Raw genomic sequence first — 72,089 nt, 5'->3', positions numbered from 1 at the left:
GCAGCTTTGTGGGTGGCTTGAATTGAAATCCCCTTTGTGCCCCCTTTGTTTGCCCCTGCTGGGCTCCCATCTACAAATAGAAACACGGCTTCAGGGCATCAGGCAGCTCTGGTGGCTTAATAATTCATGGCTTGTCATTGTGAATCATGGCACACTACCCCACTGCAATCACTGAGATCATTTGCTCAGCAAACCCTGCTAAATGCCTCTGTTATTTGTCACAACAATAATTAAACGTTTCACATTGATCCAGCCACCTGTGGTTGATCCATCTGACCTGAAACAAAATGGAAAACACACAGGTGGCACTGGCTCACATGTTGTATGGAGGAAACAGGACACTCTGTTCAGGTTTAGTATCTTAGGACAACTAAACCTGCGTATATCTTTTATTGGATAAATCAGCTTTTTTTTTTTTTTTTTACTTTGCAAAGTCACAGATCAGATGTTTATAGATTCCTCCTCAGGACAAAGACGATGTTAAGAACACAGTTATCATGGAGGACTTGTTTTGTTTTGAGTCTGCAGTTCATTTTGTATTAATTTGAACATGCGGGAAGTATAGAGAAGAAACAGAAGTTAAACTTTTGTTCTTCTTTTTTCATCCTTGTCCAACAAGCCTCTGAACATTGTGAGATTTAAGACTGTGCCAGATGAAAGATGACAACCATGACAGAGGTGCAGGGAAATATTTGGCAGTCCAAAATGGTGGTCCTCGATCAGAGCGAGACACGTTCACCGACCAACCAGTTTAGAGCCAGAAAAGGAGACAGAAAACAACCGGCCTCATTATTCTGACAGCGTCAGAAAGTGTCACGATGTGACCGCTGCTACAGCCCATGTCTGCAAGCCAACCAATGGGAATGCTACATGAAATTACGCACAAAATTGGCCGACGTCGCCTTTGTAAGCACTGACAGACATTTACTGTGCAGATAGATGCCACATCAGCATGTACTCATCTACATAATGTATCGCTGTGAGTGGCATTTTCTAATGACATTAAATTTAAAAATATATTGCCAGCAATATGGCATTTTCAGCACACGAGAGCATATTTTCTGCTTTCATGATGCAGCACCACGACTCACATGCCACACAATTTAGAATGCGCAGTCAACAAAAAATGACCAAGAGTTAATTTGACCCATCTCACACAGTGTGACGTGGAGTGAACCTGTAAGATTGCTGTTATCACAGTGTGCAGGAGCCTTTCATCAATCATTGTCAGCATCGCTCAGCATCAACTGTTGGTCTGGAACAAAGATAAATTCTCATCTTTTTCTCTTCTACTGACTTACCACATATGAACCCGATTTGATCAGGGATTATTTTCTGATTGAAATTATCATTGCAGGTAGATTCCACGTAACAATCAGGCATTTCCCATCAGTGCTGTGGAGCTGTTAATATGGAGGTTTGTGGTCCTTCAGAGGCTTTAAAGAATTGATGTGGGTCTTATTAAATTACCAGCTGTCCTTCCTGTATAACCCAGACCAGGTGTCTTCACTGGGACTCATATTAACTGGAACACATCTGCATAGCCCAACATCACAGTGATGTCTGAGTGAGCTAAAGATAAATGCTCCAAATACTCCTGCAATGAGAGGTCTTAGTCCTCTGACAACCGGACTCTGCTGAGGTTTGTTAGGAGTCAGAATGTAATGAGGGAACAACGCCAAAACACAAGGATTTATGGGAAAAAGGAGATGCTGACATATGATTGCCAATAGCTCCTAATTTTAACAAACTGAGCTGAGGCAGACTGCACTGATACACACATCCAGATCATTTCTCATATGTTTCCCAACTGATACAGACCTGACAGAGAAGGCCAATTACAGCAAAGAGCACAGACAATAAATAATAATTGTTCTGCTGGTGTCCAAAAACTAGCTAACGTGAGAAATGCCATGTCGCCTGACCAGTTTCCTTGTATGTGATCAGTTGATTGAAATAACTGTTTCATCACCATCAGAACAATGTTGAAATAACAGGAGGAATAAGTTTAACACAGATGGACCTGGAAACAGCATAACTAATGAGAAAAGAAACAAGGACTCCGATAAAAGTCATTAAACACGAATTAAAGCAATCACTGATCCAACTGTATCATTTGCTGCTGCTCAGAGACACTGCAGGGTTATTCATCCTTTGGATTCATGTCACTTGGACTTACTTTCTAAACAAAGTTTCAGTTGGCAGACTTTCATCAGGTGAACTTCACAATATGAGGTGATGATCTGAGGACCAAAATGTCTTTTATAGAGCGCATCAAGTGATCAGCACTGTGCAGGATTCTTCGGCTCCTTCACATTCAACCCTTTTTGATTCTACACACCTAAAGCTTTATAATGTGCAAAAACGTTTTCCTGTGTTTTTACCCAAGCTAGCAGCGTGGCTCCAAGGATGGTAATGTGAGTTCATCCAACACTTTGATTCAGACTGAAATTTCTCAAAAGCTATTGGATGGATTACCACGAGCGTTGAACAGAGTACCAAATATTTTTTTAGGCATTCATGAACTTATCGGATCCCTTTAATTTTCACTTAGCTCCATCATCAGGTCAAAGTTTGATCAAAACCAAAGATGCTTCCATCAGCTTCAACTTCAACGAAACAGCTAACCTTCAAAAAGGTAAAACATTTTCAGAAAAATAAAGACTGTTCTTACCTTTCTGTAGGACCTTTATTCTGACACCAGCCTCTGACCAACCATGACTGCTAAAGACAAAAAACTAATTCTAAAGTATTTGGTTTCCTTTACAATAAGCCTTTCAGCCTCACAGAGCCACCTGGATGGCTGCCCACTCTTAGTCTTGTTACCCAAAGAGCAATTGTTCAAAGGTCCTAACTACCATCAAAATCAACTTAAAGTTAAGTCTTAAAACATAAAATGTTTGAAGCTCTGCCTCCCTTATTTGCATATTGAAATGTGATCAAAGTGGAGGCAGAAACAAGATAATGAGAGCACTTATCAGGTGTAAATGTGAATTTGAATCAGATGTTATGTAACTTATGCATGTTAACACCCAGTGGAAATGCAGGTTTAGCCCAGCTGTATGTACATCTACACATTAAGCCTTTTTAAAGATGCATGAGTGCACAGCAGTTGTTAGTGTGGGAGTGTTCGGCCAGCGGGTGACACACTGATCTCTTCTTCAGTGCAATAACACTTTGCTATTTGCAAAAATCCAACTGTGCCATGACAGCACTCACTGAGGTGTTGCAAACAGATTGAATGTTTCCGCTAACAGAGATTAAAGTGCAAAAACAATCTGCTGGCCTCAGATCAGAAAGACATAACATCTTTTATTAAAACTGTGTACGTTCAAGATATACGAATCTGCCGAAAATGTTAGCTTTTCAGAAATGTGGCGCTTCATCGCACTTTCTGTCTTTTATTTCTCAAGCTCAATAAGAATCTCTCCCCAACCGTGTTTTCCAGCGTTTTTCAAACTTCACTCCCCCGTTATTTTTGAATCCAATTCTTGGCTCTTGACATCGGAGGAAGCCGAGCGCTCAGTCGGTGCATATGAGGAGAAGCTGCCAGGGCTCTATTAATTATGGGGCAGGGTGTGAGTTGGCTGCTAAAAAAGATCAACAAATTCTGTTAAAAGAAAACTGACACGCACACACGCATGCAAACACACACACACACAATAGTGTGTTCACAGCGCATGAAACAGAAACACAGCTTGCTTGCTCTGCTCTTTCGAGACTGTCAGCTGTCGAAGCAACTCGGGTGGTTTCAGAGCTAATTTGCAACCCAAAAAAAACACAGTTTCACCCACTTCCTTCAAGTGTGGATGAAAAAACCTGAGTTTCTATTGCAGACATCCTTTTTCAGCACACCTCTGTTTTCCAGACATTGAAATACAAGGGCTCACACCTCGGAGCTGTGCGGCCACAGAAAGCAGATCAAACTTTAGTGGGCAGTTTGAGGAACCTCCCTGATTGTCGTTAAGGGAAGGGAAAGTGTTACTGATTCATTTTCCTGGTCGGGATTTTCCAGGTTGGCGTAGGAGCCTTTGGGCCACCATCACTGTCCGAGCCGGAGACGTCGTAAAAAGCTTAGCTCCATTTATTCTGGTCATGGAGTTTGTGGCTGAGGTCTCACCCGCAGGCTTTATCACACAGGATTTCACAGCCAAAGCTCCACATATGGCAGGCGATGTCACGAGACTCATTCATAATCAAAGGGAGAGAAGAGAAAAAAGTTTTCAGTTTGAGGCATGTTTTTCATCTTTTGCTGCTCGTTTTGAATCAGCTTGAGTTCGACTTAAGAAGTGTCAAAGTTTGTGCTGTGAGCAACACTGTTGGAGCTTCAGCCACCTGGTGTTTGCAGGTATTATAGTACAGAAAGCTATTTGACAAGTTGAAGCTGTTGATCGGTGAAACATCAGCAGAAAGTGTTGGGGTTAGGGTTATAACTTCGCCTTTTTCCTTCATAAGCATGTTAAAACTGTGTGTTTGCTTTTGCTCTATCTGTAATGTAGAGTTGGTGAACCTATGATGGCCTCCTGCACAGGAAGTGATGCTGAAACAAGGGTCAACAAATGCCTTTAAGAGTTCTTTGGAGTCTGGGTTGCTTGTCTGTGAGAACATACGCACCTGCAGGTAACTACACCGACAGACTGACCTCAGGCTGATCAGTTTTGTACTTATAGGTGATGCAGGTCATAAAGCACTTTCGTGTCATATTGTTCTGACCTTCAACAGCTGGATGGTTTCTGAGAGCTCAACTTGGTGGGAAGAACGACAAAAATTTTAACAAACTGATGACAAAATTGCTGTCGAGCCTCCGGCAACAGGTGTTAAGTGTGAATGACATTCAATATTAAAACTGATCCATTCAATTCAACTAGATTATACATTAATTTTGTAATGAGAGGACTCAACACCATGTTGCAGTCACATGTGACAGAAAATGCCTCAATTTTTCATTAAAACAATGTTAAAATATAAAGAGCATACAGTGATTTTGCATTCTTAGCTGTCCTTATTTTGGTAATGGCTATCTTGCGCAGCATAAAGCAACACTTTCAGTTCATCCTACTACAGTATGAAAATTAAATTAGCCACTGAATCATCATTAGAGTCACTCATTCTCCATATTTAGTCTGTGGTTTTACAGCCTTGGTTGTTATTTCAAAGACACGCTACTAACACCTTTAATTTCATCTGCCCCTGAGGCGTGTAATTATGTTGTTATTGCCGGCGATGTAGATGCACACCATATATGACAGCTGATGTCAATGGTCATTACCATTAGATGTTCCAAATAAATGCTTATGGAGCTGTCAACCTTTGCCACTTTGCAATATAACAGTAAATGGCGTCGGCATGAGGTGGCTGACACGCTGACCAACCGATGATTAACTCGCTCACATAAACAAAGAGCCACAGACTGACACAGCACTCTGCAGTTTCGTATAAAATCTGTCACCACAACCATGAAGCAATTGTAGTGTTGTGTGCCGATTTACACTCTTCTTCTTCTCTCATTCCCTCATGAAGCTTGGTTATTAACTGTCAACAAGGGAACAGCACTTCTTGTGCTTGGCTTTAAGGAGGTTAACAAAAGCCTTTTTTTCTACCCTGTAAAAACCACAGATTACATGGAAGACCCTGCTGATGCATATCTGTGTAGGTGCAACAGTACTTCCTTTGGTTTCACATAAAAAAGCTTCAAAATTAAGGGCAAAGCACACCTGCTGCATCAATACACTGTTATGTGTGTGAGGCCGCACAGCTGCAGCGTCTTGACACTTAATGATGCATCAGGTGCGGAGTTCAGGTGTCAATTGCCGTGATGCTCCGTTATGTGGTTGGTGTGTGTTGGTGCACTTTTCTAAATATGGAACAAATTGCGCTCAGCCATTTTCTTTAATCTCAGTAAAGAATCACAGCCGACGTGTTTCCTCACACCAGATGATATTCGCGGCCCCAAAGTTCCTGTCATTCTATCTGTTCTGTCTCAAAGGGATTAGTCAGTTTCGTACAAGCGCTACAGATAGTGTTAGTGCTGTGGCATTTTTACATTTTATTTGTTTTGCAGTGGTTTGTGTGAAGCCAAAGTACTCGACTTCCTCCGACTCCATCAAACGGTTCAGATTTGCCTTCCCAGAGCACACTGCAAAGAATTCCTCTCATGGCTTTCCACTGATTCTATACTCATTAATTCTGCTTCTGATTTTTACTTTGCTTTCAGCCTGAATGAGGCTTCAGTAAGTCAGGCCTTAACGTAAGCCTTTAGCACCATTCGTTAACCCATCTGTTTTTGATTTATATCCCCTCTTGGTGACTGAAGTGGGTTTTATCAAATGCATCTCTAATTCATGATTTCCAGAAAACAAATTAATGGAACTAAAAAGGAGTAATAGCTTTGGTGCAGGCACCTTGTTAGGCCGACAGATTTTCCGTGCCGTGAGTGAGAATACAATAATATGTAATTAGTTTCCTTATGTTCCACAGAGACAATATATTAGCTGCTGTATGTGGGAGGGCAGACCGATAAGTTTAGATTCAGGCCTCGAGGCAGCTTAAAGGCTGCTTTGTCCCATGATATGCCTCTTTATGGTGAGTATAATCAAACTCCCACTTTATAATAGTACAACATGCTGTGTGTGTGTGTGTGTGTGTTGTTTTCTATTTCCTGTTTTACATTGAAAGAGTTTCTCCTCATGTATTGTGTTTTGTTTTATTCCCTGCCTTTGTCTCTTTCCCGCCCTTATGATTGCGGATTGGTTTCACCTGTCCCGTGTTAGTCTTCCCTCTCTGGTGCATTTAGCCAGTGTGTTTCCCCTCTTCCAGTGGTCGTTTGTTTCCTCATTATACATTAGGCTCACTTTTTGTTCTTCAACCTGCCTGCCTGAGCGTCCTGTAATTGGGTCTTTTAGAATTGGCAACCATTACAGCGTTAACCTCAGTGTCCAGGGTCGTGTCAGGTCTGTACAACCAACCATGGCTGATAACAGCAATGAAGTTGGTAAGTAAAATTAGATATAATTATATAGGACTGATGGGCAAAACTCTGTAAATAAAACCTTGGTTGTAAACTAATGCAAGTTTGCTATGATAAGGAAAACTTGGGTGTATTTTCATATATTCATGTATTTTGGCCAGTGGTTCTGTCAGTTATGATGCGAGTAAACCGATTACTGAGGTCTCGGAACGCAGCATTAATAATACATAAAGATCAGATTTAGCATTCAGATAATCAGACAGGTTGTAAACAAGTCAAGTCACCCATAATGTCACTCATTGCACATGAAAACTTTGTGTATATAACTGTGGTGTGTACGGTGGGTCTTCTTTGAAACCAGGAAGTCGTTGCTTAAACTGTGGTGGATTTTCACAACAAAACAACACAATAATAATTTTACCTGGAGTTTGTTTACAACCTGTGTGATGGTCTGACTGCTTCTTCTTGTCCTGTCTGACCTATTTTTAGTAATGGTGACTCAGAGTAATGAGAACAAACAGAACTGATATGCTATGGAAATAAAATGCATGCTTTAATTAATCTTGGGATGGTTTAAAAAGTCTACAAAATCCGCACTTACCTTTTAACATGCATGCTAAACATGAACAAAGTGGGTCTATGGTTACGCATATTTTGCATTTATGCACCGTGACAACACACAGTACATGAGCACAGCATGGCAGTATGGTCCGAATGCCCTCTAGCACAGCACTGTTTATAGCACACACTTTACATTATGCCACGCTGCCAGTAATTGCTCTGACTCCGACTGATTTTGCATGCAATCCTGCTGCTGTTATTTTATGCTACTTCCTTTCTTAACTGTGCTGTTTGCAAAAGTTCCTGATCTGGCTGAGCGTCACCACAATCCTTTCCTGTGAGTCTGTCTTTTTTTCTGCTTTTTAAAGTCATGTTCAGCGGCATCTTACATCAACAGGGCTCGTTTCGCACATGAATCTGCTGGCTGTGACCCCCAGTGATTTCACCCTCCTCCTCCTGAGCTAATATTATATTCATCCTACAACTGGGGCCTTCTGGCTGAAAAACCTGCCGTTGAAGTCAGAAAGATAACATTGTCCATGTTAATTAATTAAAGATATAACTTTACTCCCTGGCGTTCTTCCTGTTCTCCTCCTGCCAGGAGCAGCTTCCCACTCTCACTGTCAGAAATTATAAATAATCTTGGCAATAAGGCCGGAGTAAGGGGGGGTAAATGAATTAATGGTGAAGAAGTCTTTCCAAAACTTGGAGATGTTATGGAAGGATCACAAAAAGTGCCTTAAAAGTTGACCTTCATCTATCTTCGAAGAAAATCGAGTCCTTTGGAAAAACAAGAGAGCATAGGGACATTTTTTCTTTTCTTTGTCACTAAAAGTTTAAGGCAGCAAGAAATTAAGGAGAGCTAATCAATACTTAATAAACCAGAATTGCTGAAATTATAGCCACCTTCCTTTTAAGCAAAACAGATGGGAGCTACTGCTGTTTCTCAGGGCAAACACAAACTCAACATTTCTCTTTAACGTCTTTGTAAATTGTTGCAAACTGTGCGAAAACATGTTTGGCAGCTTCTTGACAAACTCCAATTACCTCAGAGAATTTCCTCCCCTGATCGCAGGGTATCAGCCCGACAAAACATCCTGCTTTTAATTTACCCCAAAATGCTGAGCCAATCCAAACAGCACTGCCTTTAACTAATGACCGGACTATACGTTAATGAGCCGGTAAGGAAATTGAATTAGAGGCGGCGTCTGGAAGCTCTTTGTTGCTAAATCTCGAAGCTTGTGCGATATCTCCACCGCCATAAAAACAGTAGTTAAAGCCAGTTTTTACAGCAATGCCTTGTTCTCAACTTATTTGTGGGGGCGTTGGCCAGCTGACGTTTACTGCCTCTTGTTTAGGATGTTGTCGGTACTTGGGAGTGAAGTCAGAGGTAAATCTGAGTAAGTAAAACAAACTGACCTTTTTTTTCCCCTAACTGTAAAAAAATATCTACCTTCACACCATCTCAGGTATAAAATCTTGGATACTCTTAACTGTAGCTACCAACATAAAGTTAAAACGACTTGTGGTACTTTTATTGTAATGTAAATTTAGCCTAGTTCCAGACTTTTTTTGTTGCCCATCCTGTTGTGCTTATTGTCGACTGTTTTCCCGGCTGAATAAAGGGCCAAACGGGTCACGGCCTTTGACCCTGGGGGTCGAATGTGTACCTCATCTTCCTTTGCCAGGGCCACAAAAGTGACATGTTAACAATTGCGGATGAGGCTGACGCAGCTGTACAACCTGTAAGTCAGAGAACACAAGCTTACAACATATTACAACGTATAACACATATTACAACTTCCTTCAACTGATGTGAGAACAGTTAACTGGTCCTAGCAGCCACTACCGCAGCTTCTGATGTTGGCAGGATTAACATGTCATACTGATTAAGGCAAGATAGTGAAATTGCTGTATGGCAGATAAAAAGGCGCCTTTTTTTCTGTTGCACAAGTGAACAAAGGCTGTTAGAATTTCTATCACTCTCAAATATATTGACAGGGCTTTTATTACATTGATTCACAGCCGACAACGGCTAAATCAACTACAGATTTGTTCACATCTGTGATGTCAATGAAATGAGTGAAATGGACCTGAATCTTCAGTTATGATGAGGTGAGAAACGAGACGTGCAGATGTTACAGTTAATATACGTTGGAGAAATTTTGACTGTTCGGGATAAATGTTTGGGGGTTTTTCCATCGCCATTTCTGTCCTTTCCTCATTTTCAGACGCATGTTGTAATGTTTTGCAGTAAATGGGCTGAAAAAGGTGAAACCACTGGTGTGGTCCCTGTAATCTCCCCCCAAACAGCCGCGGCAGTGACATCAGCACAGTCGTGAACGCAGAAACAAGAGGGCATGTCCACGAACTCAGATTCTGCGTGGCCAGTAGCAGCTTTTCATGCATTTAGCCCGTCCTGCAGAAGGGATGTTTTGCAACTAAGTATAAGTTGCAGCGATACGATTACTTTTCTTTCCTGCTGTTCTTGCTACGTCTCTGTGTAGCGGCTTCTCAAAGGAGGCATGTTTATTAAGCATAGAAGTGTTCTTCTGCTCCCAGAGAGCGATAAGCAGATGCAAGAGCGTTCAGCAGCACAAGGTGGATTTAGTGTCCTGTGTGGAAGCCCGTCATTCACAGACAGCTGCAATTAGAATGATAGTGCCTGGCCATATGCTATTTTACATCCCATCCATTCCTCTGTGGGGCTCTGCTTGTCCGTAGGGATTGGTAACGCCTTTGGAGTGAGCTGAAGTGCTAACACTACTCCCCGTCTCACTGCCCGACGCCTCTCAAGGATGTTTCCCTCTCTGCTCTCTGAAAATATGGCCAGGAGCCACAAGTGATGTCTGGAAATGAATAATAAAGCGTGTAAGGACTCCACAGAGGTTGAGCGCGGACAAGTTCTTGAGCTGAATTTGGATTTCTTGACAGGCTGCGACTCGGGCATTTGCATAACCCCCTGCAGGTTCTTTTCTCAGCTGGCACAAGCTGCTCAGAGGTCTTCTCGCTTCTATATTTTCTTTCTACTTTCGTTTTCTTCATCAGTCTGCCATCTGCTTCATTAATTTGTGTCTTTCTTTTTTGTTTTTTTGCTTTTTTTGCTCATTGTGTTCTCTGCTACAGGCGTCATATCGTTGGTAAAGTGGGTTCCTTCAATTTGCTCAAGTAAGCAAATGCTTGACTTCACCGGCAGTGACAAACATCTCTTTTAATTCCAACCAATTCACCAGGGCTCTAATGGCACTGGCATTAACTCCATCAGGCACAAGGAGCCCACAAGATTGAAGAAAATGGTGGTAGCAGTTCCGTTTTATAACTTCATTTAAAGGTTGGCAATGCAATTATCTGCAGTACTTTGTTAAATTGAAACCTATCCTCTCACTGAAATTTGCAAATACTTAATGACTTTATGAGCATGGAACAACATTAGTGATGGTTTAAAGCAATTCAGATTCTGAAACGTAGAGATGTGTGGGCTATTGCTGCATATGAAAAGGTTTAACTGTGACCTAATGGCTGCAACTGGATGGTTTTATACCCGCACAGCTTTGTGTTTGTCACGTGTTCTTAAACATGGCTTTTAATTTAAAACAATTCAAAAAAGTATATGGAAGACAAATACACCTTACTTTTTTAATTGTTTTGTCAGCTTTTTTAACTCCTGCAAATATACAATATACACAAATTAAAGCAAATACTTAATAACTGGGATTGCTACAAACAAATATAGGCGTGGAACAATAGGGCAAAAATAAATCACATGTACTAGTCAAATATTGTAAATTGGCACTGCTTAAATTTCCACTGCTGTATTTACATCAGCACAGCAGCACAGTCTTGTCAAACTTTTTTAACATGTTTTCTCTTTGAGATGTTGTTATTGAAATTCAACACTTCCTGTAGATGTTTCACAATAAAAGCCTTGCACGGCTGGGGCATCACTGACTTATAACCCCCAAAGTGAACCATGTGGTGGAGAAGTAGTTTGAACTAACAACAAGCAGCAACAGCAGCAGGAAAAAGTACGAAATATATTTAAACAGAGACGAGTAGAAGTAAAGGCTCAGTTCAAGGACTCTTCAGTATTCGGCTAAACGTGGGCAACACAACAACATGGCTTTTTTTTTTTTTTTTAAAAAAGAGTGTGAGAGCACTTGATTTTCAGCCACGTGAAAGAGTGTGTAAACCTTTCTGCTTTGTGTATGAAAGATCCAGCGTCTTCGCTGACGCACCGCTTCACACAGATGTTTAACGATCACACAGCGTAAATAAGTAAGAAGTAAAACCCACTTCAGGAGCAAGATCACATGTTGATCAGTTGTTGGAGGGCACTTTGGGAACTAAGTATGTTTACTCAAGTGCGATACTCATTACACTTAAAAATGAACTTCACCATAACCAAGTACAACAACAAAGTGCTTCTTTTACATGAATAGATGAGAAATAATAATCTAATGATATAATATATAATACCTCTGCAGGGTTTGTTCCTCTGCATTGAGTTTTGATACTTTATGTACATTTTCGCTCCCATTTCTGTGATGTACAAACTGTTGTTAGAGCAGATGAGCCAAAAACCTCCTCTTGCAAATCCAGTAATTACTAATAAATTGACAGGATTGTTTATTCTTTTTACAAAGTATACAACTACAACTTCACAATTTAATAACATTAAAGAAGTAGGTAAAAGCCAGAGGCTTTGGAGAACAGGTGTGATAGAAAGAAGGCACTTTCAGCTCAGACTTCAGAATGACCAGCAGGGCATTGTCTGAGCAGTAATATTATTTTTTTATGAGACCATGTCCCAGGATGAGAGACTTCATTTCACAGCTGGTTTCAAAACCCTGAAACCCGAGAGCCAACCTGCAGTCTCGAGAGCTTTAAAGAAATGTTTTATTACCCCCGGGTTTAACTCCACCTTTAAGCCTTTAGCTACCATTAATTCAGTCTGTGGGGACAGGAGTAGTGGGCTAAGGCTGTGATCACACAGACGGGCGACAAATTAAAGAACAAACCTGCATAAAGTGTCTGTTCCTTTATACGCGCTGCATGGAGTAGGTTGGTTTGTTGCCTTGTTTTTCAAATTCTTACTCTTAAGTTATTGAACTAAGGCTGTTCAACTAGAGTCCCACAGATGAAACACTGAAGATCATAGCAAGCAAACACATGTTTTCATCTTTGAAGACCACTATTCAAGATAAGAGAGCGAACAATGTAGCCGCAACAGCAGTACTGGAAGAAGCAATTTGACGAAAGAGACAAACATACTGTACGTAGGAACGTGTTTATACTTTATGAGATATGCAGGGCTTTTCTTTAGTTACAAGGGCCTTTTTACCCCGAGTCAGAATTATTTGTGTTTTTCACAGCAGACATTTTGAGAAGTCATAGCAGGAAAACACACAGGTATGATTGATAACAGTAAAAGGGACTGATTCATTTAGGTGAGCTAGGTCCTGGTCTTGTGCATGCTGGCTCTCTATCATCGCTTACTGAGACATCACCTCTCACCTGTGCTTTTCCTGCAATGACAAGTCAAAATGACGTGACAAAAGTCTATTCTAGCAATTATAGCAACTATAGCTGGCAATACTGAATATTAATGGATTTAGATATTCTTGTCATTGTTCTTTGTCTTTTATTTGTGGGGTAATTATACTTTTAGTTCTTGATCTGCAGTTCCCATAATTTGACTTTTTTCTTTTTAGGCTCTCTCATGCATCCTGCTGTTGTCTGTGCCATGTTCACTCACATTTTGCATGCAACAGCTCTCTCAGTGCTGCAGTTTTTGGGTCAAGATTGGGTACAAACCTGCATGCAAACCGACATGCGTGAGAATATGGAAGTTCTATGGATGAGGCAACGTAGCGCAGAAGGAAAGGGCTGTCTGACGGCACCGTAAAGTACTGAAAACATTTCTAATACGGCGTACATAACTGATGGTAAAATGGAATGAAAGATTGACAGGTGGTCTGATGCTGTGTCTGTTGTGTTGTACCGAACTGTTCTGTTGAAGAGGCAGCTCAGTCTATGTCAACCCAGTAGCTGCTGAAATGAGTTGCTCCAAAGTAGAACTGCTAATCTTTTGCATCAAAAGTCAGTTAAGATGGTTTTCTTGGCACCTGCAACTGGGAGGAGACCCCAAGTTAGACCTAGAATTTAATGGAAGGGTTACACACCCCATCTGGCCCGGGAATGTCTTTGGATCCCTGAGGAGGAGCAGGAGAATGTGGCTAAGACAACGACCCGGATGAGTCTCAGAAAATTGATGGATGGATATGAAACCTCATACGAGATACAAAAATCTTCAGTGCAACTGATATGTTTCCCAAAATCGACCTCAAGACATTAGTTCTATAAGTGGAGCGAATCCTGTTCAGCTTCCACAGCAAATCGATATTTACCACAGAAGCTGGATTCTAAAAAATATTTACAGAACGCTGGTCTTTTGACTTGTGGAACAGACGTATCGTTTTTCCACATTTAATGAGCAAACATTTGCCACTTTTACGTTTCATTGTGTTCTCGTCCATCAATGGCTGCCAGGTGTTGTTACGTGTTATATTCTCTGCAATGTGTTTGTTGTTTTCTGTAATAAAAATGTGTTTTTTGCTTTCTCCACTTTCTCCACACTGTCTGCCCTGCTGTTTCCTTTCCTTCTTCACCTTCTCTCTCCTCTGCACAATGATGGATGTGGCTTTGCTAATCATGAGCTCTCCCCTGTCCCTCATCCGCTGGGAGACCCTCTCTCAGCTCCATCTGCTTCGCTCCCTGAAGTCCTCCCGTCGTTTTCTCCTTCCTCTCTCAGTCTGGGTTTTATTTCCTCTTTCTGTCTCTCCTTCACCATCTCCTCTCGCCTCTGTTTGATGATGGATGTCGCTTCATCAGCTTCTGCTACCTGAGGGGCTCTCGGGCTTGTGATGCCAGAGGACCCAGAGGACAGTGGGCCAAGCCAAACCTTCCCAATGAGGTGCTCATTAAACTCATCATGGGAAACTAATGAGGATGAATTCGGAGGCTGGATGTGCTTTTGTACCAAGGGAGTGCTGGGCTCCTCTCAAAGTGTCTGTTCATCTGTTACATTCAGACAACTGAAGCTGTATTTTCCTTTTTTCTCTTTGGGCTCTTTGGTTCTGGTCCTGTCCCTTTCATTTTCTCATTTAAACAGATACGAACAAACATGTATATTATGTCAGACTACAAGAATATGTGCAGGTCAAGGTGCAAATATTGTAATCAAGTTTCAATGCAAATACCACTCATGTGAAATGCTGCTATTGGCCACAATATAATAAATGAATATAATACAGATTATACAAATTGCTAAAGCAAAAACTCAATATTCAGAAGTGGGAGACATCACAGAGGTTACATTCCTCTCACCATGGGAACTGGGACACTATAAAACACATCATTGACGATTTAATTAAAGAAATATATCAGACATTTCATAAGTTACATCAAAATGGAGGTTTTTAGAAGGCTACTTATTCATTTTCAGATGGAAGATTGATGAAATGTTTGAATCAAGCGTTTTGTGTCTAATGTACCTCGACAGAGGTTATCTTAGCTGTTTGATTTCTTTAGCAATAAATGAAGCAAATATTTTTTTACAATTTCAAAAGTGAAGCCACAAAAAAAAGTGCATTTCTCCAATAAGCTAAAAAAAAAAAAGCTGCTGTGATGACAATATCTGTAAGCAGTTTGTTTTGAGTTTGGCTCCTCTCCGTGTTGTCGGAATGAATTAATATCCAAAAGACGACATTTTGATTGGTGTAAACAGTAACATTTAATTTAAGTACAGGCCCTGGTATTGGTGCATGCTGGCTCACTGCACCTAAATGGAACAGAGCCTTCTTTAAAGTTTTTTGCAACACAAAATGACTAAGAAGAACAGTCCAACCTGTAGCTTATACACTACAAAAAGTTTCTCTGCTATACAAGAGTCATGGTGGAAGTCTCTTGTTCGCATCTACAACCAGAAAAAGGAAGGTTTGCTGTTAATTAAACTAAAAGTCATGTTGCAACATACAATAATGGAAAAAATCATAAAAAATCAAAGTCAAGCAACTGTTACCTCTCAGTTTTAGTTCATGTTCAGTCTGAGCACGTCTTGCCCCATTGTTGGCCTCTACCTTAACAATAACTAAGCTTCTGTGTGCACAGGGCTTTGAAAGTGTGACAGACACACGTCTGTATATATTATAGGGATGACTGATACAGTATGCACTCCAAAATATTCAGTCAGGAAGACTTCCTTTGTTGCACGGACATTTAATCTTTTCTATATATAAAAAAAAATGGGTATATCAAAGCAAGTTATAATTAAAATTAAATTAACTGGGGCAGGTTGTTACTTGTCTATTTTCTTGAGATAAATTTACACCTACAACTTCATAAATGTGCAACACAGCATGCAAAACGCAGCAGAAGCATAAAGATGATTTCAAAGCCTGTCTGGCTTTTTACCCCCAGTTTAAAAGTGCTTTTCTTCATTACTTTGCGTAATTTGGATTCACAATGGTCCAGGGACCATCAACCCGTCTGTGTCATTTAATTATGGGTGTATGAAATGAGAGTTTTTCCTCCCGTACTCCTTTAATGTTTCCTGGAATTGATAAGAGAGAGGAAGCTCATCACATTACATTGCAGAGCTGTGATCCTCCTTTGTTGCAGCTCACTCGCGCTAATGGGCCTCATCAGCGTCGCAGGCAGATACTCGACTATTAGCCAAGAAGAGACAGAAGTCGTAATGGGAAACACAGAGAAGCAGGGTGGGGGAAGAGCGAGGGGAAGGTGGGAGGTAGTGAGGAAAGGAATAGGAGGGAGGAGGGAAAAACCAAAAAAAGGGAAACAGACAGGAAGAGAGGGAAAAGTGATTATTCAGATAAACCCATGACTCGTTCAAATAAACTGATGTTTCCAGTTGGAGCAGCAGAATAGTAATTGAATTTACACTTGTTTAATCAAAAATCTTACATTTGCTTCTGTAAATATGTGGTGGTCCCTCATGCATAAAGGGAGTGATGTGCAGTCCCAACAACGCCTCCCAGGTAGCCAACATGTCCCACACCTAAAATGTTTAGTTTGCCATTTCCATGGCAGTATTGGTGAGACTAATGCTGCTGGCAGATTGCCACTATCAACATATTGTATGTTCATGTTCAAGTGTTGAACACCTGTTGCACTGTAGAGTCACAAAGTCTGTAGAGTAGGAAAGTCAGGACAGACTCAGGAGACTGCTGCTTGCTCGACAGTCAGCATGGGTTTAACCATGACCACGTTTCCTTTAATAAAGTTGAGGCATGTTAAAATCCAAATCAAGACCGTTTTGTGCCTGATGCTGACCAAACCTTTAACACTGATCTGTAACAATTTCAGGTGGCACTGAGAAACAGCATCCTGCCACCAATGGCATTGGACCAGAAAACACTTTTGTTGGGGGCCTTTTATTATGAAGAATTTATAGGAAATTATGTGTGTATCGCCAAGTTAGCAGAGCTTTGTTAGCAGCTAGTCTTCAATAAAAACATGTCTACCGCAGGGAGGACGATTACAAGAAGAAACAGCCAAGGTGAGATGCTGACGAGCTGCAGACAGCAGGCTCTTACTGCAGCTCTGCAAACAGCTCACCTCCACCAGGAGGTTACCTGCCGCGCTGTGTGATCAACACATTCTCACTCCCAGCTCGTCACATGCGGTTTGTCAGGTGGCATGTTGAAAAATGATTCTAAAACGGCGCCCAGTGCTATGAAAAGTGACGACGGGGGTCCTGACCGAGCACCTGTATGTGACGAATTGGGAGTGAGAATAGGTTCATGTGATGGAAAGACGCTCACAAAATAAATAAATAAATGACAGGGGACTTTTATTGTATCTTTTCATTGGCGAGCTGCGCTGATGCACTCAGTCAAGGCAAGCCAGCACATGTGTATAGAAAAGGCCTGTATGTACTTTGGAGTTCTTGTAATTAGATAGATAGATAGATAAATAGATAGATAGATAGATCGATACTTTATTCATCTCCAAAGAGAAATTTGCAGTTCCAGCAGCTCAAAAGGTGGACACACAAGGGCATGCAAAATAAAAACAAGAACTACTTTCAAGTAATTAAAGAACAACTTTCAAGTAAGAGGCAAAAATACAATACAAAATACGAAATAACTATATAAGAAAAAAAAATAGTGAAATAAAAATAAAGAACTAAGCTATCCAGGATAAACATCTTAACATTTTGCTATACAGGATAAACATCTGAGGAGGACTTGCTGGAGTTGGCCCAAGTACACTGGCCCAGAGTTGGCCTGAGTACTTTCTGACTGAAGTTAATTCTGAGCCCAAATCAGAAGTCAGCACCCCTGAAACAAAATGACAAATATAGAAATACTTAGGGCAGTTAGGTTATATTTGGTCCCCAAGTGTCGGAACTCTGTGCCGACGCCATAATTGGCCACAGAGGTCCTGATTACCAGGTTTATTAGGAATAAACTGAAGGATACCTGGGTTTTAGCACATTCAAATGTGACTGCCAGCACGTCACTGAGTGCTTAACATTAAAGAGACACAATTACAAAGGAAGGAACACAAGGGATTCAACTTTAAACTAAATCATTCAATCATCAAACCATAATTTATAATCATAACAAAGGTAATTAATCATCGACGACTGAGAACTCATTAAGTGAAAAAAGCTTTCATGTGTTATGTATGTAATTAGAACAGCACTGCCACATTTACCGAAGTAATTGATTGTTTTCAAACATAAACCATCAAAACTTTGAGAAAGGTGGGAAAAAATTAAATTCCATGAAAGTATCAGCTTTTTTTTCAAAAGTGTTGAAGTATACACGGCAGCTCATGAGCCGGTCCAAGTAAAACTACACAAACCCACACACACACAGCATGTCACAGCCACTTCTTCAAAACACAATGAATAATCCATCGAGTTCAGAGGTGACAGACTGCAATCAGGACCAATTTTCCCTCCTTCAAAAAAATCAACACAGGTGAGTGTTCCTTCCAGTTGTGACACAAACTGATTCAAACACTTGCGACTCCCACATCGTCTGAGGCGACGTGAGGCAGCCGCCGCGGCCCCGGTGAGCTATCGCAGCTGAGACGAGGGAAATACACAACCAGAGTACACTACAGATATCTGCAACTCAGTGAAAACACACCGCCTTCAGTCAAATCAGCCTCATTTTATCCAGGACATTTTCTCAAATCAACACTGACATCTTTTTGAATATTGTTCTTCTTGACTGTGAGAGCAAAATACAAAGCAGCAAATTTGTATGTAAACTATTGTTGTAAGAAGAATACTGGCTCTTTAAACTGTAGATTATAGCTTTTGTAATGTAAAGATGGCGATAACAGAGTTCCCACTTCATTCAATAGGTTTATTTTCTATATATATATATATTCTATTTTTTCTTACTGTCAACACATCAATGTGGCCTTCCTTTATTCTTGTCCTACTGTACTGTAACCTTTCATAAATAATTTGGTCTTGTCTTAAACCAGCTTGCAATGTTTTCAGAGCGAACTTCCATTAGGCTCCATATCTGATTCCTCAGCCATGTCTGATTGCTCTTTCTGCAACTATTTACAATTTTTATTAACACATTTTTCATTAATGCTATTTATTGGGTTTGTGAGCAACTAGCACGGAGATTTTGGAGGATATAAACTGCATCCAATCCTTTTACTGAAGTTTTCCTCAAAATCATGAATATTCCTTTGTGGTATTCTGAAGGAAAACTGCTGTTTATCTTCATGGTAAATAAACCCTTTTTTGCTAGTTGATTGGAGATAAGGTTCATGTCATGATCTGACAGACCAGGAAGCAGATTGAAAGACAATCTAATTCTGTCAGGTTTGATGCAAAAAAATCAATTTGGGTTTTTTAGGAGGTTTTTGTCCTAGTAGAATCATTGATTAGTTTGGTTAGATCAAAATGATTTCAAAGTTCTTTGAGTTTCTGTTTGTTTGTTTTTTGTTTGTCAGGCTAATTTAGATAAAAGTTTAGATAAAAGATTAAAATCACCAAGAACAATATACTGTTTTTTTTTTATCCAGTTCCTTAAACAAGTTTCTGAAATGCTTAGAAGACATTATACCCTTATACCAGTATTTATTGATATTGATTGATATTTGCCGATCTGATAGACCAAGGGTCACCAACTATATTTGTACTATGTTTGGACAGACACCTTGGGGCTCGACACTCAAATAAAATTAAATAAAAATCCCATTTTGGCCTAACGTTGTTATTTGATGTTTATTGTTCATATATATTTGGCATTTTTAGCCTTTATTGGTCAGGCTGCTATCACCTATACCACAGTCAAGCACCAGGAGTGATAGAGATATTTTGCCTCAACTCAATTGAAGTAACCTTTATTTATAGAGCACTTTAAAAACAAACACAGCTGAACACCCCTAAACACCCCTCGATTGTGGGGCTGTCATATAAATCACTGGCTTCAACGCTAATACAGCGTCAGTTAGTGGAAGGAATAAAGCGTCTTGACACAGGTAAAACAGCCCTCTCAAAGGCCATGAAACGAAAACTTGACTCTTTAATGATAAATGGATCAAAAAGTTTGCATTTATCAACCGACCTTCCGAAGTGTGTCACCTGTTTGCCTCATCTGCAGCGAAACTGTTGCTGTTGCAAAAGAATATAATCTGCACCGTCACCACAACACTGAGCAGACAGACTCCTGCTCTGGGCGGTGCTGAAAGCCTGAGCGCATGTTGGCTGTCTTGTCCAGAGGACTGTGACACATTAAAGACGCTGGCTGTGTCTGTGTCACTTTTGGGCTAAATGATCAGAGACACGTCACATTGGACGTCAAATAACATGTTAGGATGTCTGCACCAGTTTGTCATCTGGTGATTGTAGCACTGCTGAACTGGTTTACTGGCTGTTATAACGTTTGTAGACAGGTCATGAGATATGGCCGCAAACCGTGTTTTGATATGAATGAAGAATCCAGTTGTTGTTTTTCTCTTTCAGGTACCCTGAATCCATATTATGTTTTTTTTTTTATTTATTTATTTATTTTTTTTTGTTCACCTGTGTTGCTATGGCTTTAACCTCAATGAACATATAGAACTCAATTATGATGACACTGCTGTAAGGTCATAAAATTTCAGGCAAAGGTTTGCCTGTAGAAGACACACATCCATGACAAACCCAGGTTCGCATCATTTCAACGGTGAACTGTTTGAAAGTCATGGTTTTCAAATCGTGGCCGACAACATGCACTGTTCAGTGTTTGGTCTCTAATCAACAACTTGGTGAGTAGTGAGGACAAAATCCCAGCAAAAACAGTGGGCTCTCTTACCAGGGATTACTAATCCTGGTATTTACTGCTAGTATTCTGAAGTCACTCAGACGTTAGATATTGTAATAGAATACAGTCAGCAAACTTTTCTGTTTTTGCAGGACGCCGCACTGATACCACCGTCTATGGTATATATATATATCACAAATTATTACTAGGGGTTTGATTTGTAAGTGTAATCAATGAAAGTTGTGAACAAGTAATCCACTAGTTTATCTCTATTTACTTTCTGCAGCTGCCTTTGAAGCCAAATACAAGCAGGGGAGACTTCTAGGCGAACGAGACTCAGATCATAGCCAAACAGCTGGTCTGAGATCCACTCCAGAGGTGTGTTCCACAGGGACATCAAGCTAGACAATATCCTGATTGAAACTGGCTCTGATGTTACACGAATCAGAATTATGGATTTTGGCTGTAACACATACCCGAAAGAAGAGCTGCACCATGAAGAACAAGGTAGGCCATTTTTTTTAGAATAATCTGGTTCTCTGAGCCAATCCACCATCTTTGCTGTCTCTGTTCTTTACCTCTGTCCCTCACCATTAACCTTTGCCCCTGCGTGTGTATTGTAGGAAACTATGACTACTCCTGCAACACCGTTACAGGGTCGAACCAACAACAACTGTGCTGTTTGTGCTACTGCAAGTAGCCAAGGTATGATTCCATGAGCAGCTTCCAGTTGCTAAGGTTTTGGGACAGCGATTGTCACTGCTTGATCCATACCGGAAGCCTGAATTTTTTTCTCTGCATGTGCAAAACCGCAACCCAAGAATGAATTCAGGAATGGTTAGGTTTAGAATAACCCATTGGTCAGGCATTAGGACTGATAGCACAGGGTGTTTGGCTAGGGTAGTGACAGCACTTTGGATGTTTTGTGTGTCTGTCTGATTTTAAAATGGCTGTCTGTCTTAATAAAAACAGAAGATGTGAAGTGTGTCAGCAGAGCTGTGCATGGAGTCAAGCTCCGTATCTCCCACTAGAAGGAGGGCTGCCACCAGGTAAATCTTTGTGGTTGTGCACATTGTTGGCTCAGTGCTTTGACAGTAACAGGTGGTTGTGCTTAATTTTTTTGCAAGTTCATAACTTGGTTGATCCAGCAGCAGCATACCAAAACGGTCAGGAGGGCAATCACACACACAATGTTCTCAGATATTAGCCAGTCCTTGTCCCTACTACTATAGATGAAACCACAAAAGTTTATACTTGATTTTTTTCAACACAGATGATGTGAGGGTCGAATGTTTGATGAGCATGTCGACAGCTCCAGCCTCACTGCACCTGCTCACCTGTGCTGCTGGAGCACACCCCCTAAAGGCTACCTAAAGGCTTTTCCTCAAGACCACCGGCATATTGATGACGTGGTGACATCCATAATGCATTTTTCCCTTAAGGAGGCCTGCCTGGCAGAGTCAGAATTTAAAGTTTGGGCAGTCACACACAAACACACAAAGTCTCAGAAATCTCTGTGATTCAGATCCATTATGTATTTCAGGACCAGTCTCTGAACACAGTGTGGCTCTGATTTATCTACATGAGATGCTACAATAACAAGAGGGCGAACTCCGCTGTAGACTTTAAAGTAGGCACACTGAACAGTCATGCACATGCACACACACACTCCGCCTGCACATCTACGAGCTGACAAATAGGCTTTGGAGATGATAATCATGCAGCTACACATGCACAAACATTTGCTCTCAGACGGCGTTTTCTGCTGTGAGGTGGCCTTTCTTGTTCGGCACTCACCTACATCAGTAAGGTCAGCGGGTGAGGGCAATGCACCTGATGAAAAACAAACACAGGCAATGCTCCAAAATCTCAAGTAGCTGATTTCAACAAATCCTCAACATGAAGCTTTGTAATGACTTTGCATTCCTGGCTCCTGTTTAGTTCTTTGGTGAATGCTTTATGGTGTCAAAAACAAGTCTGAAAATTCTTTTTCCTAAACTTTCAACCAATCATATTATATGCATGAATCATAAGAAAAAAAACAGGTCACGCAGTTCTACATAAAAGATATCACTACATGGGCTCAGGAACACTTTGTAAAACTGTGTCAGTGAACATAGTTTGTTTGCAAATGACTGCATTCTGTTTTTGAACAATTCTGCTCCGGACTTAGGAGAAAGTCTGCAGTCTTTGAAAAAGTTGAAATTGCCAATGAAGTGCATCAAATGGATGCACTTCTCTCATTCACCTCAGTATCCGAGGAGCTGAATGTGTTCAGGAGATCAGTTAAGACTCCTCTCAGTAGTTCTAAGTGCCCAACCATTGTTTCACTGTATCACTGGTCCTTGCAGTATGTGCACTAAGATGTTTTTCACAGTTTGGTGTACAGCCAGAACATGTGAGATTCTGTCTGTCATGTCACAGGCCATATCCTTGGGAAAAGAGTGTATTACAAAGCTCAGGGTTTGTTGAGGCACTCTGCCTGGATGATCGCACAGGCCAGCCAGTAGCGTCACAAATCTCAGGGCTCCAGCTATCACTCAGGAAATGATATATTCTGCTTCTCACCAAGAGACCTCCAGAGAGGACTACTGCCTGGCAGGCAGCCCTCCTGTTTCTTAGCAGTCCTGTTGGTGCTAGATGATGTTTTAGCTTGTTGTCCACTGTTTTGGGTGCACCGTTCTCTCACTGCCACATTCACTTCATGGATTTTGTTTTCAGGAAAAATCATCAGCTCTGGGGGGGAGGATTTGCTGTGAAGTACATTCAACTATGTCCCAGGTTTCTAGTCACATGTGATTCAGGCGGCCTGCGCTGTTGGTAGGCCTTGCTAGCTTATCACACAGCCTAGTTTGAACATAATTTTTCATTTGGACAGAGTTTACGTGCTACTGACATTTTAAGAGGTGCACCAGCTGAAGTAGTTCATAGGCATCAGTTACACTTCCAATGTTACGCCTAGCCATTGGCAGGTGTTAAGTCATCCATTAAATAGCATGGTGCATCATTTTGAGAGGTGCGATAACTTGAGAATGAGGAGCAGCCAGTAACATCTGCAGTTTTGCGACGACAACATGTTCTTCGTAATAGTACACAAACTACTCCCGTCATAAATAATGTTAACATAGCCTTACACAATGTTATTGGGCTAGCGAAGCTGGTAACTTGACTAAATTTGCCATTAGACTGTAATGCTATAGTGATGGCAAGCAAATATATTGTGTTAGATAAGTTTCTAATTCATAACTGCTAACTTACAGCAGTTTGCCAGTATACACTTCATTATGTGTTTGTCATAACGTTACAATTGTGTCTGCTCAGTAATAGGGTCCTGTTGTTGTAGTTGATGGTTTCACCACTAGATGCCACTGTTGTTATTTTGCACAAGTGGTAGAGTAAGGTTATATATCATCTAATAATTTGTACTAGTTTACATATCTTTTTGCAATTGTTTGATGATTAACATTAATATGTTTTTTTTCACTTTTCATTAGTTTGTGGACTCGTTATTGCAAATCCTAAGTCAGGTTTGTAACAGCTCATAACCAGTACACTCAAGAAAAAGCATGATTGTAACGTTAAAGTTATTTTTGTATTTTCTGCTGCTAAGCTGGCCCCAGGGGGCAGTGAAAACACAGAGGACGGACAAAACGGCTTCACGTCTGGAGGCGTGCAGGCGATAGAACTGCCATATGTTCTTATGAGCTGCAAGCAGAGTGGAAAAAAAAGAAAGCTGCTGTAAAACTAAGTGGAAGCAAATTAGCACAAATTAACAACAGGACATTGATTTTTAGCTCTTAAAGGTTAATGTGGTTTGTGACTCCTCTGTCGGAGAGACTGTCCTCAGAGAGAAAGAGGCAGAGAGAGAGAGAGTGAGCCAGAGGGGGGGACTGAAATAAAGAGAATGCAAGAGAAAGGACAGAGAAAACAATAGTAAAACACTATTCTCCTATATTCTCTGAAAGAAGAACATGTGTGAAAAAGTGTTTTGAAGATCAGAGGTTTAAAGAATAAAATAAAGAATAAAGAATAATTGTTAAAAAGAAGTTGAGTTGAAAAGCAATGAGAAAGGAAATAGGAGAGAGAACAGGTGGACATGGTGGCCTTGCCCCATCAGTGTGCTTAATAATGTGTAATATTGAGGATTTCATTTATTAATATATTTTTTTCTTTTTCTTTTGTTTTATGAGCATCAACTTAATGCAGCAACACTTCCTCAATGATCAGCACATAATGTAATATACTAAATATCTGGTCTTGGAATATAATGATTTTCAACAATATTTTATGTGGTCCACTCCAAATGTCCAGGTAAACTCAACACATTATTTTTTAGCAGCCTTTAAAGGATATGTTCAAATTTCTTCAGCAGGTGCCCATATAAACAGTAATTTTTGCTTGCTATAATCACACACAACAACAACTCTCAGCGCACAGTGGACAGGCCATGGTTTGTGCTACTTGATGAAACTGACCAGACCTCGCTTGCATGTCCAACAAGTCCACAGCCTCAAATATTGGTCTTAGCTTTCCAGCAGCTACTACTACTAAGCACAACACCCAATGCTCACACGGTAACACATTCCAGAGGTTACGTTGCAATGCAGTTAGCCTACACCATCATAAGGCATATGTTCTCTTGAAAGACAATGCACTGTACCCAATGTGTGCCAGGCTGCAGCTAGTACCTCCTTGCTGAGCGCACATGGATGAGCACAGCAAAAACAGACAGCGTTATGTGTGTTCACGCATAACAATTTCCTGTAATGTGTTTCAAATAGACATGTACATTGACAAGTGCTTTACTATTTGCCTATTATTAATATCTAGAACCTAAATATACAGAACAATCTAAATTTACACAGAAAAAAACAACAACTAATGGCTGGTCGTTGTCATCGAGGCTCATCATCTGAGGAGTTGAGCTCGCCTGTATTTCGAACCCTGATATTAGCTTCTGATAAACTTTGCACACAATACGGCCTGGATTTTGTCCCCCATTACTGACATTAGAATTAAATAAGGAAGGGAACGGATCTCTAAATGGCCAGTATGAACAGAAGGAAAAGTTACAGCAAGCAAAAACTGTTTCAATGTTATGAGAACCGGCTATTTATGACATAGATGTTAAAAATTGTGAACTGTCCCAGGATGAATTATTATAACAGCTTAGACTGAGTTTATGGGTGAGTCATGCCCTCCCTCATCACTGAGGGAGGGCAGAACAGCACAGCTATTTTTGGATGTATGAAGTATGAGGAATAACATTAGTAGAGAGTGTTGGTGTACTTCATGGATAAGGGGGATACCAACAAAGATGCAGTGCAACAGTTTGCCACTGGGCCAAATTGGCAGCAAAGGTGACTCTGCTACACCGTGTCCAGGTGCATGTGCGATAAATCTCTTCAAATATGGGGTTACTGCATTCTAAAGATCAATAGTGAGTGTACTGTAGATGTGAGTGGGACTGAAGCGAAGGGAGTCAGGGGGCAGAAGAAAGACAGAAGGGGGAAAAAAACAGCCTACAGTGTTGATGTAGCCATAAATGTCTGGCTCAGAGGGTCATCTCCTCACCTTTTATTTCAGTGAATGGTGGGGTCGTTTGCCCCATAGCACACACACAAACACGCAGACACACACCTATGACCAATGGCAGCTCAGGACAGTCCTTATCAGCAGCTGTGCACATGGTTAATACACACACACATGAACACACACAGATGCAGGCACACACATCTGGCAGCATCGCAAGCACACCATTTCATACAGGTGTAGAGTAAAAAAAAAGCCACACTTGGACACGCGCACGCATACATGCACACTGCTGCATTATACAGTAAATACACATACACATACGTATATACAAATATATATGGCTGGATTACTGCCTGGTATGGCTGGTGTATTCTCAAGCATTAGAAAGGATGGTGAAAACTGCCCAGCACAGGACGCTGCCAGGACTATGTGTTTACATGCTGTTTAACCATCATGTGCTCACATATGCTCATATACAGTGTATATATATATATATATATATATATATATATATATATATATATATATAGCAGCAGGCAGAACAGGGTCTCTGATAATCCCGCTAACCCTCTTCCCGCAGTAGAGGTCCTCTGTGGATGGCAGCTGCATCCTGGATCCTGGTGATGTGCTGAGCAGTTTTCACCACCCTCTGTAATGCCTTATGTTTGAGGGTGGTGCAACCAGCCTCTGACCTCCTCTCTGTAGGCCACACAGGCACGCCCTCACACAAGCACACACACACAATAACAAGATTGCTGTGTGTGTATAAGGCAAAGGTGTATGTGTAATATTTGAAGTTATAGTTTGTATTTAAACAGACACCTATATGCATGTGTGCATTGTAATGCCATTCTTGTGTGCGTGTGTGTAGGTACTTGTACATGTATGAACCTGCACATTTACACATGTGCATGCACACCGACATCTAAGTGTGTGTTTGAACGTGTGTGTTGTTCATGCCTGGATTCTTACAAAGTAAAATACCATCATTTATATTCATACCCTCCGCCTGAGGAGAAAGAGAGAAGCACACTATTCGACACTAATGCACATAAGACACGGACCCATTTTATAAATAATGATTTATCCTTCAGGCTTTTGGCTTCCCTCCAGCTCTTCTATAGTTTCCCCATGAGTTTCATATCGCAAGGTAAGTTTTTCTATATTATTAAAATTTCAGTATACCTTCCAATTTGCACATTTGCCATTATTTGCTTGCTTTACTTCTTAAAACATTCCTCTATAGACATGGCAAAGGACCAAGTTTTCACTTGCATTCACAATCATGCCACACAGAAGAACATGATCATGGGAAGTTGAGAGAAGTTGTTTTGTCTTTACGTGAAGAAGAATTTAAGGCTTTTTGTTAGATTTAGTGCTGTACAGAATAAACACGCCTCATTCCTAACAACGCTGTGCGCTAAGGCCAAGCAGATGCACCGAGACCAGTGGAGTGGGACACATTATAAACTGCAGTGTAGTGGCCCCGAGGAGGCTGCGAGACACTTCACTTATTGTCTCGTTTGCAGTACTTCTGTTTAAGAATTAATGGGAAAGCGCAGCAGTGTAGGAAGAGCTCAGATCCTTTACTTAAAAGTTACAATTAAGCATGTGGACGTATAGTGTTTTTATACTGCGTCTTGTTTCTTTGTTGTGTTTTTGTAACCATGAAGAGAAAACGTTAAATACATTTATTTTGTTTTAAGTATTGCTTTATGTTGATGTGAAAATTACTGGTTAGATAACATAGTGAAAGCTTCCTGTTGGATAGATAACCCAAAAATCTGTGAGTGAAACTAAGCAGCACTCAGGACAACAGACAAGAAAAGTGACAGAGGTGATTTACGGTCCAGTGTGTCCTGGCTTAGTGAGAGAATTTTCAGATAAGCTAAACTAGCATTTCATATTATTTAATGGAATGTGTGTGAGATCCACTCGTTAAAATTACTGCTGTGATATATTAAAGGATGTTAAAGCCTTAAAGTAAAAAAGCACATTTCTGCATCACTTACATGAATGAAATTAATGTGACAACTAAAGGTAAATTGTAAGTCATTTCTTTTTATTACTGCTGCTAATTGAGTATTGTACTATTGCAGAATGCTGTTGAATAGATGCACTGCAGCCTGCATATCCTGGTTCTCTACTGCCAGTGTTAAAAGAGGTTTTTTTTGTTGTTGTTCCTACGGAGAGAATATAAAAAAATATATGCACCTAAGTGTTACATTTATTTAAAAAAATGTTAAGTGTGTAAGAACATAATGCTGTGTTTGTTAAGGGGCTAAGCTAGTGAACCCAGGTGCAGACACAGTCGGGTAAGAGGTTTAAGGTAATTTATTGCAGGGCAGAAGGAATGGGATGTGAGCCAGGGCCGAGCCAAGCAGAAAGGCTAAGGACTGTGTAGCAGAGAAGAGCAGGTCCAGAGTGGAATCTGGGAAGGTGGCTGGGCTGAAAGGAGTCTGAGGCAGAGGAGCAGGGCAGATGAGATGAAGGGCTGAGAGACCAGAGAGTCCAGAGCAGAGCAGACAGAACTGCAGGTATATAGGCAAGAAATAGGGTTAGCAGGCATTGGCAAAAGTGAATTAGAAAAAGGGCGGGAAACGCAGGAGCTACAACCTGGCAGGGAGGATGTGGCAGACCTGAGGCTGTATGCCAAACTGCGTACTGTACTAGCAGTACATACTGATTTGGCCAAAATGTAGAAAAGTATGCAGAAAGCAAACAAAAGCAAAAATCTGCAGTATACATTGCACCAGTCTATAAAGCCCCTCTCCCCAATGCAAAACAATAGAACATCAGTTCAACAACCAGTGGGTTGTTTTGACTATTTACTATTTTTGTGTGCTATTTCATCACCATTTACACAATTTTTAATGTCAGAAATCAACTGTGTAGATTTCGAAGACTTGAGGAGATCCATAAGTTTCCTGCAGGAGTAGCTCGATATCCTGCTGGCCAGTCACGCCCCTCTTCCCCTGCTGTCTCACAGACCACTGCAACCAACACAGCAGACTTCAACAAGACTTCAAGCCAGGCCCACAACAGAAAGATATTTAACATTTTCATACCTCTGTTATTCTGACATTACAATACAGCTATTTCCAAGGGGGAAATGTTCACAATATGACCAAACCAGCACAGGCTCAACAAGTTTTATGAAGAGGCACCCACTTCACTGACTGAAGCAAGGACAACAGGGATAACATTTTACTTCTAAAGCAATGCATGTGCAGTAGTGTGTAGCCAGCGGTTCCAAATACAGCCCTAGTCTTTGTAGGAGTCTTGATTATAGGAGAGGATGCTCAGGCACGCTTGTCTACAGATATATATAGATATATTCTACGGGGAGATGTAACAGTGTTCTATACGTCACTTAATGGTTTACGGTCAAGTAGTATTGACAATTTTGATGATGCCAGAGACAACTGAAGAGATGTGTAATAGAATATGTACCTGTGCCTTGGACCTGGATTCTGGATTCTGTCCTTGTCAGAGGAGATGGTGAGACACCGTTGAACCTCATTATCCTTCTTGTACGTGCTGCAGTTCATCTTACCAACTTACCCATGCATACCCACACTCTGTAAAATCTTGAATTTGGGGCTTAAAACAAACAAAACTGAAACAGAGGCAGCTGAGGCAAAGAATGGAGATTCAGCAAACAGAAATATGCAAAAGTAATGGAAACGTTCATAAAAATATAACTCCAAACTTAATAAATGTAGACTTTGCACCACTGGGAGAATCAGTGAAGTTAAAGTAAATTTCCCAGTAAAACCAGTCTAGTGGTACACACAGTAAAATACAGTCTAATGGTCCATGCAGGTTGTCAGCCACCTTCGTTATTTTCTGATATTTTCTTTAACAGTACTCAGCATTTTGGATTTATCAGAGCCTGTATTTTTTATGCTGGAATGGTAGCCTATATGTGGCACCTTTGAAAAGATGAAATCTGTCAGAAGAGAGCTGCTCCACCTCCTCATTCTGAGTGAGATATACAGGAGGGGGTCAGGACTCAGCAGTGTGGGGACATACTTACTGATGTGATCTGTGTGGCAGCTCTATGATGAAGAGATCAGCCAGAGAGGGCTGTGATCCTCCTGAGCAGGTGACCTTTCCAACAGACAGACAGAGGGAAACGGGGAGAGACAGAAAGACACGAGGACGGTCGAGCTCTGAGCAACGCTGACATTTGTACGCTGCAGTATGTCGACCTGCTGGAATGTGACCATGCACCTAAATATTAGTTGAATGGCCCCTCGGTAGCAGTGTCACCCGTCAGTGTCATCCTCATGTTTGTTGAAGAGTTGCAGTGTTATCCAGAGTGTCGATGTCCGCTCTCCGTCCCCATTCTCAGCCTTCTTCTCGAGCTTTATTTTATTTCCAGCTTAGCATGTTTCACTCGACCGAGCACCTGCGATAAGTATCTACACAGCTTTGAGCTAGCTCTGACATGACAACACGCTCACGATAGCAATGATAATATGCTGATGTGCACCATGTGTCACCATGGTGACCGTGATCGTCATCTTAGTTTAGTGTGCTAGCATGCTAAAAGTTGCTAATGCTCAAATCTGCTATTTGGCAATATGAAAAAAAAATTGTATTGAGTTTCTAACTGTTACGTATGATGTTGTCACTGTGCACTTTTCACTGAAAAGACACCTTTTCTGGTTACATATTCAATTTGACTATTTGACACTGACGAGGTAGCAGCATGAATGAGGAATTACTTCACAGTGGCTACTGTAGAAGCTCCTTTTAATGCATCTATCCTGTGTCTTTTAAGCATCATTACCACAGGGAATCCAAATAATTACCCCAGACAAAGCTTTTTTTGTTTGTTTTTTTGTTTTTTTTTTCTCTCTGAAGTTAATGTGCAACTAGTTGTTTGACTATTCTGTTTAATGTCCCACAGAACACCTAAAAAAAAAATTCTCTTGAAAATGGTACAAACTCTTAGCAGCACTTTTTGAAGTTTTGCAGCATAAACTGCTGCAATTGAGTTAATTATTTCCAGCAGGTATATTTAAAAATGTTTTAGAGATAAATATTTGTAATGTGCTGCATCCTGACATGGCACCAAAGATGCACACTGGGTAAAAAGCAACACTACATTAATATTAACCTGAACTGTGTCTGGGAATAGGAACAACTTCAGTGCTGAAATCCCACCATGTTTCCTCTCTAATGACCCAAAGAGAAAATTCCAGCTGCACCAAAACTTTGTAGGTCTTATCTGATACCAGGGGCACAGGTTCACCTTAATCAAGCTGTCCATAAAGTGCAGATAAAGAATGTGTCAGTGTTGTATAGCTGAACCACATTGATAACACAGTCCTGAGATGTTGTATTGTTGTATCCAGAACATCTCTGTACCTCTGGAAAGCTGCAAAGAGAAAATACAATTAGACACTTGGGATGCAAAAAGAGCAGCAGAAATTAATCAAAGTATCGTGCAATGACAATGACTTTTATTTTTCAATCCATTACGCAAAGTCTGGAAAATGTTTTAATTCAAAATGAATGGAAGCCTCAGCAGATGAGGAGGTATCATATTTTCTGTTAGAAGTTGACAGTTTCTACAATAAAGCTAATTCTTGCTGGAATTGCAGTTGGAAAATGTGTTTGTATCATGAGCACAACTTTGCAACTCACAAACGAACAAATGATTCAGTAAAATAATAAACACACACACACGTCTTTGGACAAGTTCTCTCAACTCTCAGGGACTTTGACTTTCAAGAAGCACTGAATCTAAAGAAAGTTATGCACTGGATGCTTAAATATGCAAAAGTTGATATTTGAAAATACTGTCAAACTCTGTCAGTAGATAAGTGCCTAATCAACATGCAACTCATTTTTGCACTGTTTTTTTTTTTTTTATTCAGAACATAGCCTTTCCACCTCAGTGTATTTGGACTAAACTTCACTTGCTGAGCCTGCAGGTTGACATTAAAGATTATGGCAGGAGTGCTGCACTTTTTTATTTTCTATTCACTATTTTTGACCCATCGTCTAAAGATGAACGTGCCCGAGTGTATTGACAGGCTGACCTTTGGTTCTGCAGGTAATGAGAGTGAAAACCAAGTAAACAGCTTTTGGCTTTTCTCTACTCCCAAAGGGGCTCCTCTCTGCTTGGGCAGAGGGAGGAGGAGGAAGGACAGCAATGCTGCTAATGTCTCTGCACCACCCTTCTCATTACCGAGGAAGCGGGGAGGAAGAGAGAAAGATTTAGGAAAAGAGAAACGCACACAGGGACAGTACAAGACTAAAGGGGCGGGAGAAAAGAGAGACTGGCATGTTTCTCCTCCACCGCTGCCACCTCATCTTCCTCCCTTCCCTCCATCCCTCCTCCCACTTAGCTGAGTGTTAAAAAGATGGGATCTTTCAAAGTGGAGGAATTATATTAAGCTTTCCTCTGGGGTTATGTTGAGCTGCTGCGGCTTTTCTCAGAGCAAACGCAGCGAGGTGAGCCGGCAGGACAGAGACAGATATTTCTCGCTTGTGTGTTCCTCCCCAAATACTTATCAACATGCCGGGAGACTGGCAAAGGAGAGTTTAGCTAATGCGACGGTGCAACTGTTGTCTTCCTTAATCTAAAACAAACCTTCTACATGCCACCTGCCTCCTGCAACGACTTGGCTCATTCTTGTATCCAATTATTTTTGCAGAAATTGCACTGTGGGTTGTAAGCTATTAAAGGCACTGCAAGTTATTTTAACATCCATAAAGCAGAAAAACGTGGACCCTCTATTAAACTGCAGGCATGTTCATTCCAAAGAAGTCGGTTGCTGCTTAACTCAGCACCTGAGTCCTAATTCCAGTCTCGGCCTGACAAAATGTGTTCAATATGATACACACCATCTTAAAATGAAGAAAATCGATGCCAACAGTCACTTATAAAGTACTTGTGCATTACCGACATGTTTTTTGGAGAACAGAAACACATTTGTTTGTGAGATATTCACTAAAAATAGAGCAGTTAATTTCAGGTTACTGGTACTTTACAGTTTTGTGTTCAGTCGTGGTCTTTGTTACATTTCTATGGTCAAGATCACATTTTCAATGCTTATTCAGACCTTTTTTCTGTGATCTAACAAAAGGAGCCACATTGACTTAAAAGAGAAGAAAAATAATGCAATCGGTTCTCAGGAACGTAAACTGCATATTTCACTGTTTCTGATTAGTTTCTGTTATGAAAATGACAAAATGCAAGTTCAACAATGCAGGCTGCAACTATTTTTACACACAAAAGCAAAGCTCTCTTTCTCCAGATGCTTCACATTCTGCATTTCAGTGACACTTTTGTTTGATTAACATCAGCTGTTTTTCTCCTCTTATACTTTTTATATTGTTTTGTTGTCTCAATCTTTGATTTCTCATAGCAGGGAAAGCTTAGCCAAGCCTTTGTCCTATTATATGTGTACATTTGCATGTGCATGTTGTCCAAATGAAAACAGTATAAACAATATCCAGCATCAAATTATTGCACATATTCTAAGCAAAATGTCCAAAAATAAATGCAAATAAATGTGCTTTTATTGTTATTTTTTTCTCATGTGAATAAAATAAAACTAAAAGAGTCCCAATAAAACATTTGAAACACTCAGTCATCATCATCAATTTGATTCCTCTATTGCTCACATGTACTATTTATGTATTTTTGGGACACTGGTCTGTAGGGGTAAATAAACACGGGTGGCAGCGGTATGCTGATGCTGCATCTACACATACTGAAATGAAAGAGGAAGAAATACTGGAACCACACCTCGAAGCTCATTTTTATGAAGAGTTTCTCTTTATATTTCCTATATAACTTTACACGCCAAGCTTAGCGAAAGCCTACATTCTTGGAGAAGGCATTCAACTTATTTCCATTTAAATGTCTGGCATTTCTGTCCAGGATTTGTTTAAATTGAAAATGTGCTCATATTAAATCAGAATCAAAGTTCATATGTTTGCCCTGTGACAGGCTGTTCCCCAGCCTTTTGCCCAGTGCATGCTTGGATATGCTCCAGCCCCCTGAGAAGCAATAAGCACACAGAGAAAACTAACAGATGGATGTGGTTGTTTCAGAATTTTAATTCTGCTTCTTTTTCCCCCTTCAACCAGCTTAGAGGTGACTGACAGCAGCAATTACACTTACACAGCCTAAATGCTGTTTGCTGAAATTAAACTGAGATGGTACATAATACTATATGTCCCGTTTAGCTGCCACTGCCTCTGGGGAGAGAAAAATATGATTTTTGGCTGGCGCTCCTTAAATGATAAAGCGTGCAATCTCCGCAGGAAGTGGAAGGAGTGTCCTCGCCTCACATCAGATTAAATTGTCCATCTAATTGGGGCAACATGGCTCCTCTTTAAAGGGAGAGGAATCTGTACTTCAGGATACAAGCACGTGATGACAGTCTATAGCAGAAGAAGGCTTAAAGGCAGAACAGGAAAGAGATGAGAAAACATAAAGTGAGATGGAGATGCAAAGATATGGGAGGAAGAGGGTGAGAGCTGTGTGCTGCTGAGAAATTGGAAAGCACGCTGACCGTAAAATCACTCTCTTCTTGGAGCATAATCAACTGCTACACCTCTACACAGTCAGCCTTTCCTGCATCATTACATATTGGCATGTGCCGAAACCCAGTCGTATTAATTAACCTCTTTAATTCAGCTCCAGTTGTTAGTGTAAGCCTGTCAATGCAGTTAATCAATGCATGCATAATTCTGTCATAATAGGCACAGCACTGAAACAGTAGTGTTCACCCCACCTTCAGCAGATCACATCTTTACCCACGCTCAAGATTAATGTTCATAATTCCCAGTGTTTTTCCCGCTGGATTGTGTTTTGTTACAGGGTCGATAAACGGTGAATGAGAGGTGATGGGGTTAATTGCGCAAACAAAAGGTCAAATCAATTATTGATAAGCACAGTCTGTGGAGGGTGAAGAGATGAGGTCATGAGGCTGAAGAGGAAGATTTGTGACTCACTGGCTGAAGATGGAGGAGGGAACACTCATCCTGTACGAACGTGTAATGAGGGTTTGTTATTTTTAGCCTTTTGTTTTTCAAGTGAAACTCGTAGGGTACTATTATCAGCACGGATGTTTTGTAGTTCACAAGAGATTCTGTTCTTTTTACCAGATGTGAGAAGTCATTGATCTGATTAATGTATTTTTTCCAACAATTGTTGCGATCTACGATGTGTTTACATCTTAACCTGTAAGACATTTTGTATTTTTGAGTGATTCTGCATCATCTGCAAAGCCATCAGCTGCTCTTCCATATACTCACTGATATTTTCCCCTCAGGGTCCAAATATTCCAATCCTGAGGACAGGACACACCCCGTTTTAGGAGAATATGTTTGAAGATAAGAAACCCTTGATCAGACCTATTTAAATTCTAATAAAAGAGCATATGTGTTTTAAAAAAGTAATTTATCATGACCATAAACCTTGATTACAACTCCAGATTGTAAGTGTGAGTTAAGCCGTCCCTGTACATCTACGGACATCTACGAGTACTTCATCGATGGCAGCACATGGTTTTGCTGTTTTTGTCGTGAAAACGTTTCACCTCACTCCAGAGGCTTCATTGGTGTTCCTGTCCATCAGTAGAAATGATTAATGAGAGTCTCCTCTCTCAGACAATAATGGTATCATTTGAAACCTTCAATGATTTTCCTTAGGAAACTGTTTAGCAGAGGTGGAGAACCATCCTCCACTTCAGGCATGTGCTCAACCAGCAGTCGCCTGAGCATCCCGACCTGATTGTGACTGATGAACAGGTTTGATTTGCCCCTGATTCAACATTGATATATTACTACAACGTGAACATACGACAAGACTGATCGTTGAATTGAGTTTGACTGTTTTCCCTGGAATTTAGTATTTGATTTCCTAATCATTTTTGTGATGTTAGCAGAGAGCTGGAGAAGGCATGCAGTAAATCTGGCAATCCTTGCACTTTTCTTGATCAAATCTGAAGTAAAGGAACCGATGACTCCCATCCAAGACACTTAATTTACACCGGATCATGCAGATTAGGATTTTCCTTTATATACTAAATTTTGGTGCATTTTTGAAGCATTTATCCAAACCAGGAACAAAAGGATTTATAATTACTATTATAATTCCCTGTAAATGTTTTGATTCATTGGTACTTTTTGAGGACATGGTGGTGGTGCGTGTTCAGCCTTTGATGTGCCTCAGATGAGTCAGTGATGAACAGGTGTCCTGGTTTCAACCGGCTGGAAAATTAAAACTAATGCAGGCACTTAGGAAGTTACATCAAAGAAAAGTACAGCACTTAAAATGCAAAAGGTGTGTGAAGTTGGTCCTCACTTCATTTTCATATTACATTTCGTCTGACATTTGCATCTAGTGTGACTTACAATGCCTGAAACATAGAGTAAGATTAAATTTTTTGATCAATTGTGGTGCAAGCATCATGTTTAAGGTCTAAAATTTTTTTCATCCTGCTGGAATCTTGTTGGGGCATCCTGGACCATGAAATATTGGCAAAATGAAGTATTTGAATATAGACAGTTCTTTTAAAAGATACAGTCTTAAAACATGCATACCCACAGCATGGTCCAAGGGGACAGTGCTGAGGGTGTGCATGGGTTTGTGTTCATGGCACTCTTCTCCATTTCCTATTTAATAACAGTCCAACAGGTTCTCTATGGGTTATGATGAGTTCTGATTTACTACAAATTGCCACTAAAAAAAAAAATTCTGCATCCTGAGACTAATATGGCGGTAATACATTACAAAAGCAACATGTTACAGTGTATTACTTCAACCTGGTAACTGTAATGCATTATGAGCAAAATCTCTGTATTAGCATTACAATTAACATATTACATAATGCAGTACCACAGGTTATTAAGCATTCACCAGTTATTCATGATGTCAGCCCTTTAACAGTTAAAACTAGAAACCAGTACAAATTGACAATTAGCGACATAAAACAGCATATTCTGAACAGACACGATACAAACATTATAACTCAAACAATAATTTTACAACATTTGCATTTCAGAGTATAAAACAGCAAAACTTAACTAAAATCTACGCAGTCGAGCACGGCATGATGGGAAATATGGGCTGTCGCCAGCTTTAGGTTATGCTGAGGCTATTGTTGTAATGTTAATGTGATAATGTTAACCGTTATATAACCATTATATACAACACTGCCTCCGCAGTTGTTTTGGTGAGAGCACTGCAAAGGTAGTGTGATCAGTAACATTACATCACCCAGACAATAATTTAAAGTAATGCATTATTTTCAATTGAAAATAACTAGTAATATGTAATATAATGTCCTGATTATTTACCTCCATCCTAATCACAGGGATTAGAAGAAAGAGAAGGAGACAATGTGAAAAATGAAAAGGCAGAGCGTGAAAGAAGAAAAGGATGTGAGAGGTCAGCGAAAGGCTATCTGGCTCATAATTCAAGATGTTCCACTATTCAATCTCAAAGGCAGCACTGTTTAATTTGTCTGCAGAGTCATTCGTCAAACGGGCTGGTCATTCTCTGCTTATCATGGTAACATTACCATGAAATGGCCTCAGCTAATTGGAAGTCCTGGAAGATGGTTGTCATGTACATGTCAGTGGTGAGGACGCAGGATGGCAACAGATAACCCCGAACATTCATTTGAAAATATCTTCCTGTGTTTCTAACTGAAATAACTGATGGGAACGGGATCGTTAAGTGTGAAGAGACTTAGTGAGATATCCCAGTTTGGAGGAATGTCATAGCTGCAAAAAAAACCCTTCCAAACCAGGTTTTTAAATCTTAACCCTCCCGAGTCCAAACATGAATTCCTTCGAGAGCAAAAGGGGGGGAACATATTGGCTGAAATGTAATCTTGTCATCAGATGATAGCTGATGGATTCTGAGATTTACCTGTCATTAACTTCAAATGTAGTCCGTGTCACTGATGAACTGATGAATGCGTTCCCTGTTTTAATGTTAGCTCTGATTGACTTACGGGTTGACGTTCCCCTGTGATGTCTGATTGAAATTTGCTCAGTAAGCAAATAGAAACATGATGCATCTTGTGTTTGACGTTGGAGGAGTTATGATTCCAGCAATGAGCCAGCGCTGCGTTTTGTATATTACACTACCTGATTAGACTATATTTCTTCATCACCATGTCAGACATGTGGCATCACATCCTATTTCAGTGTGGAGAGCCAACACCAGATCCACATGTGTGGCCCAGGGCAAGATATCTCAGAACCTGCAGTCTAGATTGGATATTAATGGTCCCAGGATGAATCGTAATGCATTTAATGAATTCCTGACCTTCCCTTTTGTGCCACCATCACACCAGAATTTCCTCTTGTTGTCAAGAAATATTAAAAACCATTAAAAAATTAAGTAATTATTTCATCTATGGACACTTGAGTTAGAAGTGAATTAATAGGGTTTCGCTAAAGATTTGCTGTCATGTTAACAGAGCACACATTTAACAAACATAGTTAGCCGCATGTGCAGCATCTGGTTCATCAGCTCAAATGTAATCACTGTGCTCGGGGGACATATTGAAGTCCTCAGTTCTTCTACATGAGTCATTAATTGCACTAATGACACAGATGCACACTCACACAAACAATAAGCAAATGCAGAGATATACATGCTATCTCTCCCAGGCACACACGCTCACACACTGTGCATCCCAGCATATGGTGGGCCATGTATGTAGCTATCCATCTGTGCAGACTGAGAGGCTCCAAGCAGCTGCTGGTGGTGACGTTTGCTTGAGGACTTCCCTAACTGGATTCTCTAAATGGCTCTGCTACAGAGGACTGATCACGCAGCATCATCCTTCCTCCGGTATTAGTTAATCCCTCCATCATCTCCCTCATCCTGGATTCCCTGAGTCAAAAGTTGGAATACAGAACATTTATTGTTTATACCCTATTTCTGATTACAAAATCCAGCATTGCTTTCATTGTCTTTCAATGAGGACCTGATACAACTTTGGGTTTCTTGATGATGAATGGAGCTGAACATTTGAGTCCTATTGCAGGGACAGTTTGTTCAGACATTCACCCCCATACTGGTTAAAATCTGGTCCTCGCAAGGTAAACCATTAATTTTAGGGTTCAGACATGGTTTAGGATTTTTGACTAGGTTAATATTACGTTTGAGATTAAGGTAGGTACCAATTGTACAGGTTAATACTCATTACACTCACTATATTAACACACACTCACACAAAGCAAAAAAAATGACAGGTGTAGCAAAGCATGCACTCAAGCAGCCAATGCACAAGTGCCAAAAACTGCAGTTCCTCAAATGGCCAGTTGAGGTTCACTTCAAAAGCGAGTCAATCCCCATAAACCCCCATATAAAAATATATGGCTTGAATTTTGGCATGCTTATTAGCATGGCTGCTTTGATTGACACCTAGCAGCCAGGTTTCAGCACCCAGGCTTCATCCGGCCCACTTCAGTTCCATCCAGGCTTCACCTCGTTGCCCATTTTTGGATTAGCCAGGAGTTTGGTGGAGTCAGGCGCCGGAGCCACGGTCACTGAGCTTCAGACTGGCTCTACAGGAACCTATAGGTGACATCAAGGTCCATTTTTTTATACAGTTCATGCATGAACTTTAACTTCACATGGTTTGCAATCAATAGCTCATTGTCTTTTCTATTCCTCTCCTCACGAGTTCCAACAGCACGTCATTTATTGCATCCTACAGTGTTCAGCATCTTTAACAGGCAGGAAACAACAGCACTTGGAGTCATGGTTACATAAAATCAAATAATAAATGTTTCAAATCTCTCCGCTCCTCTTAATACATTTAATCTTACATTTAGAGCCGTGTAAGCCTTCAGGGAGTCACTATAAGAAAGTCAATAGAATGGACACCCAAATGTGTGTGTGTGTGTGTGTGTGTGTGTGTGAGTGCTTTGCTTCACACTGCCCTAAGAGTCCACAGAGTCCTACCCTTAATAACCTCAACCTCTAGAGACAAACATGCACACAAAACTGCACAAACAACTCGACCTCTGGAGAAAGTGTGTCATCTGCAAACACCACACACACACGCACACACACACACAAACAAACACCCATTTATCCCAAGGTCAGCAGTGGGTGAAGGTGCCAGGATGGAGGGATGGATGAGGAAACCTGGATGTGTATGTGTTTGTGTGTGTGTTCGTGCGTGCATGTGTGTGTGGATGGACAGATAAATGGACAGTAGGTGTCCACAGATGGATGAATGGACGGACTGATCTTTTCCTCTCTGGCTGCCAGGTGTCATTGATCAGTCTGCTCCTCCTCGCTGCATTTTTAATTACTCGGTGAGAAAACAAATTAGACAAGGCTGCGGGGCTCTTCCAGCTCAGAGGTGAAGCCAGGCTGCGATCACTCAGGGTCCTCATCAAAGACCATCGATTGCAGCTGGGGACGCTGAGATCAGGAGCTGAAGAAAAGAGAAAAAAAGCTGTCCTGTCATGATGTGTCTGAAGTCGTTGACACTTGTTTGATTTACAGAGGCGTCTGAGTTCATTTTAACAGAGACCTGCAAAGACGTGAAAACAAATCAGCTACAATTATGACTTTCGATGAATGGCTGCTAAGGTTTAATACTTGTCATTTGGAGGAGTTTTATTTTATTTACTTATTTTTGTTATTTGGTGGCGTTTTAGTTTAAAGCATGCTAACATTTGTTCATTTGTTGGTTGCCCCACTGAAATACCTCAACCTGTAAGAAATTTTGGGCACCAAAATCCATGCAGCTTTTCATCTGTCACCACCAGCAGGTCGGAGTGCACTACTCAATCCTCAAGCCTGTGAGCAGGCGAACATGGAGCCATTCGACGAAGATTAAATTGAGCGTTTTTAGACTCTAGCCGGCTGCTTTGAATCCGTTTTTTTTTTTTTTTACGGGGCGAGTAACTCCAAAAGTGATGTGATCATGCACCAGATTAATGAAATGCAACTAGAATTCAAAGCAGTGAGCTAGTTGGGGATGTATTCGTCAGCCAAGCCAGCCAGTTGTAATCTGATTATTTAAATCACTTCATGTGGAGGATAAATTAGCCTGAATTGTTGGTAATAATCCCTTATTTCACAGTAAAAATGTGTGTACACAACTGCTGCAAGTACAGGAGGCAAGTATGAAGTCAGTCTGTAAACTGTGATGGGAGGTTATAATGGTGGGTGTGGGTAATAATTTTCCCTTTGTCTTCTCTTTAATGCGAATTTAGGTTCACTTCACAGTGAATTTCTGTTTCCAACCTGTGTGATTAGTCTAAGACCCATAAGCAGATACCCAGAAACAGATGTGTTAGTTTCTTTTCTTCCTCTGTGGCACATTTTATTTCATTCCACATGTTGCATCACTGCAGCGTCAAGATGTGCGCATCGATCCCTGATGAACACACTCTCATCGCTGCCGCGTGTTTACCTCGAGGAAGCCGAAAGCCAAACATTTCCTTCGAGTGCTATAGCAAACTTGTTGTTATTTGTATGTTGACTGATGGGTAATGTTAAAATAGCGGTGTGTGAGCCACTGAGCAATAAAGGCTGTGTCACTCTGTATTTTCATATTAATTCAATAGCGGGATGAGCCTGTGACAAATTTCCTCAGGGAGTGTGAAATCTATCTTATCTGTCATCTTACCTTACCTAGTTATTGAAAATAAGAATTACACATTCCCAGGTGTGTGTTTTGTCACAGGTGAAGTAATATATCGTGAGTGAAGGTGTAATCCATTCTGCTGGGCTTTTTTTTTATTTTGTTTTGTCTTCTTATTCTATCTGTTTCATTTGTTCCCACCTGTCCTCAGGTCTACTTATATTTGCATGATTGTGGGTTCACTACAGAAAGAGACCATAATCTGATGGGAAATCTGAGGTGTTTCATTGGGGTGCTGCAATGAAAAGGCTATTCTAAGTATAATAAACCAGGAGAAAACAGCAGATAATTTGCTTCATATGACCAGGGTGTCGACTGGGAGCCGAAGCATCATCCTGAGATATCACTTGAGTCCATGCCCTCTCCAGAGGGCACTGCTCTGCAACATGACCTGCGCTCTAGACCCGCTGTGCAGGTACCTGTGATGGTGCAGCTCCATCATTCATTTGGAGTCACCTCTCTGGATCAGATTTTCACTCTGTTTTAGCTCTGTTTTTTAGTCCCTATCAACTCTTTATGGAAATATCTGCCTCTTTATCTGCTAAATGCTTCACTGCGTTCACCCGCTTGTTGCTAACTGTGTGTTTTTGGTGCTGAGCAGGTAATGCACAGAGGGTTTTTGGAGCTTTTTTGCTGAAAACATTTGCCTGCCCGAGCCAAAAATGACGCTAAAAGAGTCAACCAAAACAGTAAAGTCAGAAAGCTAAACACTGAAACTCTCTATAAAACGCCATAAAGCTAAAGGGAGCTGCTGATTTAGGTGATATTTCTCTCTACAAGTTCATCACTCAGTTACCCCTTGTGTTTTCACATTGTTATTTGAGAGACTGTATAGTTACATGGAGGAAATGCCCATTTAGATTTATTAACTTGACATCATTTTAGCTGCTTTTTGTTTGGATTACATTGTTTTGTCTTGCCCTAACCTGTGAGTAGGGACTGATCCTCCCAGATGACGCTGTTGCTGTCGACATTGAAGCAACTGCATGCATTATGTCTGTCTGCATGTTTTAAAAGTTTCAAGGCAAACTATCTGGTGAGTTAATGGTTGAGTCAATTATTGATCAAAAACAACAGACAAAGGACAAAGGATATTGGAGTTTAGTTGTTTCTGTGTTACTGCCTCCAGCCAGTATCTGTAAATATGTGGCGACTCATTTCTCAGTCTTAATTATTCACCTGCGAGGTAGAGAAGCACAGCTAATTAGGTTCCTCATTAGTTGTTTTTCTTTAGTGTTTGAGGCAAACAAACAATTCAGTCCTTCACACAGTTGTTCAAATTCAAATAACCAATTTATAATTTTGACAAATTAGCATGTGTAAGGTAAGAATGTAATGTAATAATATGAAACCTCATACACTGTATACACTGACAGCAGTAGGTAAACATGTGAACATGTAACATAATATTTCTGACATTATATATCCATATTACTTGCATCAATATGATAATAATAAACCTTATTTGTATAGCAATTTTCAAAGTGCTTTACACAATGAGATAAAACTGCACACAGTCAATGTAAAACTTCCCAGGAAGAAATGCACTTTCAACCAAATTCAGCCTGTTTTAACGTAAATGTCTACACGTACTTTGACCTGCAAATAATAACTCATTATAATTCAAATCAATGCTGACTGGGCTATTATAAGGTAAAGCAGCATCACTACTTCCTGTAAGCTCCCCTCCGTGGGCCATGGTGGTGCTGGCTGGGCCCAAAAACGGAAGCATCTGCCTCATACATAACCTGTTATCTGGAGGAGCAAAGGCACGCACCATCGCTCCTATGCCACTGAATATTTATTTAGGAATGCAGGTTTGCTATCAAGGTCAAACAGCCTCGACTCTACCCTCACAGCCGAGTCATTTACCTCCCTGAGGTGGTGGGGGAGGAGCGATAGCGAGGAGAAAGAGACAGGAAGAGAAAGAGAGGGGGATGCAAAGACGCTGCAACTTTTTTATGTTTTTATCTGCTTGCATTTTTCCTTCTCGCCCAGGGCAGAGACGTCCAACGAAGGCGGAGGAGACGTTCGGTCAACAGTGGAACTTTTCTTTCTTTTTTTCTGCGTCGAACCTCAACGATCAGGGAAAACTCTCACCGCCAGCCCTTTTTGTGTGTTTGTGTGTGTGTGTCTGCTCAAAATTCACATTTCGTTGAGTTTTTTTTTTTCAATCTTCTCACTTCTCTCCATAAATCTTGGCCAAAAATCCCCACATGCAGATAGCATCCAATCTAAATGACGGCGGTGTCTGATGGCGCCGACGCTGTGCGGAACTCAGTTTGAAGATTTATCTCCCCACCTGTGTAATGACTTGCTGTATTGTTATGTTTATCTACAAAAGAACGTAGAGGGAAATGATGAATGCCTGTGATATGTGCTGACACTTCTCACGCTGTGATTAAAAAGCTTTTTGATGCTGTTGCAGAGGATGTTAGCTCCTCCTCCTCACCTTCGCCACCTGGCCCTCCTCTTCTCTCTGGTAGGAGGTGGAAGAGGAATCATGGGTGAAGCTTTAAAGACTACGCTGTCTTTTTTGTTGTCTTCTCTTCTCGTTTTTGTCCTCTATTTTGACTTCTGCCTTTGACTGTGGTTCATCTTCGTCGTCTTTGACTGTCTGTCTTTATGATTTGATTAATTAACTCTCGTCCTCCATAACTACTCCTCCACCTCCTGCTCCTCCCCAGCTGCCTTTCATTTCTCCTCTCTATAGAAACCCTTGTTGTCCCGTCTCTCTCTGACTGGCTTAGCCTCCTCTTTGCTTTTGTTTTCTTCTCTGTGTTTGGAAGGAATGGAGAGAAAAGAATTTCAGAGATGAGAGTGAGCTTTACTGTCTCATTTCGCTTCTTTTGTGAAGTGCATCGACTTCTTATGTCTTCTCCTCTCCTTAACCTCCAACTCCTGGCAGACAGCTCAAGGGGAACTGAATATTCCTAAAAAAAATACAAGGAAAAGGAGAAGAAAGTTGAGAGGAAAGCTAGGGCCTGATTGAATGGAGCCTGCCTGCCAAGGCCTCATTCAGACGGCCGGGTTGACAAGAGCGTACCTGATATGGCCACCCGGTCATATCCCTTCATCTGTCACTCTCCATCAGTTCTTTCCCTCTTCCATCTGACTTTTTCCTTCTTTTCCCCTCTATCTCCAGCCAACTGGCTCTCAGCTGACATGCTGGAATAACAGCAGAATTAGCTGTTAGAGACTCTCTGTTTCCAGATCGGTGAAGTCTGGTTGGCTGCTGCAATCCAATCTAGTCTGGGTCAGAGAGAGAGAGAGGGAGAGAGTCCAGTGCTGATACTCAACCATCCGTTGAAAAAATGTTGGCAAATCCTCACACCTTTTCAATAAATATGCCCTAATACTTTATTTTCTGTTGCAGTCCTCACGTGAAGAGCATGCAGCAAGCACAGATGGAATTACATTCGGCCATCTTCAGTTTTGTTCAAAGGAAGAACAAGGTCAGGCTACTCAATGAAAGAGCCAGTATGAAGAGGTTCTGACCAGTGGAAGAGCAGGAGGTGGGCCCTCTAACATGTGCAAACTCACACATAGCCTTCTCAGACGCTTGGCATGATTTGCATGATTTGTGCATAGGGAGTAACCTTTATTCAGTATGAAAGTTTGCATTATTTGCTATATTCAAAATTGAAACCATTCATCGTCACAGTTTTATTCAGGAGAACATTCTGTGATACAAATACTCACATACACATAGAGTATATGCAAGCATTGAGATATTGTAGGCAAAACACAGAGAAGCATCAAAGCTCTTGCAAAAATGGTGTTTGTCCAGTGTAATAAAAGATTGCTAAAAGGTTGACTGCATTGTCTTTATTGTCTGTAGAGTAAAACTGATTTGAGTACTGCTGTAGATCTATTGCAGCATTATACACAGTGTTTTGACATTTAAAATACTGCAATCATTTAGATGTAATTTCTGCTATTATTACAAAGTTCACAGCAAGGTGACAAGAAAATAGAAGGGAGAGAAATTATGACACTCAACATACAATTATCCTGCCTTCCCTTCCCATTTTCCATGTTAACCATCTTTCCTGTCACTCTCACCCTCATCGCTCTGCTCTGTGTTTAAGGTGGTAGGAATTTGAAAGCATAGCAGTACCCGTACAGTGTTTTGCCTGTCAGAACATGATCTCGTTACACCTGCAGCAGTTTTCCATTCAGTCCTGATGTACTCTGGATTTAACATCACTGACACACTAAGTGTGCCATCATTGTTGTATTTTTCCAACTTTCAGCTGCATTTCAGTATGACCACCTGCTTGGAAAAACGTACTTATTGTGGGTAGAAAACATCACAGTGAACATTATGACTGCTACCAAAGTTATCTTACTCCAAAGTGTGATTTCTAATATATAGTGTAAAATAACCAAATGACCTAAAACTAATTTAAAATGGCATAAACACTTTACCCTTATGTGACATTAACCTCTTTGGATTGCGAAAACACAGAAAACACACATTGTCTGTGTAAAGGTAGCAAGTAGTGAAGTATAAAAAAAGGTATTGTTGGGTACCGATACCGAAGTCCAAGTACCAGTACCAATCAGTTCAAATGTGAACAGAATCCAGCCATACCAAAAACACTTACCAGATTGAGGGAACTGGAAATAAAGGTCTGATATAAGCCTGATACAAATCTGCTTTAATAAGCATGCTTCAAAAGACCTGGTTGGATTTGGGTCTGCACGGGAGGTAATTAAAGGCCCCAGCCACTATTTGAGAATAAACATGGATTGCAAAAACACTCTAGCGGTAAAATCCATGCATGTAACGGAAAAAATTGTGATGGTTGAGTAAACAAAGCGTATGACTCTGACAAATGTCATACAAAATATTTAATGAGCTGATATGTTGCTGTTGTTTTTTTTTACCTTTATCTTACCACCTGTTGCCATCAGCCGTTTTGTTGTTTCTCGCTCCCACTTCCAGCCACTCCTTCCTTCCCTGCAGTCACCTGACATCCCTGCCCATCTACACACCTGTTCCCACTTTTCTCATCAGCTCTGCAGCACATATACTAGCCTGTTTTCCCCAGTGTCAGGTTTGTAGCTTCTTTGTTGCCATGCATTTTTTGCTTTTGAGCCACCTGTACCTGCTTGCTCACCAGCCTACTTTATCAAGTCATTTGGGTCCTTCCACTGCTGCCTCACATTCACCCCCTTGACAAGCCTGAACCATGTGTTCTTTGTGCCTAAACCAGTCAAATCTTAAACATAGTGGTGGCAGATCAGAAAACAGTCATGCGATGAATCAGTTTGTAATGGCATATTCATCTTCATCATCGCGACACACTTATGAGTCGTTCTGAAAATTAAAGGCAGTGACCTATTTTGTAATTTAGTTTCAAGACTTAACTATACCTTCATGATTGGAGAAAAAAAAATGGTGTGAAAATGGGCATTTTACACAATGATGAGTCTTCCCCAGAGTTGAAAATTAAACACAAAGTCATATGTCTCTCTCTGTTAAATCCCTGCACACATTTTCTTTACACTGCAAAAGTTCAAAGCCAACATCAGTGTCTCCTCCATGTAATCCTCTCCTGCTGGGAAATGAATTCATCTCATCTTTTATGCACAGGGCATGTTATGTTATGACATTGTGGTCTTTTCATGAAATGTCAGGAGACGTGTGTGAGCCGCTGTGAAACTCTGACCGCTGTCACTATGTCAGCACCAGTGTCACCACAGCTAATCCTCTACATTCCCTGTACGTGCATATTAAAAGAAAAAAAAAAACACACACATTTCATGCAAAGGTCTGCGAACACCCAGACCTGCTCGCACCCGATTCATGCATGCACAGTATGTGCACACAGCACAATGAATTCATGAATACACACTAACACACAGCACAATGAATTCATGAATACACACTAACTCTCCCTCTCCTGCTCTCTCTGTCACACACACACACACACACCTGCGCATCATGTCTGCATTGTGTCAAGCTAACAGTCCTATGGCTAACGGACACTTCTGTCCCCGCATGCGAATGTCAACACTGATAAACATGAAGGGGGTAAGGAAGGAAGGAATCTCAGTGGGGGAGGAAAGGAAGGAAGCAGGAGGACGAAATAAAAAGATCACAACAACAACATCACAGCAACTCTAGTTTCCTGCAATCTGAAGTCTGCAACTTCGGCTGGGTAAGGAAAAAGATGATTTAACAGTAATAAAATACATTTTAACAAATAAAATTCTCCCTCACATTAGAGTTTTGGCATTATAAGGTTGTTGCTTTCAATATGGTGTGCATCTCTATGGATGAAACTGAGCAAAAAAATCTGAATCCACAATTAAACAGAAAGTCTTGAAAACTTTGTATTTGTTATTTGATTTGTGTAAACAAGACAAATAAAGACAAATTAAAATAAAACATTTCAAGATGAAACTAATAAACGAGGCCATTTGTCATGTATTTAGTCAAACATTTTAAGAACACTTTGATTTGGTAAATACTGCCAAAGATATTACACCTGAGTTTTTGGCCACTTGGGGGCAGCACATCAATCTGAAATCACAACACTGGCATGTCGGCAACCATTTGCCCACTTATTTGGAGTCCTATGTTAAGTCTGATCATTGTTTTGGTCTTGAGTAACTAGCATGAAAATACTTTGCCCTTAAGCTGCGATGCGCCGCTACGTTCACCAGCTAGCTGGTAGACCTGTCTGCCATTTTGTGGCTACCTGCTGCGACTGAGAGCAAGGTTGATGAGAGCAGTGAAATTAAACAAAGCAGTTCAGCTGTGGGCCATAAAACCCAAAACATGAACTGACAGACAGCACTGTGGGGAGCAAAGTTGGGTGATAATTCTCTGTGGGTTCGTCACGAAGAGCAACACTTTCACATGTAGGGTTCCGCTGATAACATTAAAAAAGTATTTATTAGTGCAGCTTTAAGGAAAATGCGTGTCATGTTTTTCGTGTTCCGGGCGCTGATGTTGATTAATTTTTGGACCAAAAGATGCTTTTAATATGAACAGACTTCAGAAGAGATTAAAGTTTTAATTGGTTTTAAAACTTTGATAAAATCAGAGTGATGGATTTAATAATTTCACAAGGTTTCAGTGTATGAAAGATTCTCCTCACGTGAAGTTATAGGACAGAAGGTTGATTTTTAGTTAATTTTGAGATATAGCATTCTATGTTTTGAACTAGGATAGTTAGTACAAAGCCATGTAGTGACCTTCACCTAATCATAATGAAGGATGAAGGGCGATGAAAGAAGAGAAGAGGAGGTTTGGTCAGGAAAGAGATAATGGAGGGAGTGAAGGAAGAGGAGAGGCAGACAGATGGATGGATAGAGAGAGCAAAATCTTCTGAGGAGCAAAGTTTGCTGCAATCCTGCTGCAATACTTTGACAATTTCCTCGTTCCTTTGTTGTTGATGTGTTTTGGTATGAATTTTTCAGATGAGCAGGGGAGCTGCTCTGATACGAGGGCTACGCCAGACAAGATGACAATTTTTCTGATAGACGGCAGATCAAAGAAGGTTTTACGTTGCAGTCAATCAAATGTTGAGGGTGACAGGATGGATGGCGGCACAGACTTTATTACGCAGTTGGCTTAGCTCTGGCTGCATTCGAAATGTGTGCTCAGACAGACCGAGAAGCACATTTTTGCCTTGCATTACTCGCATGAAATTCACTACTGGACTAATGATCTGTCTCTCCAGATACGTTGTGACTGTGCAGATGTTAGCTGTAGCTATGTAGCATGTACGTCCAGACTAGTGTTTGTCAGGTGTGTGTGTAAATATAACAGCCACCAGTGGTTAAAACTATAAACCAGCACAAAAGTGCACCATGTTCATGTTCATTACAACCGCTAATGTTACTGCAAACTTAACAAATGACTCAGTCCAGCACAGCACAGCTGGAAATGTGGACCATCGCTACACTTCCAGCTTTCAGTAAACGTATTACAAACCATAATGTAACTGTAATATATAAACAAATATAACACTGGTCCTACCTCTGCAGTTATTTTGTGAAAGTAATGCAAAAGTAGTGTAATCAGAAATGCATTACTCTATCCAGACAGTAATATTGTAAAGTATCATTAATTGCAAATAAAGTAACTGCTAATGTGTAACTTCTTACATTTTGAAATGAACGTGCCCAGCACCAGGCCTCTTTTTAGTTCCTCAGAGTCACTTTTTTCTTCTTTTCTTCAGATATTGAGCCATGGGATTGGCTTTTCCTTCTTTCTGACCAAAGCTTGAGAGCTTTAAAATAAAACACTGCTGTATAGCAGGTATTTGAAAGAGGAGAATTACTGGTGCTGGCCAAAAAATACACATAGCACTCTGAAACCCAATCACCTTTGGTACAATGCAACCATGTCCTGCATGTGTACAAGTGTTTTGGAAGACAATGCTGACTTGGCTTACTTAATCAGTAATATTTATATCGGCTCATTCAGAAGTGGCATCAAAGCAAAGAAAAAAGAGGCACAGTAATAAACGAGGCTTTTGGAGTGTTGTGGCACAGACTGGCTTCACTTGAGCAGACTGCTCAGATCGATGCCAGCTCTCAAACAGCAGCCGGCCTGTCAGTCTTCTTTCCAGTTGGTGGCCTTTTGCTAACCTCCACCTTGAAATAGCCTGCTGCCATCATGCCCCTGTGTAGCGGAGCAGATGAAGTCCCAGTCGGCTAGTCTGTCTGCACACTCAAGCATGGCGACAGAACTCCCGACAGATGGCTGGCTTTGCTTCCTCCTCGTGCCGCGCTGCCTCTTGCCCCCACCGCCATCGCCACTGCTGTAATGACTGCGGACCTTTAAACCTCACGATGAGGGAGGCCTCCAGACTCAGTGGAAAAGAGGCCCAGCTAAAAATAGAAAGCTGCGATTGGAGCCGCAAAGTCCAAACCAGCTTTACCTGAGCAAAAGGTTTTGAACTTGTGTGTGTGTGTGGTTGTGTGTTTGTGTGTGTGTGTGTGCGCACGTGTGTGTGTGTGTGTGTGTGTGTGTGTGTGGTGATGGTTAGGAGGGCAGATAGAAATCAAAAAAGAGAACGAAAACATCAACTGACAGTAGGAATTGGCAGCCATTTTCCCTGTGTCCTTGGGGTTACTGCTAGAGCTCTGTTGTTCTGTCGAGTCTGAAGGTGATTGGCATCAGGTGAAGCCTTCGCTGTTTGTTCTCTAATCATTTCTTTGCAAAAACACCAAACGAACAACAAGAAAGCGGAGGGTACGACTGTTTTCTTTGATTGGCTTGCTGTTTGGCCTGCTGACAGATCAAATCACTGTCACCCCTAAAGGCACAACTTATTCAACATCAAACCACTGAACCTGACCGACTATCTGATGGACCACCTGTCAAAGCTAAAGGCTTGATGAGTGGAGGCTCACGTCACTAAAATGAGGCTTTGAGACTTGGCTTGGACTTGATTGCTACAGGATTTTACTCACTTGACTAAACTTGAGACTTGAGTCTCGAGTTCTCTCCAAATCCTGACCTGGTAAAATCTTGTAAAAACACTTACAGCAGCCATGAAAAGAAATAATAATCGAGTGCTATAGTAATCATTCAGAGACCTACAAGACTCTTGACTTGTAATTTGCTTATGAATCTTATGGCTCCTTAAAAACAAGAGACTTGAGACATGTCTTGATGAGACTTGAGACTTGACTAAAACATGTCTCAGTTGACTTGAGACTTGACTGATCACTTGTCCCTTCTGAATAGAGGCTTGCTTTGGTTGACTTAAGAATGGCTTGGACTTGTCGTCTTGGCTGACTTGCTACTTGATGGCCACTTGACTCGATTGACTCGAGACTTGAAATGTCTCATTGGACCTGAGGCTCAGAAGAAACAGCTGTGGTAGTGTGCTGGCCATTTGACACGTAATCAAAGCCTAACACTGTCTGCAGTGCAAAAACAGTTAGGGAGTATTTATTGCAAAGCATAATGAAACAGGTATTATTGATGCAGACATACAAAAATGATCATTTCACAGACTAACCAAGAGGCAAAAACACCTGATATCAATTAAAATATACACAAGATGGCAAGAAAAATAAATCCAGTCCTATTTAAACCTACAGGAAAACAAAATATTCCAATAACGTTTCAGTGTAATGCAAACAGTGGGACACCTTGGAGTGTACTTTTGTACTGACTGTAAAGCCTTATTTGGCATATTGAGTTTACGTAGTAAAACACCATCCACCTGTTCCCATTTGAATTTGTTGTTGCAAACTCAAGACTTTCCCCATCTTCACCCGATGTCTCGATAAGTTCAAGATGATACCGTTTGTGGAGCACTATTTCTAGCAATGCAAAGACATGCAGTAGGCGTGCTGTAGCAGCCCTTCGCTCTGAGCAGCCTTTACTTCCTTCTGCTGGCCACAGCTCTTATTTCAGATTAGGTGGTTATTTGAAAATCAACTTTTTTATGCATGAGCACTTTGAAAAGGAAAATAAGGTAAATACTTTTTCAAACTTTCCAAGTTTCTCCAGTGACAGTTAATTGAAGTAGACTAATGTGCTTACCTGCAGTTTAATATACCTCGCACACTGATTTATAGCTATGTTTGAAAAGGGCTGTTTTTGTAAGCCAGCAGTCTTAAACCACTGTTTTCCGCAGCTATCACAATTGCAATTATAGAACAGATGATTGCTTGGGCATGTTTGTGAAAATTAGTGTCTGTCTACCTGTCAGAGTCTCTTACTACAGTGGTCACATTCCTACTGCTTCTTCTCCTTCAGCAACGTTGTGGTTGTTCATGTGTCGAATGCTTCTTATCTCTGTGAAGCCGCTTGCTGTTACCTGCTGTCATTTCTTCCTTCACTGGCAGAGTCTGCACTCATTTGCCTCACAAATGTCTACATTTTGGCAGTCAAACCCGCTGGTGACCTGTCGTATCTGCGTGATGTTCTATTATCAGTGAAGGCTGGCGAGGCTAGCAGTGGAGAAGGTTTGATAAATTCAATGTTCTGGAGTTTCAAAACATTTTTTTTTCTCGGAAAAGGGTACATAACGGAAGAATTGTTAAGCTAATGTATAAAAGCAAATACATTTTCTTCAATCAGGCACTTTAAATGGACCCTCAGCCCTCTGAGCTGCAGTGCTGAAAAGCAGCACACTTCTGAGGTACTTTATTTCCATTTTATGCTACTTTATGCTTCTACTTTACTACATTTCAGAGAAGAAATATTGCACATTTCACTACATTTGGCTATAGTCATTAATTACAGTCCAGATTGTTATTATAGATTTAACTATGAAGCACATGAAGTAGTTAGAAATATTTTCACGTTCACCTCCAGCAAAAATGCTGCTCACATGCATTTATATTAATCCAATAAACATTTTGGATCACGAGTACTCCGGGTAGCGACATTTACTTACTTAAAAGATCAGAATTCTTCTCCCGTCACTGATCATTAAGATCTCTGAAAAATAATTTCGCGAAGCTTAAACGGCTTAGGGTTTGCTGTGAGTTTTCTTTACATGGATTTTAACTTTGCAGCGAAAAATCCGGTGTGTGTGTGTTACGTCTCAGACTGTTTGCCTACTGAATTTGCATTTTTTCACTCTGCTGCACTCATGATCATACATACAAACCGACCTTTACTAACCTTTTCACCCTTGTCTTGTTGCTTTGCATTATTAGGTTTTTTTTTTGTTTTTTTTTTATGGAGGGTTGATAAATTAGCCCAGTGTCACGCCAAAGTGTGTAACACACCCACTGATCCACTGGAGGATAGTGTGTCAGTGTTGACGGTTTGCTACGTTCATTGTACCTGGGTGCACTTTACATGGGTACTTAAAGGCGACATACATACACAATGCAAAGAGAGTGGGAGGAATGGTGGTCAATAAACCCCGCTGGCTCATTTTTGTGTCCAGGCCGCCTGGTGGGTTGACCCAGCCAAACTAAATTATCTTTAAATCCTGCCTGCAGCTGTTGCAGGGACATTTTGTTCTAAGGATGCACAGCCTTGTAAGTGAAAGCCAGAAATATCTGGCTGCATCTGGGAATGTAAGAGCTGAGATATTGCTCCCGATCAAATGTATCAGCCCCCCTACAGGCATCATCATTTTGTTCTGTAGGGTTGTAAAAATCTGAACTGTTCCTTTAATTTATGGCGGCCAACATTTTGGAGGCTAGCTTTGAGTCGGCCGAGGGTGACATGTGGAATTACAAACACTGTAAACAACAAAACGACAAACCCGGAGAGTACATATCTATCTCTCGGTTTTTCCTCCCCCTCATCCTCAGTTCTGTTTTACATTCTTCAGGTCTTTTCTGTTTTCTACATCAGCTTTCTTCTCTGTCTGGGCTCACTTCATCCATCCTTCTGTGTTTTTTCTCTCTCATTTTTGCTCCTTTCTCCCTGAAGTTTATCTGCTCACATTTGTCTCCGCTTCCCCCCTTTTATTTCTCGCTGCCTCCCTCTCTCTTTCTCTTTATCTTTCCGCCTCTATCTCTATCATTTGTCTTTCTTGACTTGTCGTTCCTCGCTGGTTTTAAGTGTGATGATTTTTTTCTGTCATCTCAGTGTCTAACATTACTTTTTTCCCCCTGTTTTATCTGGTAGAACAGATGATTAAAGGTTCCTCGAGCTGAAATGAGCTTCTGTTGCTCCCACTCGACCTGCCTTTGCATCACCAGGTGGGAGATACCGAAACGAATAACGAAATAACGAAACTCTCTGTAGAGACACATAGTATTATGACATGTGAGATGGTGTGCAAAAGCACAAATAAGAAAAAAAAAGTTCGGAAATGAGTTAGAGGTGTTTAAAATAATTGAAATTGAATACTTCTTAGCTCTCCAAATGTTGATTTTCATGCAATCCACGTGCTCCTGTAACAACCAGTCCAGTCCAGAACCTTACAGATGTTGTAATGGGGGGCTACACTCAACAGTTTCACAATCGATGATCATGCTCAGTTGACGCAGCGATTGTGTTGCAGTGACAATCGCAGGATTCCAACTTCTCTCACAAACTCTCTTTGTATTCTTTGCACAACTACTTCTGTCACTTTGGTGGAAAAGCTATAAGCACTTTATACACATCGTTAGATGACACTTCCAAGTATTTCCTGGTTATAACTGTCCATGTCACCTATGTTAAACAGGCTTTAGTACTGCATCTGTTGTATACAAGTTTTCATAAAATTCCAACCTGTGGTCTACACTTAACTTGTATGTGTACTGTTATGTGTTCAACCAACATCTCTGACCACCGTCTGACGATAGTGTGTCTAAATTTCAACTTAGAAGAGGCATGTCCGAACTATTCCATACAGGGCTGTGTGGCTGAAGATCATTATTCCAACCAACCAGGAGCACACCAGGCTGGACTCATTTATTCAACTGATCTCAGTTTTCAGCTGATACCCAGGTGAACTCTTGTCTGGTTGCAACAACAACCTGCAACCACTCGGCCCTTTATGGAATAGTTTGGACATGCCTGGCTTAGAATGTTTTCAGTGCATTTAGACCATTTGACCGGTATGAGTTTTTAAGTGATGATAAAAATTCAGTCAAAAATCAAGACATGATGTTGTGACCACCAGAAAAAAAGGAAGTAACTGAATCACCTTTCGACAGCACAAATACAGAACAGCTGCATGACTCGCATCAAATTCGCCAATTGACAAGAAAAGGTAAGGAAGAGGAGAGAAAAGGGATGGGAATGAGGAAAAATGAAAGAAAAACAAAAGAGAAGGAAAATCAAGGATTGGTGGATAGAAATCAATAGCATGCATACATTAGTCATGAATGACTGTGCTGGCATCGTATACGGAAGATGCATGTTTAGCCAAATCTAGCATATGTTGGTAAAAATATGTGTCAACAACATACTGAGCATACAGGCTGGCAGAGAAGTGGATGATGCCCCAGGAGGGACACTTTTTATGGACTACGGGTTGCCACTGTGACTGCTGTGCATCTAATCTGACTGCAACTGTTGTCCTCTGTGAGGAGCAAACTGCAGAGCAACCTCTCATGGCTACACAGGGTGCATCTTTGACAGCAAAGTGCTGGTTTGTGGTGGAGCAGATCTTTAATTTCCTACAGTGGAAAAGAGGTATTTGTGCCCTTCTCCTGTCGTTTTCAGTCTCTTTCTCTCTGGCAGTGCTCTTGTCCTGGGTTTCAGTCCTGTGCCCTCTGATAGTACTCAGTGAACCAGCAAGAAATCCGAAGGTGAATTCACCCGGATGATGATTCAGACTAAAACTCTGCTCTCACACTTTAGAACTTAAGTGCTGTACCCGACATGTGTGTTTGTAATAATAGAGGGCTAAGAGGACAGGAGCTCACGGCAGGGCTCAAAGAAGACAGTAAAAGTGTCATTTTGATATCTTTCTGGAGTAGATATGGGCAGGGGTCACTCAGGGGAGAGCAAATATGTCATTTCAAATTTAGGAGCAGCTGAGGAAGAAGGAAAAGTGGCTGGGACACAGGGAGGGATAAAAGTAGAAGTCACAGAAGAGAATGAAGGGAAAAAAAACATTCTTTACTGATAACTGCTGGTTTAAAAAGGTAATCAGTTTCTTAAAGACATCTTCAAAGGCAAGTCAGAGCAAGAAGGGGAAAGTTATAGCCGAGCTGTGTGTGAGTGTATGCAGAAATGCAATGCAATGTACACAAAAGCTGGATTTTTTGCTAAAGAATGCTGAAAGCCGTGAAGCTCCCTTTCTTTTTCTATGTGAAACATTGAACAAGAGTTGATGGTGGATACAAGATTTTGACCTTTTTCTCTTCTTTAAATCTGGATGTTTGTTATTTGGCTCAGTTTCTAAGGGGGATGTCGGTGCTTCGTAAATGGATGAAAAAGGTCGAGTGACTGTGTGGTTTAGATACAGTAAAGTATTGAAACAGATACCATGAGCTATTTTAAAAAAAGAGGAAAGTGAAGGAAGTCTAGCTGCATATGATCATCTGCCCCTCTCTTCTAATCACTCTGCATGAACTTGCTTCCTCCTCAAACTTCAGTGGTGGAATAATCACCTCTTCTCGGTCTTGCTTCCTAATGCATGCTGAAAACTCATCATCTCCACCTCCACCTCACCGTGCTCTGACTCAACCTCCAGCACCTTCACAGCACAGCTTCGTCTGCTGCATTTACCCCAACAGACATAAACTTCCGTTACACTGCATAATGCTGTGTTTGGATTTGTGTTTATTTCTGCTATGCTGTTAGACTGCTGAGTAGAGGTCTTAGAGCAGATTCTGACCTAAGCCCACTATATTTTCTTGTCCGCCTCTCTCCCAGGTCAGATCCACTTTAAATTGCTTAGAGTGAAAGGTCTGTATAAAATTTTAATAATAGGACCTAAGAAAGAGTTTGATAGCATAATTCTTCAATACAAATATATGGCAACCACTGCATGGTTGAGATGTGTTTAAATCTATGCAAGAAACCACCTGGTCTTAAAAAACAACAAAAGCAAAACATTAATTGTACGTCTGAGACGGAAAGCAAGACACACTGCGTGCCAATCCACCATCCTGACATCTGCATCCTTGCAGTTGTCGCTTCACAAAAGGACACAGCACTTTCTGCATTGCCACGAACTGTTAAATAATTCTCAGCTGCAGTCCAATGTGAACGTAACTCGTAGGGAGACAGGGCTGCACCACATGCTGATTCTTCAGTCGGGTGATTAAAACTAAGCAAATTACTGACTTGAATGTGGCTTTATCATATTAAATATTGCGCTCATTACTTTGAGAATGTTCAATTTGCCTTGACTCTGGTAACGCTGACATGAACCAGACCAGGGAGCTTTTGTCTTTTTATGATATTACAAAGACAAAGACAGACGGTTTTAATTAAATGGCGTCACCATGGGTGTGCAGAGGATTCTGTTTAGAAACGGGGTACAGGTTAAAAGATGCATGCAGAAGTATTGGTGGTGTGCAAACCAGACACTGCATAAAACACGTACGTAGTCTCTATAACATTGCCTATATTTTCCTGAAGAAGCATTGTGAAGCTCAGTGACAGTGGCTCCAGCTGTCACCATCTTGGCATTGACTGACTCCACCAAACTTCCGGCTAGTCCAAAAATGGGCAAAGAGTTGGAGCATAAGTGGTGGTGAGGCAAGCTGAATGAAGCCTGGATGAAACCTAGCAGCTAGCTGTCACTTAAAGTGGCGGTGCGCCTAATTATGCACAATTTTAATACAATTCAATTACGTTCGTTAAATGAAGTTAGTTAAGTATGAAAATCCTCCTCCATATTGTTGTCATGAATGGGAAAATAAGCTACAGAGACCAAAACCGTTTTCTGTACCAGGCTGTAGACAGGTTTATTTTTGCTGTAAAGTTGGACATTTTATGGGGATTGATTCACTTTCCGAGCCAGCGTCAAGTGGCCATTCAAGGAACTGCAGTTTTTTGCACTTCCATAATGGCTTGGCTGCTTGGTGCAAAACCATTTGCTGTGACAATGTAAAAAAAACAGGAAACAAAGGGAAACATAAAAAACAACAAATAATCCCTACCCAGATTCAAAATTGCCATGTGTCACCCCTAGTCTGTCTACATGTAGTGATTATTATATTGATACACCGCAGATAAATCTATCTGGCATCAAACCTCTGAATTTAGAGATTTGCTGGTATTTCGTTCTTTTCTGATGTTTAATTATGCTCTTTATCATTTTCCTTTTCCTTACTGTCTGTGTGTTTTATGTATATGTTGCTGTGCACTCTCCTATAAATCTGTAAACATACATAACACTGCCTTTAAGATACAGAACACCTCATCAATACTTAATGTACTTCAGTATTCTTTGCAACTTCTGAGTGCTGGAGCGAAAAACAAATGTGAGCAGCGGTATAACCATCACGCAGCAAGGCCTGGCTCTTTAATGGTGAGTGTATGTGCACTGAGCATATCTGTATCGTTGATGCTATTTTTAACTCGCTCCACAGCCATATGATCTTTATTCACCGTTTCCTCAGTGACTTCCCTGCTCGAGCGAGGCCTCGGTGAGACTGTGTGGCCGGAGGTTAGAAGCTGTGCTGCTGGTGCCAGCGTGTAACAGTCCTCTGCTCTCAATCCTCAGCTGGTTAGGTTGTTAGAAATGCCCTCCAGCTGCTCCCAGGGGGGTGGAGCAAAGCGTCAGCTCTCCACACAGAGGTGAGCGGAGGAGAGAGGGAGCGAGTGAACGAGCATGCAGGGATTTGAAGCTTTTTTCCCCCGCTCCATCTTTCGCTCGCTCGCTCTTTCCGCGGTTCCCATTGTTTCCATATCTCTCTCACCCACTCGCGTTCTCTCTCTGTGGATTATGCCTGTATGGTGTGTGTGTGCAGGATAGATTTTGGATTTACATGATTTGTCATTTGCATCTGCTTTTGCACAGTGCACGCACGCACACATGCACACGCACACACATTTGCATCATCTGCAAATGTAAAGTGTACAACCTTGTAAATTCCAGCTTTAGGTTTTCATTATCAGGATGTTATTAGTGCATCTTAACAAAAAAAAACAACTCTTCTTCTTCTTCAACCTGAATTACAAAATGCATTGTTTTTTTTGGTTTTTAACATGATCCATTCATCTAATCTGAGGCCCTCTTTTTCTGTCATCTCTCAGTTTACAGCAGTGGAATTTAGGCATACACATGCCCAAATAATAGTTATATAATAGACACAATCAAGGTCAAGTTCAACTTTGTTGTCATGTGTATTAGAAATACAATACAATTATTGTGCATGGTCTCTCTCTGCAGGACAAACACTGGAGACCCACATAGAGTATTTAGACAGTGAGTTCATACCGTATATACAATGCACAATAATATGACATTGTGAGGTGCATATGGGTGCATCATCTGTTCAGTTGCCCGCCTGCCTGTGGAAAGAAACTGCCACTGAGACGGCTGGCGTGAGAAAACAGAACATGAGCAGGGAAGCTGGTGTTCTTAATGATGTTTTGTGTTTTTCTTTTGCAGAGTGTAGTGTAAATCTTATCAAGCTGTGGTAGTTCTGTCTTTGCAGTCCTTTGAAGCAGCCTGTAGGCCCAAGCAGACTGACAGGTCAGGTAGCCAAACCACACTGTGATGCAGCATGTCAAGACACTCTCGATGGTACTGAGTGAGTTTTGGTACTCATGCCAGGTCAGAAAAAACAGTCTCTGCTGTGCCTCCTTGAGGATGCCATTTCTTGTGACCAAGAAATCTAAAACTACCCACAATTCCAACCGATGACCAGCTGATGGAAACAGTAAAGTGGTTTCCTCTGATCTTCCTAAAGTTAACAATGATTTATTTTGTCTTATTGACATTTAAACAGCGATTGTTACCATGTTATCATCATCCACAGAATCTCTCCTCTTACCTCTCACTCTGCACAGTGCACCAACCAGAGCAGAAAGTATTTCTCGAAAAAGTGGGGGAAAAAAAATTAACAGCTGTCATACAGTTATAAAACACCGGTGGAGGCCTGAAAGAAAAACCTCTGGTGGCTCTGCTCGCTCAGCCAAGCCATGTCGTGGTGGAGCATGTCATAGCCATGATATGTGTGTTGATTCTACAGGCATGCATGCTATGAGTGCCCTTGGGTTGAGTGCCATCTTGCTTAAGATGTTGGTACAGAGTTAATGTTGGCAGCTGTTTCAGAAATTTACTCAGCATGTGTGACACCATCATGGAATGTTAACTGGAGCAGCGTCTGCCTGTCCATCTGCACTTTAAACATGAAACACACACCAACTGTACTGTTGCTCATAGAAACTAAAAAAAAAGGTTCCTGGTTATAGTGCTGGTGAAAATCACAATATCAAGTATGTGTATGTATCAAAGGAAAAAAAAAATACAATAACATTCATGATCCTCAGAGGATAAATTCGAATGATTCGTGATCCCCGGACCTTACCTGCTGGTACCACCATGAGGCAGAAACTTCAGTCGCAAAGACCGTTAAACTGACTCGGGTTTCAATAAGAACAGTGACTAAAGTGAAATGTGCATTTAGCTCCATGGAAAAGACATCAGTAAATATAGGGTGAGGAACTGTGGTTGGCAGCGCACGTTTGATGACCATGATGCTCATGCGTTAGAGTGATATACAAGGAAAAACAGAAGAGCAAGTTTTCCCCAGGTGACTGAGAATGTCAATGCAGGACGTGATCAGACTCTCAGCAAGAACAGTCCATCGACAGTAACACAGAGAGGGATATTATAGTAGGTTTGCAGTGCATAAACGTTCATTTCAAAGATGAAAGCACATTTGAGAGTCCAGTGGTGCAAAAAAAAAAAAAAAAAAAAAAAAAAAAAAAAACACCACAGGCATTAGTCAACAGAGATATGGATGAAGAGTGATATGGTCAGGTTAGTCACCCGTCAACACATTCTCGACAAGTGGGCGAACGCATATGTGGAATACACCAAGAGAACAGTACCCCTGCATGGAGGGGATCCAGTGGCTCATCAACACACAACGTTGTTCAAAGTAATCACCTTTATCCTATGATGAAACATTTCAAACTATATGACAGTGACCTCTTCCAGAATGGCAAAGCTTCATTCAGAGGACACATGGGGTCACTGAATGGTTCCATGAGTGTGAAAGTGATGAGTCAAATGCCGTGACCAGAGCACTCACCAGATCTCAACGCTACTGAACACCTGTGGGAAGTTTTGGACTGACGTGTCAGATAGCGCTCTCCGCCACTATCATCAAAACACCAAATGAGGGAACATCTTTTGGAAGAATGTTGGTCTATCCCTCCAGTAGAATCAATTCAAAGGTGCACTGCCGGATGTTCTGGCAGCACATAGTGGCCCATAACCTTTGCATTTTTTTAATTTTTTTTGTCTTTAATCTGTCACCCATATGGATGTAATATCATCTCTCCACAGTTACTGTGCACCAGGAGTTCCGGACCTCCAACATGGCTGCTGGAGGGTGTGTTATTACCTGAAAGCCCTCTGCTCTCAGGTGGAGGGTGGTGGGATTGTCCTGGTGCTGCTTGGATAGTGGTGAGGTGTTACTCTGGGATGTAGTGTACAGCTGTAGCTCGAGGAGATGTGTATGTGTGCTCTTGTATGTGTGTGTGCCAAGCCCAGTGATCCCTGAGCTTGGCACCGTCTGGCTGGAGGCTCGAGTCGGACAGAAATATGGGGGGTTGTTGTTGTTGTCGAAGTAGATCCCTGGGGTTAGAAAAGCCGGTTGCATGTGACCTCTAACCTCCCACCACTGCCTCGGGCTGTGACACACACAAATACACATGTGCACACGCTCACACAGGCACCCGTAAACACACACATCGACCCGGTATGCACACACACACACAAAAAAAAAAGCATGATGCCCCTGCCTTGACAAACGCAAACTTGAGTTATTCAAGCCACATTTGCAGGTTCTAGTAGAGAAACAAAAAAACAAATAATATCTTTTGAAAGTTGCCCGCCCAAAAAAACAAAAGAAATCTCAGAGATGGAGAAAGAAAAGAAAATACAAGGACGCGGCGCAAAGATGATTTGAATTCCCACAGAGAGAAGTAGAAAATGTTTGAAAGACTGTGAGTGGGCAAGTACATGCCTGCACGTCTGCTCCGAAATTCATGTTCAGAGGTAATTAAAGTGACATTGTTCACAGACATGTATATTATGAGAATATGTGTGCATGTACAAAAGGCAGTGAAGCCTTGGGGCCCCCAGCGGCATGTGCATGTGAATATGTGTAATGTGTATACTGCTTGATGTGAAAATGAAAGACACTCCAGCATCATTTTGTTACTCTTCCACCTCTCTGTCTCACTTTCTCACTCAGCTCTGCATGTTGTGATAGCATGGGAGTTTAAGCAGTTAGTCTTTATTTAGCTGGCATATTTTGTACATGAGTGCAAAAAGAGCTGGCGAGAATAGACCGTGGATGTGCACAGTCATACATCACTGAGACACAAAACAAACCATAAAACTCAATCACTTGTAAATTGTTTAGAGAACCAATAAAATGAAAATCAAGGGGAATATGATAAAAGGCAGTAAAATATGTATTTACAGCCATATCACAGAAAATGAATTATGTTCTAAAGATTTTCTATTTTATTTTAATTTCTGTAAATTAGTTTCTGCAGATTTAAGGTGCTGCCAAAGGATCTTTCCCCTTTTATTTTGTCAGCACCAGCACTTAGTCTGTCCAGCCAGTCAAACAACCAGTCAGATCTCCAGTAAGGCACCCAGTCACTTCCCAAGTTAGCAAACAGCCTGACAGTCAGAAAGTCACCGAGCCATTCAGTCATTTGCTCTGTGACAGTGTTTTAAATATGTGCAGTGAAACTGATAAATAGACAGAGAGAGACAGGCAGAGAGACATGGTTTCAGCACCATGGAGAGAGACCTAAAGATAAGCTGAGTTTAACTGTTTCAGCACCATGGAGAGAGACCCAAAGATAAGATGAGTTTAACTGTTTCAGCACCATGGGGAGAGACTCAAAGAGTGATAGGGTTTAACTGTTTCAGCACCATGGAGAGAGACCTAAAGATAAACTGAGTTTAACTGTTTCAGTACCATGGAAAGAGACCTAAAGAGCGATTGGGTTAAACTGTTTCAGCACCATGGAGAGAGACCCAAAGAGAGGGGTTTTATGATTTCAGCACCAAACGGAGATGTGGTGTTCAAACATATCAAGCTGAACTTGGAGGTCCAAATGCCTAAGAACAGGTATCCTCGAGTGGTAACTGGAACAGTAGCGTTTTTGCTGACATCAGCAGCTCAATCAGGCTCTGGTATTAATCTTCATCATTGTCAACAGTATCAAGTTGTGGTCAACAGATGCACTTGTTATGCTCACTGTAATGTATGTTTACATCATGCAAAATTTTAGAACATACGAAAACCAACACCAAGCTCAGCGCGTGGTAGACCATGAAAAAGCCCACCCTGGCTCTGAGCGATGCTGTGTAGGAGCAGGAGAAGCATCTGCTGAAAGTGAATCCTGCTCACCGGAGCTCAGGTAAGACCCACAGCCTTTCTTGTTATTTGCAACCTAGCCCCCCTGTATATGTTTTGGCCTGTAGCAGGTACAGCCTTAAGGCTTAGCGGTAATGAAATCCACTACCAAAATACACAGACATAGTGCTGTTGTACAGTTTTAAATGTGGAAAAAAAGAATAAACCTTTCCCTTCAGACAAACCTATTGGACATAAACACATATTAGATTCAGATTTAAGACTTATGTTCATCTTACATGAGTTATGGTTACATAATAATTAGCCGTTAATAAATGCTTTATATGGGATAATAATGCACAATTATGATGCTAATATGCATGCTAATAAGAAACTAATTACTGGTGAATATGTGTACCTATATCAGTTGTTTAAACAGTGCATTCAGAATAGTCCAAGTGGTTCATTCCACTGAAAAATAGCATCTTTATTTAATAACAGAATGATATCTATGGAATGAACATTATAACTGACATTGCTACTGGTTGGTGTGAAACCCAGGGGATGTTGCCAATCCGAAATCCACACAACTCATCTCCCAAAGCACCCTTGAGAAAACCGGCTGAACAAGAACATTTCCAGATATTCGGATTTGCTTAAATAGTGACTTTGAATTGGAGCAGTGCTGGGGTTGTGGGAAAACAGGTACAGACAAGAGCGCAGACTGAGGAAGGTGTATGAATGTTTCAGAACCATGGACACTCATCAGCATCACAGTCAGTCACAAAAAGACCACTGAGAGAAATAAAGATATTGCAGCTGTGTTTTACTTTTGATTGCTATACTTTTTTATTTAATCTTGAACGATTTGACCATTAAAGATTTCCAAGTCACACCTGCACACACGCTCACCCAGCCTTCAGCACAAAACATCTTCCAAATCTTTTCGTGTACATTTTAATTTACTGATTAAACATGGACATTTATTATTCTGTGGTACTTTTGAGCACCATCAGTCATCCATAAAACTGACCAGTCATCAAACAGTCATCCATGTTTTTCTCAACGTGGTAGCTTGAATGCATTGTAGGATGGCTATGTACACTTTAAAGTTCCCACCTCCAACCTTAAACTAATGTACCGTGAGTCATCCAGTGAGTCAGAACTCATTCAATAAATCAGCCACTCAGGCTGTCAGCTTTTTGAGTTCCACTGGTTATAATATCATATATCAACGCCATAGTTACTATACTGTATTTTCAACTCTATCTCCTCCTACAAGTCTTCCCCTGCCTCTGTTTGTGTATGATATATTGCATTAAAATGCTGAATGATAAAACTAAAATAAATAGTAATAAAAAATCCATTGAAGGTAAACATACTTCTGTCCTGATGTCACATTAGAGTAAAAGGATGGTCATACAGGCCATACATACAGGGTTATACAGTTCAATTTTTGGTATTTAATCTATTTCGAGTATGCGAGGGAAACATTATTTATGCCTCCCTGTGTCCATTTCTCTCACTGTGTTTGTGTGTTTCCTGCATTGATGAAAGAATGAATCCGTGCTGGAGTAAAGGCAACATAATTCAAGGGAAACCCTGAAATTAAACTTACTTCTACATGAAAATGTATCACAAAACAGAATTTTACTTTTTAGTTTTGTCATCAACCAAGTGAGAGTTTGAAACCACTGACCAGGTTCTTTTTTTCTATTTTATCGTCTCTCTTCTCTCTGATACCCTTCCCACCCCACATCTCCCAATTTGTTCCAATTACTAGCAAGCATACTTTATTAAAGACCCTTCCTGATATAATTACAATATTCTCTTGCATGTCTCTCTCATTCCTTTTCCCATCATCCTCTATTCCTCCTTCTCTCTGTCTCACTGCCTCTCTCATTCTGATTATCTTGTCTCTCTCTCCCTCTTACACTTTCTGGCTCACAAATCTTGAAAATTGAGATCTGAAGGATGGTGAGAGTGGAAGCCTTGATACAAGGCTCCCACTCTCAGTCAAATGAAGACACTCTATTGGCACGCAGAGGCGGGAGAACAACCTATCCACATTCCTCTGTTTGAGAGAGAGCAAGCGGCTCCTCCACTTGCGTTCCTTGTCTTCACGTATTTTATTCAGGTAGTAACACTGATGAGACCGGCAGTGTGGTAATATCTTAGGCTTTTAACTGCAAGCATCACAGTGTATACTGGAGAACTGTTCTACAGTTTTAAAAAAATGCTTCCTGTCAGGAAACTGCCCATGATAAAAAAAAAAAAAAAAAAATCTAAATCTGGACTGGACTTGCATTTACATTTTGATTCCTTTTGATTTTCCACAGTTTGGTCAGTGCTCCACATGGCTCAGGATAATTTCATGCATTCTCATCCAGCTGAGCGCCACCGTCTCACAACGAGGTGTTCACACGTGCTGCTGTGGTCCGACCAAACACCTTCAGCTGCAGCCCACTGCACAATGTGCATTGAGTGTTCAGTATTTTCAACCAAAGAGCCAGAAACAACATCCAACATTCAATTCCTTAATATAGCAAGAGCAGTTGCCTTTGGAAGCACTTAGAAGTACCATAACCTGGAGGATTGAGAGTTTCACACACATCCAATCATAGAGCTTAAGAATCTGTTGTGTGGACTTTGGTTACCTGCAAAACAAACCAAATTACTGAACATGTTAAGATTTTGACCTGCTGGTAGTCCTGGAGGAAATGTCAGGGGATCGTTTTAGTCACACACTGCCATCTCTAGCAGTTACCACGGCTAAATCGCATGGCCTCTCAGAAACAAAGTTGAAATAATTAAAGCTAAGTGACCATGACATAACTCTTTAAACTGTTTTATTAAATATATCAATAAAATAAATATTTGCAAAGGGAATTTACAGCAAGAAAGAAAGCTCTTTAACAGCCAGGGCCTTCTCCCACCAAACACATCTATGAAAATAATAATAATAAAAAAATATCCATGTCATGCCAAGTTTATGGAGATATCTGATTTGATTCATCCTAATGATTTTTGCTTATATATGCTGTTTGTCAGTTTTCATCTGCTTCCTTCCCCGCATCTTCATCAGAAAAATCTAAATCTCAAAGAAACAGCCTGTTTCAGTAAAGGTTACACTACACAACACTCTCAGCCACTGAGAGGAGGCTATGTGACTGCGTGTTTTTGTTCCTGCAGCGTGATGCGATGGTGCATAGCAAATGACTGAGCAGAAAATACCATTGATTCATTGACTTCTGTTCATTTAGGTGTGACTTCTTTTGTTGAGAGGAATTAAAATGGGAGGCTACAGTTGGCTGAGGCTGTCACATTCATTGAAAGTAAATAAGCAATGTTTGATTTGATGAGATACATTTACACAGTTTATATATACTGTATATACAACAAAAACTGGCAGTTTATATGATTTCCAACTGCAGTCTGCGGCACACTGTGGTGTAGTTTATCATCTACTTTTGCTTTATAGTGCACAGACAATTTCATTTGCTAATTAGTTAGATGTCACATGGCTAAGGAAAGTAATCATGTTGACAGAGTGACAAGAAGATGAATGACAGTTTGGTTCAGAGTTGTGAAATGTTCTCTGCATGTTTGTTTTATTTAATTTGGAGGGACGACCGAATCAGATTTGTTGGGAATCAAAATCATGAATAAATCAATAAAAATAGGCCAGGCTTGTATGAGGGAGACTGCGCTATTGATTTATTTAGCTTTAACTGGTGATCTTCTTCACAACTAGCTGCTGAATGTAGGCCAACCCAACTCTGTCTTCTTCAGAATATGCTCACAGTATATACTGCTAATTATCTTTGCATTGTGGTTTTCAGGAAGATATGACTCGCAGCCAGGATTATTTTCACCACGCTGTTTTCCAGTCCAGGAAGTGAGAAAATATATGGCACAGTCGTCAAAGAGATGTGGTTGGGTGGATGATTGGGGGTACAGTGAAGAGACTGAATTTCATGTCCACATGCTGTTGGGTTTGACCATGTTATTATCCATCCAACAGTCAGAACATTTCACTCTGAGACACAAATGTGAGGAAAAGTTAATTCATCCTCTGGAAACCATGAATATCTATGCCAGGTTTCAATGTCAATCTATATGCAGGTTGAGCAGAAGTTCAGTCAGGAAGACTGTTTTCTCCTTTGCATGCTTAAGCCTGCATTTTATTTCTCATACCGTCCTTCATTCCGTCCTCTCACACACGCTCACGCATAATTTCATCGCTGTCAACATCAGAGGCTGTTGACTGAGATATCAACGACTCATCAGCTGGTCTCATCCAGCCAATGGCACACCTTCATTCTGAGCCTATCTGTCTTTTTAGACATGATTCTCTCTCTCTGCCTTATTACGTTCATGCTGCTGTCATGTCCACCCTTCCACCTCCCCATCACGGCCAAGTCTTTGCAGATTCATCACCTGCATCATTTCATCAGCATCACTGCTGATAGCTTATCAGTCTCAGCAGAGTCATCAGCCACCATCACAACCAGTGTCTGGACTCCATGCAGGGATTTATCTGCTCAGGGCAGACACCCCTTATAAATCTCCCTGTAGAGTCTAAGTGCCAAAGACCTTCTGACAAGACTTAATTATCACATATCATCTGTTATAATTAACAAATACCGTATCATTACTTCATTCACTTGTCTGTCCCCCGCTAAAAGTTTTGGAGACATGTCAGTAAAAAACTAAAATATCAGCTTATTGTATTGGCAGATACCATAAAGGTGAGTCATAATAAGTTCATCCTCTGGGGATCATGACTGTCTATGGCACATAAAATTGTATGCCAATCCATCCAGTAGTTGTTGTGATATTTCAGTCAAAACCAAAGTGGTGGTCCAGCTGAGATGCCTGGAACAGCACGCATCGTGTGGCTGAAAAATATAATCCAGGTGGCCTCGTGTTTCATACGAAACACGCATGCTAACTGAAAGTAGTTGCAAGTTAATTTCTAGCAGCTTCAACTCTGCTGTTTTGTCCCATGCATATGGCAATATAACACGAACAGAGTGGGAAAGAAAAAAAAAAAGTTGGTATATTCCAAGAATGGAAGCAAAGGGTTTTTTTTTCAGTTTTGTCTAGACTTTCCATCACTGTGCTGAGTGTAGTAATATTCCCCCACCTCTGAGAGTGAATCTCAGCTCTCAGTGTTTGAAAAGTGTTGGATTTGAATGAATATCATTCAAGGAGTAGCAGAAAAAATATAATGGATATGTTATGTAGTTTTTTTTGCATTCTCCTGCACTGTGCTATCTAACATCTACACTGTATTTTTTTCTCTCTCTGATAAGAATACATGAGAACCTTTCGAACAGCTGGAGAAGATCTTGATAGCAAGCTGAATAGCAATGCTGGTGGCATCAGTCTGCGCTCAGATTGTGTGTGTACGCATGTTCAGGCGCACACAACATGCAGCATGTGTGTTTATGGTCTCATTGCCTCCTCAGAGCTCTTTGTCTTGTCGTTCCAGCTCAGGCACGCGGCGCTTCACCCTCCTCAGCCGAAGCGGCGGCTGCATAATTCAGCCGGAGCGAAGGGGACTCCCACAATGATTGAGCATAATGACGTGTGAACCCATTAAGTAGCTAATCAGAAACGGCAATGAAGCCGATGATGATGAAGGTGATGCCAGTGAGAACTTCATCGCAATCATCAACCCCCTCTCAAAAAAGCCTCAACCTCATTCTGCTTTCTGAGGAGAGTAATTGAATTTGAAAAGAAGGGAGGCGAGTGGATCCTGCTGCAGTGTATTACTGCATGTGTTCCTCAGGAACGAATCTGATGTCTCTGCACTTGTTGAACTGTAAACTTTCTGGATCCTGCTATTGAGCTACTAGACAAGAAAAAAAAAGTTGCAAGACATGGGTGCTTTTCAGGACACGAAGTCTGCTTCTTCAGCTTCATCTGGAACTTGAAACAGCCCTCGGGTTCACACCACGACCACGTCCCCTCATCACACACCTCCCCAATAAGAGTTGCCACACTTAGCAATGAACCTGAAATGCAACACTGACATATCATCACGTTTTTAGTTGACATGTGACACACGGATATTTTGTCTGCATTCCTACAGCTGCTGATAAACATATCCAGCAGTTACGAACCAACATGATCATTCATTTGGAGCTGTGTTTGTGACTCCTCCACGAAACAAAAGTCCAATATTCACTCACTTTTTGCTCAGTTTTTCGTCTCTACCAACTCTTGAGGGAGAAATCTGTCTCTTTAGCTGCTAAATGCTCCACCATGTTCACCAGTTGCCAATCATGTCTATCTGCTGTTTGGTGCTGAGCATGGATGATAGGTAGGCCTGTATATGAGTGACTTCCTTTACATTCTCACATTGTTTTCAAATTGTAATTTGAAAGATTATAGATTATACCATTATTATTATTATGTCTTTTGAAATTGTATATCTAAATCTAAACAGATTAAGTTCATTATGTATACAGTTTTTACAATGTAACAAAATATATTCAAAACTTTAAATGAAATAAGATGGTTTTCTCTGTACAGACCAAATCAAGACAGTTACCTTGAAGCAGCTTTAGTATCTAATGCAAATGTTGCTTCAGATATTTGATCCAAAACAAAAGATTCAGTCATCTTCAACTAAGATAATATGACTTATACTGAGAAGCCACTGCTTTCCTTAGAGAGTTTGCAAGTCATTAGCTACCTAACCAACACACACACACACACACACACACACACACACACACACACACACACTCTCTAGTGATGGGGTCTGCATGGAAAGTGACAACAGATGAGATCCCCAGACGTCGCTCTCGTGGGAACATGGCTGCCAACAGCTGATCTGTCCCATTCTTCATCATCTCCGTGGTGGCACGTTGTACACAACAAATTCACTTCTTCTTCATCTGTCTGTCTTTGTGTTTCCATTTTTTCTCCCTCTCTGCTCTTTCACTGTCTTCTGTCCCTCTGCCAACTTTTCAGTCCGTGCGTGCCAGTTTCATTTAGTCGGTTGTATATATATATATATATATATATATATATATAGAGAGAGAGAGAGAGCGACGTCTGACGTCTAACTTATTATTTCAGCCTGTTTCTAATGACATTAAATGTAAAACTTTATTGCACTGGAATATTTTTACTTATTTTAAGAAAATAAAACTGCATGGATCATTAATACACACAAAGTGATACTTTGCCATAATTTCTTTAAGGTTTATCATTAATAACATGCATTTCTCATTGCCAGGGAGTCAAATACTGGTTTTCTAGATCAATTCCACTTTCTGTGGAGACTCTCTGAGACTCTCTGAGCAAGGTGATGCAGTTTAAAGAGTGAGACTCTCCATGTATGGAGGAGGTTGATGTATATGGATGAGTAGAACACAGGAGAACAGCGTTTGTGTCCCTTTTGAAACTAAAAGTCACGCTGACTAATTTTAACTTCTGTAATTCACGTCACATATATGTTCAATCCAAACTATGATCTTTTTTCAACCTAACAAAGTATTTTTGGTGCCTAAGCCTAACCAAACTACTGTCGTGCAGGAGGGCTTTCCGGCAACCCCACAAAAATGGTGGTGCTTGACTACGTGGGATTGAGAACTGTTGCCCCCTCTAATGGGCAATTAGAATAACAAAAATTAACATAATATACAGGCATGTGTAATACGCTTGGACAAGTCACAGGGTTCCTTTCATTATCTGGCATTATCTTCCCATCGGTGGGAATTGTTCCTGAACTAAAGTCATGAATAGAATAATCATGCGTTTTAACTGAAAAGCAGAAAATCTCATGCACAGACAAAACATGGCAAGAATATAGAATGATTCAAAAGGTGGGGGTGTGAAAAAATTGCTTTCAGTCAATATATATATATATTTTTTTTTTTACAGCATATTTTTTTTGCCCAGTCACTGCCTCCTGATCATCATTCGAATGACATTTGGTGGCAATCCATTCATATAGTAGTTGTTCGTGAAACCCTGTTCACAGACAATGGGGTGAAATTATAAAGCACATGTCACATCACTTGCAGAGGTGGTCTGAAAAGCTATTACACTCACTCAAGGCAAAACAATAGAACATTTATTCAACAAAGGCATGACAAGTGTGTTTCATGACCAAACGGACACTACAGGAATGGAGCTATG

This window comes from Chelmon rostratus, chromosome 14 (assembly GCF_017976325.1).
Source record: "Chelmon rostratus isolate fCheRos1 chromosome 14, fCheRos1.pri, whole genome shotgun sequence".
In the NCBI taxonomy this organism is placed as follows: Eukaryota; Metazoa; Chordata; class Actinopteri; order Chaetodontiformes; family Chaetodontidae; genus Chelmon; species Chelmon rostratus.
Note: the sequence above shows the minus strand (reverse complement) of the source record.